Source organism: Mytilus trossulus, chromosome 8 (assembly GCF_036588685.1).
Source record: "Mytilus trossulus isolate FHL-02 chromosome 8, PNRI_Mtr1.1.1.hap1, whole genome shotgun sequence".
In the NCBI taxonomy this organism is placed as follows: Eukaryota; Metazoa; Mollusca; class Bivalvia; order Mytilida; family Mytilidae; genus Mytilus; species Mytilus trossulus.
In genome coordinates this window covers 41026491-41098579 of record NC_086380.1, presented here as the reverse complement: position 1 = coordinate 41098579, position 72089 = coordinate 41026491, and the positions used below count along the sequence as shown (strand labels likewise).

Here is a 72089-nt window from a genome sequence, read left to right as displayed (position 1 = left end):
ATCGAAATTCTAAATACTACGTGTCTTGGATGAAATTAGGAACTAACGGATAAATCTTAAGGACGGCTGTTTGTCATTTTTGGAATTGTGTTGGTCAGATTTTCAAAATCCTATGGTTTTATCCATTTGGACCCCATTTTTCTTTTCATAAATCTTTTACATGTATTATTAAAAGCCATTTATTAAAGTCTAATAAAATCTTATTTAATTTTAAATAGTATTTGAGAACTTTTACTAGTCAATGATAAAGCTATGAAAAATCAAGAGAAAACATTTTCCCGCCAAAATTATAATGATTAATATCTCAAAAACAAGCATTGACCCGTATATTGTTTTTTTTTTTTATATATTCCTCAATTAATACCCTATCAATTTATACTAGTTTTATTGAAAGTTATTTATTTTGAACCCCGGCAGAAAACATCCTTAAATTTGTAGCTCTCACATATTTTAAATCAATAACATCAGCATTTTGTTTTATTTTGTAATCATAAAATTATATTATATAATATATAAGTATTATACCAAGTCATTGATGAATATATATTTGAAAAACAGGTCTGTATTGCACCGAGAAATTCCCGCACCCGGAGGCGTCCTTCAGCTGGCCTCTTAACAAATATATATGAAGCACATCATGAGCCAAATAATAGAAAGTTTGTATCTCCTTGTTCAGAGTTTTTGACGAGCGATTAAAAGCTAAAACCAGTAAGGTGCTAGATACAATATTTATCATTGCATTGAACTTAAACGCTAGAATTAAAGTAAGTGCTATAAAGGTAAACATATTAGTAATTTGTCTAAAAAAAAAGAAGCGCGAAAATCATACCTAGATTTCAGAGATTGAATCAAAAACACTGGATATTGAAAGAAATTTGAATTTTTGATTTGCAGTGCAGCAAAAATCAATCACGATTAATGCTTTTTTGATAAATTGTGCTTTTTTTCCAACGTCACTTTAAGAAACATATATTGTGAAATTTTGTCTTTTATTTTGAATGCAATGAAGTTTTACTGACCATGAATGTAACATACTGATGTATTGTTTTCTAACCTCACTAAGAAAAACATAAAATGTGATTTCTTTTCTAATATTATGGAGGCAATGAACATTTACTTGTCTTGAATGTAACATATTGGTGTATTTTTGTAATGTCAATAAAAAAACATAATGTGTGATTTGTTTTCTTGTATTGAGAACGCAATGAACTTTTATTTAACATGAATGTAACATCTTGGTGTATTTTTTCTAACCTCACAAAAAAGTTACATGTTTTCTTATATCTAAATTTATTTTGATTAAAAGAATGACGTGCAAAGTAGTATGATATGACTGCTATAAGAACTTGTTTAACAATTTAGATGTAAATGGATAACAGGTTGATTTGAAGTTCTGCTACCACAATATAGTGGAACATGCATGCTACTTATGAGCACACACGAGAAAATATATGTTTACAGAGTTACTAACTAAATGCAAAGTATATTTAAGTATATAGGCAATTACTCATCGTGTATTACAGAACCTTGAAACATGCAAATATCATTTAAAGTCATTAGAAAAATATATATATATATATGGCTTGAAAGAAAAACTAAGCTTGCTTAGTGGATAAAATGAATTAATGTTTAGGCAGAGGAGAAAATAATAAAAAATAAAACTAATTAAATGAGACAAAAAATAAGTAAGATTCAAACAAAAAGTTGAGTGTCACTGATATAGTTATGAACAGATTTAAAAATAGCAATATTCACATCATAGGAAAATAATCTGTTACCAATAAGTAATAATTCAATATTTATATCAACATGATCAGCAATGGAGTGAAAGGAATCCAGTAGGATCTGTCTTACATCATTGTACTTAGGGCAAATGAAAGAGAAATGATTGTTATCCTCCACAGGGTGATTACAGTTTGCGCAAACAGTGTTCTCCGATAAAAACTGATTAAACAGATGAGAATTTAGGTTGCTAGCATTATTTCTGAGTTGACAATGACTTATATTAAGTTTCCTTATCCCATAGTTGAAAAGTTTAAATATATCATCAGTCCTATAAAACTTTTCCAGTCCACTTCTAAATAAACCCAAACCTGAAGATTTTAGTTAACTCAAAAGAAGACTATTCCAAAGTCTTATAGTGGAAGGATTGAAACTATTAAATATGAGCTAGTTCTAGCAAGAGGTGGATGAAAAGTGTTATTTTCATCCCTCAAAGCATAAGGGGTTTGTCTGGGAAGATATGGCTGGACTAACTCATATAAGTATGCAGGTGTCATCCCATTTAGTATTTTATAGAATAGTATAAGCTTATGTTTATTATGTCTATTTTCCAGAGTTTCTTAACCTAATTCAATATAAAGTTTTTGTCTGGAGTAATTACGTCGTAAACCTGTAATAATAGCGGCTTCTATCTGAATATTTTCAAAAAGCTCGGACTCGTGCTGGGAGCAATTGCCCCATACAACATCACCATACTCTAATGTAGGTCTAATAAAAGCATAAAAATACGTATAAGTGAACTCCTATCTAATAAATGTTTAACTTGACGAATCACAGATAGACGAGAGAATGTTTTTTTATAAATAATATCAAAATGTGAGTTCCATGAAGCTGATGACTGAAATGACATCCCAAGATGACAGTGAATATTTAATTTCTCAACCTCTTCCCCCTTTATTCCAAAAAAAGCAGGTGGGTGCTCCCTTTCTTTTCTCGTAAATACAATAGTTTTAGTTTTCTTATAGAGTTAAATTTAACAGCCCATGGTTTTGCCCAATTTGAGATAACATCCAAGTCGTGAGTCAAAGAAGCAGCTACTCCAATGTAGCTGATGTATCCTGAAACATAAACCAAACAAATATTTCCTTTCAATTTCAGATCTTAAAATGAGGCTAAAGGAACTTGATTTGCAACCGACCAATAAATAAAGAAAGAAGAAACCATGGAATGAAATAAAAGTCACATTGCATTTTTTTTTTTATCTTAAACAAAAAAATAAACAAACAACAACTATTCTAATTATTTTATATTAAGATATATAACCATCAGGAATCGACAAAAATATTGGACGTTAAAACAGACCAAAGCGATCATCCTATTAAAATATATCATTGAATAGAACTTAACGCTAGAATGAAAGTAAGTGCTATGAAGGTAAACATATTAGAAATTTGTCTATAAAAACAGCCCATGGTTTTTCAGACAAGTTCGAAAATCAGTGCAGATGAAGTATTTTTAAGTCTTCAAAGAGTTATGTCCCTTAGAAACAGTATCGAAAATTGCCTTTTTAGCACTCTTGTGTAAATTCTTGCCAGATATTTATGAAACTTATTTTTTATGTTTATATCAAGAAAAAAACTTTATTATTTATCAATGTTCTGGTAGCATATATTCTTTAATGTTATTTAAAACTGAAATTCAAATCTCGAATGACGCTTGCGGAACACTTTTACATAATAACGTCTTTTACAGATATGTTTGTATCGTCGGTTGCGTGATTTTACTGCTGTATTGAAGAACCATAAATGACTTTCGGCTTGTATTCTGCTCTTTGATCGAGTTGCTGTCTCTTTGACACATTCCCCATTTCAAATTATTTTTTGAAACGTCCATTTTATTATTTGTGCTTGCAAACATGTCCTGACTATTGCTTATATAAGGATGTACTAAGTTGAATTTAAAAAAGTATAAATATTTTATGGAGCACCTTTTCGAGATATTGGCTTTTAAGGAATGGCTGAAAAAGGTTTACTCTGACTTTTATAATTTTATTATTTTGGTTTCAAATCGAGAGAAAAAAATCTACAACCGGCTTAGATTTTGGTAAAAGCTATTGAAGTCACTCAAAATCGACCCGAGTTTTAAAAAAATAAACATAAACATAAACAATCAATGTTATGTTCTTAAACATGACATATTGAATTATGATTACTGGCAATCTTGAACTTGTGGATAGGTATATCTAGTTCTTTTTAATCTCCATAGTTCTCATCTCTTTCACCTTAATTGAAACATCGATAAGTAGGAAACAATAGTGCAAACAAGAGTGAAGGAACGACATGGAACTGGTGATAAAATTCAGTAAAAGTAATGGTATAAAATAAAAAAAAATAAAATAATACAATTGATTAATAATGGTGATTACAGACATTTCTTAAAAACGAGGGGCAAATTTTTTAGGTGCTACATAAAACTACAAGGGGATAATTCTGTAAATTAAATAGCTGAACATTTTGATCGCATTCTATTGTAAAGGGCACATTAAGCTTCTCAATGATTAGAATTAGTGTTTGTCAAACTTTAGATTTGAATCCAATGGAATTTTCTTATATTTTTGTGAAAGAGTCAAGGTAAATATTTGGTAAAAATTGTTTGAAAACAAAACGAGCCAAATCATTTGTAGTCAAGGTGTTTGGTACAACCTCCAGTATTAATAGTGTTTATCTGTTTAACTATATTAGGTCTAGATAATCAATTCAAAAACTTGAGGTCAGATATTTTATCAAAAATGATTGAACATTTGATTTTCTTATCATTTCCTTAATACATAAAACAAATTATAGGAATCGACAAAAATTATTGGACGGTCAAACAGACCAAAGCGATCATTTTTACAGAGTTTGTCTTTAGTGCCGTGTGGAGGCAGTAGAGTGCTCCCCGTGCTTCAGGTTTATGCTCTTATAGTATACTAGATTATGGACTGTGTATCCGAGCGAGAACTGCTTTAGTTCATTACTTTAGGAATATTTATCAAAAAGTAGTATTTCAATATTCAGCCCCATTCTACCATTTAGTCGGGTAATTAATACTGAAAGCGTTTGACATTTTTAGCCGAACAGATTTATCAATTTTGCATAACTTAAATTATTGTATGCTGGTTCATATTCTGGACGCCAGTCTTTGCTCCTTCAATTCTCAATTTTACAATCTATTACCATTGCATAGGTCTTTAACGCTATAATGAAAGTAAGTGCTCTGAAGGTAAACAATTTAGTAATTTGTCTAAAAAAAAAACAGAACCGCGAGAATCATACCTAGATTTCAGAGATTTAATCAAATACACTAGAAGTTGAAAGAGATCTGAATTCTTGATTTGCAGTGCCACAAAAATCAACACGATTATTGTCATTTTCGATAAATTGTGTTTTATCCAACGTCACATTTAAAAACATGTATTGTGAAATGTTGTCTTTTACTTTGGATGCAATGAACTTTACAGACCATTAATGTAACATCTTGATGTGTTTTTTCTAACCTCACTAAGAAAAACATATACTGTGATTTCTTTTCTTATATTTGGGACGCAATGAACTTTTATTTAATTTGGTTGTATTTTTTACTAACCTCACTAACACGACTAAGAAAAACATACTGCGGTCTCTTTTTTTGTATTTGGGCTGCAACGAAATTTACTGGCCTTGAATGTCATAGCTTAGTTAATTTTCTTGTTAGACATTTGAGAAGCGACTATCCTACATTTCATTGAGCGAAGCAACTTGAATTCTTCTTTCTAAGAGAAAATAAAATCTGTTATTAAAACTTTATGTTTCCAGACATAAGAACTGGTGTTCGTACATTTTAAATACATTCTAAATGCGTAGTAAATAACGCAAAGTCAAAGGCGGTGATTTAAAATTATTATCAGAAACCTTAAAATTGATTTTGATTAAAAAAACATGACGTGCAAAGTAGTATGATATGACTGCTATAAAAAGTTGTATAAAATGGACAACATGTTGATTTGAACATTTTTAGAATGTCTGCTACTGCACTTTTTCTCTGCCATAGAGGTTTTCAAGTTATAAAACTTACATTTGCTATGTTTAGCTATTTTAGCAATATTTCTAGACAGACGGGATCATGGAATGCCCTTTTAACCTTAAATGAGTGTGGTTAAGTTCAGTTAAAGACCACGGACGCCAAGTGATAAGAAAAAGTAAAACAAGGACGTTGCCAGTAATAGCCATTTCGTTGTTTGACGTGGTCCACAATAACATCATTGCTTCAGTGGTAAAACAATGATATACAAATGTGTTTATCCTCCTATATAATGAAATCAAACAAACATAGAAAAATAGTCGTACTATGATTGCACAACTACATCTTTTTATATCCATTGTATCGAGTTATGTGACCAGTTATATATCTATATTATCAAATTACCAAAGTTCAAAAAGAAACAATTGACAAAATGTGGATTCGCAGTGATGTATGAAGTTTGATGTGTAATTTAGACTTGTATATATAACTGGTCACATAACTCATTATAATGAATATAGGAAGATGTGCTATGAGTGCCAATGAGACAACTCTCCATCCAATTCCAAATTTATCAAACATTAAATAAGAACAAAACATAGCTACTTACGGTTAATACAAGGTCAATTTCGGTTGACTTTTTCATTGTCAAGTGTCATACAACGTTATGCAAAAAGTCCCATGGCTTTAGCATGTAAACATATGACGCAAAAGCAAAGTTCAAACTCTAAAACGTTAATTTCACCTGTGACTAACTCATACGAGCTTTAGAGTTCTATGCAATGATTCATTTGAATAGGAGGGTCACTTTGGTCTGTCTTGCCGTCCAATATATTCTGTCGATTCCTGTTATTTGTTTTATAAATTAAGGAAATGATTAATTAAACATCTGACCACAACTTTTTGAATTGATTATCTAGACCTTATATAGTTAAAGATATTCTCACTATTAATACTGGAGGTTGTACCAAACACCTTGACTACTAATGATTTGGCTCGTTCTGTTTTCAAACAATGTTGACCAAATATTTACAGAACCTTGACTCTTTGGCAAAAGTATCAGGATTTAAGAAACTCCAAACACACACTATATCGGAAAATGTCATTGGTCACAAATGTAAAGTTTGGCAAACACTAATTCTAATATTTGAGAAGTTTTATATTTCCTCAACAATAGATCCGGATTCTCAAAGGTTACAGGATTATTATTTATATAGTACGCCAGACGCGCGTTTCGTCTCCACAAGACTCATCCGTGATGCTCATAAACTACTGTTGCCTATATCTATTCACTAAACGCCCATTTAACACCTTGTCGTATATTTTCAAGATTATAATAGAAAGGAATACAATATTACAATAAAGACGAAAGTCATACTGTATAAATCCATGAGATAATGTTGTTATGTGCTTATTCAAAAACAAATTGAAAGGAACATACTGTGTTCATCTAAAAATTGCGATGGGACCTTAAAATTATGTTAAACAATATACTGTATAAAGTATTGTTGAAATCAAAGTAAAATACCGTTATTCATTAATTTTCTTAGGTACCAATTTTCGTGGATTATGGAAACTTCGTGTTTCGTGCATATTTGATTTCAAAGTTTTACTAAAGTCTGCATACATGCCTATGCAAAAATTTGCATTTCGTTGAGTATTTCAATTCGTGGTTCACCTGTTACTATGAAATCAACAAAAATTGGTATCCAACGAATAATAATGAATCCACAGTAATGGTTTTCTCACAGTTTGTGGTCATTCGCAAAATCTCAGAATTAATACAAAATTTCACGTTGGAATAAACATGGAATAGTATATAATAGTTTTAAAAATATATCGTTGCAACTGCTTCATACTGATAATCCTTAAAAATTGTTATTTCCCCCAAAATGAATATGGTAAGTTTAACGTCGCAAAAAAACACAGAGTATGTCGTCTGCCATTTTCAAGGCAAAAATGAAAGTAGGGTAGTCCCGCAGAAAATAAACAAGCTTTGAAAAAAATTAATAAATTATAGGAATTTATTGTTTAATCATATATTTTTACTCTATAAATATTGTTATTTAAATTGAAGTTAATTTGACCTTAAATTAAATTTTTAAATAACCTCAACCTTGAAATAATTTTGTTTGTTCGGATAAGTTGGAGTAAGGTCCCTTAGTCCAATTTTGAATTCAAAACAACATTTGACCAGATTATTTTTAAATAGGACTTATGTGCATCTGCTGAAATTTAGAAGTTTTTAAACAATAATATGCAATCTTCCATTTGACATCATTGTGTATAAAAATTGCTCTTGGATATTTTGTTTAAATGGGTCACTCATTTCAATACAATGATAGAGGAATCAGTCTCAGAGGTGGAAATTTATTCTTTAGTTTTAAGAGGGACACCATGGATATAACTAATAAAACGCACAAGGTTTCCTGCTTACATGATGATTTAATCACTGAAGTTTAAGCAAAAATCAATTATTTTGATAAATCACTATTACCCAGCACTCTACATGATTCTTAGGTGGACAGGTACTTAATCATTTCATGCAAGCAGATTACAATAGGGTGGCTATAGAAGTCAACTAAATTATATTTTTTTAATCTCTCTTAGAAACAATAACAAGAAGAGTTTTTCAACATAAACATACTCTATGTGAAGAAGTTTGATATCAAATGTAAAACATGTACAATAATAGGTCAAACTATGGTTAAATTTGTTTTTCACCTGCCAACCAAGATGTTACATTCAATGTATTTGTAGTGTGAATAAACAGTCATTGTATTTTCAACTTTAAAAATAGAAACTAACAGTTTGATTTTCTAAGTACGGGAAAAAATTACATCAATAGGTCACTTTTTTTCCAGCACTAATTGAACTGAAAAAAGCCAAGACACATGTTACAACAGAAATGATGTATAAAAGCCAAACACTCCTCTGTTAATGATTAATTATATTTTTTTGTATAACTTCACGGTCAAATTATCCAGCGACTTTAACACCAGGAACACATTTGCTACCTTGGTGATATTAGTTTTGATGTCAAGTTTTCAGCTAGTTTCGAGTAAACGATGTAAGTGATATCTTTATTAGAATTATTACTATTACAAACATTATATGTAGTAAAATAGGCAGTTTGATGGAAGAAAGTTATGCTTCCTTCCCCAGTATTGTATCAATTAGCATGCTTATAATCTTCCGATTTACTTGTTCTGCAATATAGACAGGAAACCTTATATCATCATGGTAAATGAATGTTTCCTCATATTTCTAACTATAATGTTGATAATTTTATATGAGTAGACAATCAAGTCAAAGTATGTTCTAAATATATTTAAATCTGCATCATAAAAAATGATGGAGGATAAACATGATAAGTGAAACGTCTGTTGACACCTTCATCAATGGCGGAAAATTAGACATTCTTCAAATGTTCTATTCACTCAAAAAAGAAAAAAAAGTGAAATACCTAAATCAACTGAATAAACCTTAGACTCGAGAATAATTGAATGCAGTGATCCAGATTGTGCATTTTGTCATAACTGTCTTAGCAAATCACCAATACAAAGATGCAACAATTGTTCTTTGGTTTAAGTGTGTGTATGGATATAAGAATTGTTGCACGAAGAAAAAACCGTAATAAAAATGTAACCTTCAGGTTCCAGTCTTGTATTACAACTCCAGTATCCGGTACATATCAAAACATAGAGGGGAATTAAATATTGCATTGTTTTCTAAATGTTTTACTGAACTTAATTTTTCCTGTTTTCTTAAAAGTTAATGCTGAATTGAAACATTTATATATATACATTTAACAAAAAATCTGGCATCTTTTTGGAGATATCAATCCAGGAGAGTGAGAGGATATCATGTTTACTTGAAGTGGTTTGGCCTAGTAAAAACAGCCAACAAAAAGCAGCAAAAAACTTGTTTTGACTTAAGGGTTACGTAACTTTTATATTTCGTGGCATTACCAACTTAAATCACAATATCACATTAGTACATACATGATATGAACATGCACTATTTTTCTATTTAGCATTTTTTAATTCTAATTTTTAAATATCAGCTGTTTTGCATGACAATAGTTATCAAAGGTACAATATTCATAATTGAATACTCCAGACGCGCGTTTCGTTCTTCATAAGAATCTTCAGAGGCGATCAGATCAAAATATGAGCCTATGGAGCAGTAAATTACAAGATTGCAACATTCATTGGGTTTAATCGCTACCAACATATTTACTCACCACGTACATACGACTTTTGAGTTAATACTCTACTGAGAGCAGAACAGAACTGTCAGTAAATCTTTTCATTTGTGTGTATATAGATAATGTATAATCAAGTACTAAATATTCGTATATTTCATCTATACAGCGCCTGACAAGGAATGTATGCAATTTTGCAGGGATATCTTTCCAATAGGTAAGTAGATGTTGTTATTCCGTTAATCAGGTTATTCCAAATTGTGTTCATCATGTTAATCTAGGATTTGTGGAGTTTCCCGGAGCATCTAGGATCATCCCTCGGTTTTTGTTGGGTTCGTGTTGCTCATACTGTAGTTTTCTATGTTGTTTTTTGTGTACTATTGTTTTTCTGTTTGTCGTTTTCTTTTTACATTTTTTTAATTACGTTGACGCCTGGACTGATTCGGTTGTGTCTATTCTGTGTTAAACTTTAATAGCATTATGTATTCGGGTTCAGTTTTCTGTAATCAGTTAATACTTCAGTTTTAATATGTATATCTCTTTCATATTCATTTGTTAAAATTTACTGTTTGTAATAGCATGAATTGTTCTATATAATTAGGATGTTCTTATCCCGGGCATAAAATAAAACAATGCCGTATTTAGCAAAACCTTTTCAACTTTTGATCTTCAGTGCTGTACAACTTTGTACCTTTTTCACTTTCGATCTTTTATATCTTGGCGTTATGTATTGGGGTTTAGTTTTCTGTAATTAGTTAATACTTCAGTTTCTTTATGTTAACTCTTTCATATACATTTGATAAAATTTACTGTTTGCAATAGCATGAATTGTTCTAAATAATAAGAATGTTCTTATTCCGGGCATAAAAACAATGCCGTATTTGGCGAAACCTTTTCAACTTTTGATCTTCAGTGCTGTTCAACTTTGTACTTTTTTCACTTTCGATCTTTTATATCTGGGCGTCACTGTTGATTTTTGTGTGGACAAGGCGCGTTTTTGGCGTATTGAATTTTAAACCTGATGCTTTTTGTTATCTATTAATCATGTTTTTCTTTGTCTAATATGTTCTCCTATTTATTTGTATTGTAGTCCTGTAATATTATGTTGTCATCTCAATGTTATATTTAACTTTGCCATTAAAGTGCGAGGTTTGGCATGCCACAAAACCAGGTTCAACCCACCACTTTTATTCTCCTTTAAAAGTGTCCTGTACCAAGTCAGGGGGATGGTTATTGTTATATTATTGTTCGTTTATGTGTGTGTTGCATTTTAAAGTTTAGTCGTTTGTGTTTTTTCTCTTATTTTTGAGATATTGAGATAAGACGTGGAACGGTACTTGTCTATCCCAAATTCATGTATTTGGTTTTCATGTTATATTTGTTATTCTCGTGGTGTTTTGTCTGATGCTTGGTCCGTTTCTTTGTGTGTTACGTTTCGGTGTTATGTCGTTGTTCTCCTCTTATATTTAATACGTTTCCCTCGGTTTTAGTTTGATACCCAGATTTTTTTTTTGTCCATGGATTTACGAGTTTTGAACAGCGGTATACTACTGTTGCCTTTATTTAGCAATGCCGTTGTCAGTTTATTTTTGATTAATGAGTTTGAATTTCCCTCTGATATTTTTCGCCACTCTTATATTCATTTTACATATTAAAAAATGATTTTATTTGTCTAACATGTACATATAGACAAAAGATAGACTTCTCTTCATCAAATGTTTTGTGGAGAGGGCTTACATAGACTATGCCTGTTGCCCAATCCAATTCAATTTTTGAATAAAATATTGTTTAAACTAAAATGTTTTAGCGCAATAGTATATATATAGCTGAAACCAATTTTAAAAATATGACTTTTGGTACTCTACAGGAAATGGTACTCCGTCTTCGAGTGAGTGCATCCGAGTAGTATGTATTCGTAAGTATCTCTTCATATTGCTTTGATATTTAAAAAACACTTTTCTACTAATGCATATTTTAAGCAAAGACCTATTCATCTGGATTATTCTCTAATTATTCAGCAATTATGTGTCAGTTGTTTAAAACAATGTGTTTTTGACCGATGATCGCAATAGATGAAAGTATGGCACGCCGTTTTTATATTTTTTCAAATTTGAAGATATCTTATTTATTTAACAAGATATCTTATTAAGTATTAAGATAACTTTTATTTTTATAAGATATCTCTATCAGTTTATAAGATATATCTATAAGTTAATAAGATATCTCTATTACTTATTAAGATATCTCTATTAATTAATAAGATATCTTATAAAGTATATAAGATATCTTACATCTTTATAAAGATATCTTTTAAATACATACTTTATAAGATATCTTATAAATTAATAGAGATATCTTATAAACTAATAGAGATATCTTATTAACTTATGGAGATATCTTATATATTAAATAAGATATCTTTATAACAAATTAAATAAGATATCTCTATAAGTTAAAAAGATATCTTTATAACAAATTAAATAAGATATCTCTATAAGTTAATAAGATATCTCTAAAAGTTTAAAAGATATCTCTATTAGTTTAGAAGATATCTCTATAAGTTATTAAGATATATCTATAAGTTAATAAGATATCTCCAAAAGTTTATAAGATATCTCTATTGGTTCATAAGATATATCTATAAGTTAATGAGATATCTCTATTAGTTAATAAGATATCTTATAAAGTATATAAGATATCTTACTTCTTTATAAAGATTTGTTTTAAATACATACTTTATAAGATATCTCATTAATTAATAGAGATATCTTATAAACTTATAGAGATATCTTATTAATTTATGGAGATATCTTATTTAATAAATCAGCTATCTCAATTAATATAAAAGATATCTCATTTTGTTATTAAGATATCTCATTTAGTTTATAAGATATCGAAATGTATTAAAAAAATGCTGCTGTTATTGATAACCTACAAATCTAACCTAATATAATAATTATTTTTAATTACAGCTGCTATAAATGGGAGGTGTGTAAATGTTTGTAAACACGTAGGTTTTACAGGTGGGTATTTTACAATTTTGTTCGGTGCAGTTTAATTTTGTTTGATATGCACATTTCTGGAGTTTGATCTACATTACCACAACTTAATAATTGTAAAACTCAATCATTTATCAACGTAAATTAAAATTTTGGTATATTACAAAGTATTGCTTTTATTAATTACAATAAAACATAACATTATACGGAGACAGTTCATTAAAAAGCTTATTTATCACAATGTATTGTTCCTTATAATATTTTTTTTACGAAAATTAATTTTATAAATATGTTGCTGAACTCTTTTCTGTTCTAATAATTTCAGGAAAGGATCTTCTGGACTGCTTTAGAAATTGCCGGTAAATATTTTTATTTTATATATTCGTTTACTTACTTATATGGAATTCTTTCCTGTTAGGACGATTGGTTTGTGTTGTGACGAAACAACAAGAACGATACAAAGTGTCAAATAAGTGTGTACAGAGCATACAAAATTACTTGCGTAAGATCATTATTTTCCTTATTTAGATTCAGACTTACGTTTACTTATGTTGTTGCCTATTATAAATATTTCAATCCCCCCTTAAAAAAACACATTTGGTAAATTTACAGTACAACGAAGGGAATTATGTGTGATATATATTTGTTTCTGACCATATGAGTATTTGGACAATACGCGTATTGTCATGACCATATGCGTATACTCATATGGTCCGACTGTACGCGTATCGGACTATATGAGTATATACTTGTTTGGTTATTAAAAGACCGGACCATATAGTTTTTTTCAAATATGCATTAGAAACGTTTCAATTATAAAATGATCATCTCTAATTGTATATCACCATATTCATAATACAACATAAATGAAATATGCCACCGTCGGTGATGTCATCTACTTTACAAAATAAACGTGGGAAATCACCAGAAGCCCTCTTAACAACCGGTTTACATAAAGTAACAGAACTTTCTTTTACAATATGTGCATTTGATTTTGACATATGCTCATGGTAAAAAAATGTACTTACAAATAGTGAGTAAAATATGGTGTATGAAACTGTAATTTTCATTTAATTAATCTTTATGTATTATTAAACTTTAATAAAATGACTGTTTTAAACTATGTAAAATACACTTGTTAATTAACCCGACCATATGAGTATATACCCATATGGTCATATACGTGTATGGTCTGGAAAATATTCATTAAACTTTTAAACAAATCAAATTCAATCACATTCGTGAATACGATTTTTGAAATCAAACGAATATATATTCTTATTATTTCACATTGTATTAACAATGGTTATTTGTTGCATGTATACTTCTTTGTTTTGCCCTCTTCGTCTGTTCTTAACCCTTTCCACTATCAAAGGATCAACATTTGTTTTTATTATAGGTAAACAGTCATTTTCTTTAAAATCGGCAGGATGGGGCTATGCTATTTTATCTTGATTTTCAATCTTGAAAGAAAAATCGTATTGCCATTATTCTAAAAAGTTACATTAAGTTAAACATTGTTAAAAAAATATATGCTTTTCTCTTTTATAGCATTGTCAAGTGACAAGACAAAAAACCCATTGCATCCCCCTTTCTAAAAGTTAATGCAATGAATTGCTAACAAAGATTGTTGTATGTTCATACACTTCAGAAATAGTCAGTAACAGACCAAATGACGCAATTCTAATGTTTGTTTTTCACGAAACTATTTTAGTAGATGTACGAAAAAAGGGCGTAATGGCACTTATAGGTTTGAATGTTCATTTCGTATCTTTCGCCTCATCAGATTTAGTAATGGGCGATGAAAAATGAAAAAGCTTTTATTTTAGCTATAACCTGGTTTCTAACAAAAGAGATTTAATGCAATTATAAAACATGTTACACCGTTACTTGAATGTGTTGAATGTACAAGATTCACATATCATATTACAAAATTACACTTGCAATATTGGTTTTGTACAAAAACGATAGTTACATAATATAAAGTCATCGACGAGTATCCTACCTTAAACTTCGCTATAATATTTTATGTGTTTAACGAGTCTGTGTCTTTAGTTTGTATTATACCAGTTTTCTTTACATTCTTATATAATGTAAATAAAAATAAATCATAGATTTAGACCTGCAAAAATGAAGGAATTTTATCATCCATGGACTTATATTTTCCGAAAAACATATTATATTCAATATGAACTTTTGCCTTGGTTTTTGTGAAAATCATTAATACAGATAAATTGCTCTTTACAATTGTCTATTCATTCCATAAAACTTGTGTTTAAAACGTTTTGTTAAAACGATATATCCTTGAATAATATTTTCAGAAACAGACAAATATTTCTTTTCTTTATTTCAGACCAGCATAAGGTGATGATTAAAGAATGAAAGCTGACCAAAACTGACCAATAAAGAGAACAAAATCTTCAATATGCAATAAAATTAACTTGCTTTTCGTTTATTACTTATCATTAACTATAGACTAAAACTTACACACCTTTAATTATTTGATATGTGAATATAAACTATTGTTGCTGACGTCATTTTGTCTCTGGTGGATAGTTATAAATCTCGCTGGAAATAGTACCGGATCTTCTTTATTATTTGTGCATGTCTCCGATCTAAAACCTTTAAAGTCTTGTCGCTGACTTTATTTTTAGCTTGTTCTTAAATTGGTCACCAAAAAGAGACCTTTCTATAATCCTTGTGTAATAACCTCACATTATTTGTTAATCATTGATTTTAAAAAAGTAAAAAAGTAAAAAAAAATAAAAAAGGTGAAATCAGAGAAAATTCATAAGGAGAAGTCTGTTATCATAGGACTTGTTCGCTATGCCCGCGTCTGTTGTGACGTTCTTGATTTTAACGATTGCAGCCTATGAATAACTGGTAAATTATTAAAACAGGGATATCGTTACCATAAATTACATAAAATCTTTACTAAACTTTTCCATATATATAAAGATTTGGTTTTGAAGTTTGGTTGTACCTGTAGAAAACTTATTTCAAACGGGATAGCACATCCTCATTTTTACGGAAATGTTGTTAACCGTGCCCGGAAATTTAGAAATGATCCATGTAAACTTGTCGTTCTTTTAAATAAACTTATTCTTAAAGGTTACCTATTCAACAATGTATTAAGATCATTGAATACTGATTTTGTTATCAGTAGATTAAACGCTAACTAAATATTACTAGTATGTTATATACATATACATATTCATGGATCTACAAACTGTCTATACCTGTAACTTGGCTTTGCACAGGGTCATGTTTTTTTTCTGGCTGTTTATGACGTCTTTACACTCAATCAATTGGATGTTGGAAGTGTACGGATTGATTGTTTTGTCTTAGATGCATGGATTTTTCAATAGTTGTTAGTGGCTTTGAACTAGCTGACAGAGAACTGCGAGTACTCTCAGATATGTTCATTGTGTCTTTTTGTGTCTGAATGTATAAGTACCCGGCCACCGTCTACTTTCATTTTTGTCCATTTGATGAGTTAAACCTTTTTTAACTGATTGTTATAGTTCTTTCTTATAATGTACTGTTATACCACTGTCCTAGGTTAGAGGGAGTGTTGGGATCCCGATTACATGTATATAACCCCGGCACATTATTTATGTATGTGCCTGTCCTAAGTCAGGAGCATGTAATTAAGTGGTTGTCGTTTGTTTATGTGTTACATATTTGTTTTGCTTTCTTTTTTGTATATAAATAAGGCTGTTAGTTTTCACGTTTGAATTAATTTACGTTGTATAACGGGGCCTTTTATAGCTGACTATGCGGTATGGGCTCTGCTCATTGTTAAATACCGTATGGTGACCTATAGTTGTTAATGTTTGTTTTGGTCTTTTGTTGATAGTTGTCTCACTGGCATTCATACCACATCTTCTTTTTTACAATTTATTTGTCAATGCATATCGAATATGAACATCATTCAAAGTGACACTGGAGGTATTCTGCTATCATGTTTAAATGTACTGATATTAATTATACTGTTGGAACCCCATTACTTCTACGGATATTGCATCGATTAACTCATACAAGATCTCGATTTAACATATTCAAGACGATTTTGACATTGTGATTTTTTATTAGAGGAATCACAAAAAAACTAGTCTAGAGTATGCAGTGTTGCATTGCATGATGATATTTTCTAACACACTTCCCAGATACCAATTGAGTAAAATATTAAGTTTGTATGCGGACAAAAATATTTTCGATTTAACTTTGCCAAATCATACAGATTTATTCCAGCTTAATAAGATACATTCTTAGATGCCAAAACATATACTGATGATATTCTCTATGAGCACTGAAATTTGTTAGAATGAAGAAGAACACCCTAGCATATGATATTAATCATTGCTATATCAAAATTAGTACTCATAAATGTTCACCTCATACAGTGTTGCCTTGTCGAAACTATTTTCAGGTGGATGACATCCAATATACAGTTGTCCTTCAGAATTGAAAGCCAAAGAAACAGGATTAAATATTCCTACATCTTCAGTCTTGTAGCATGTGATAAATTGTCCATCACTATCCAAAACATGCAATAGGCTATTGTTAGTATCTATGACTACTACATAATCTTTTGGGGTTGTTGCTATTCTAATAGACTTTAATGGACGCCTTGTATTTATGTCCTTTCTTCCTTCATACGTATTTAGTATTTTCATCGCAGCTCCGATCACTACAACTTTGCATGTTTCTGCTTCCGCGTTAAAATCAAGAACAAAAATGTTACCATTCTTTGTACATGTTACATTCAATGGATGATTGAAGAGGGGTATGTTATTGTTATGTCTGTAGACAGCTAGCCTTTTCCCCACTAGATCCATAACAATGACAGCTGGTGTGTGTCCCCCGCATACTATTACATTTTCTCTAGTGATATGGATAGCGACTGCATCAAAAGGCGTGACATTATATTTAGAGTCATTTATATCATTCGCCCCATTCTTTATCTGTAGTATTTTCGAATCTCCAATGCAAAGAAGGAGATCATTGGAACTATTTATAGCCATCCCGTAAGCCTTAATGTCGAAGCTATGCAATATTTCATGATGATTTCCGTCATGTTTGATTTTCTGCAACACGGATGATTCAAAGTCAGTTATCCAGAAGGAGTTATTGTTATCTACTGCAATATAATGGATACATTTTAACTCTGTTTGAAATTCTTTTGATGCTTCAAGCATGATTTCACACTTCGGAATTTTCTTCATTTTATGCAATGAACCAAAATTCGACTGCGTGATCTTCCCTGAGTCAAATTTCATTACTATGTTATCTGGGAATGCGAGTGATGGTAAATCCTTTTCCATTAAGGTTAAATTTTCAAATTGTTTGAAGAATTTTGCTGCATCTGTAGTACGTGAAATATCTTCAATTTCAGTAATATTCTTGTTAATCTTTATTTTCATATTTTGTATAGTTTCTTTATCTTCATCATAAGCTTTTGTTATATATTGATGATCTCGTTCAAGATCGGAAAGAAGTTTGTTTGAATACAAAGCAACAGCATCCGTTAGAGTTGTCGTTTGGGATATAATATCTTTCTTAGCGTTAATGTAACTTTCTGATTTATATCTATTTATTCTAGCCAAAGATAGTTCATCCTCTTTTAATCGTCTTTGTTTAAATTTACTGTCTGTTTTGACCTCACTTACAGTGTTCATTTTTATTTCATAAAACTCCCTTATTTCCCCCATTGTATGTCCATTGTGGGTTGTTGAAACACAAGTTGCACAAATTAAGTAATCACAAGCTTTACAGAAAACGCAACAGTCTTGACCCTGGTGTATCTGGCACGGAATGTTGGAGAAATCTATGATTATATCTTGTTCTTCGTTGATAATACCAACTTCTTTTACATCACATATCCTATGTTTACAAGCATTTTTAAATTTTGGATGTATTTTATCATTTCATGTCTGACACATAAGGAGATTGCAGTCTTGGCATTTCCATTGGATGTTGGGATCAACTTCACAGAGCTGGCAATTTATAGGAAACTGACTCCTACGTATGGACTGTGAAAATGTCATTGTTTTGACATTCAAATATAATTGTTCTTGTCACCTGAAAAAGAATAAAAATATAAATAAAAATATAAGGATTTGCTATCCAACTCGACAATATTGTGGCTGCAAGGTTAAGATCTACAACAATAATATAAATGGTGCTTGCATACTATCGAGATGTCAAAATGTTTGTTTATTGGCAAATGTTTTCTAGTTATAACTACGTGACGAGAAAGAAACCTTATGATATCATGATCAAGAACAATAGGTAAAACCTTTGTTAAGGATGTTTTCTTGTTAACTAATGTCTTAATTTTGCCAAACATGGAGATAATCCGTTTGAGTGTAGGGTCAATTAATCGAAGGTCATATTTCTCCCAATTGATATAATATTCCCGGGTTTGTGTTTACTTTCATGATTTCTTTAATAGAGGGTTGCTGCTCAGAAGGATGGGTGCGGTCCTAACCTGTACACAAGTTAACTTAAAGCAGTTGAAGGCCGTACATTCACCTATAATGGTTTACATTTTTTAAATTGTATTTGGATGGAGAGTTGTCTCATTGGCACTCACACCACATCTTCCTACATCTATTTACGGCTACTCTATAGGTTAAATTAGGAACATTTAGCAGACCTGTAAGTTAACTGTATCCCTTATAGACCGGAACTAAAGTCTGCTTTTTAAGGACTGCTGCAGACCAGACCTGAGGACAAGTTTGCTAGAGCAGACCTGTTCCCAGGACAGGTCAGCTAGATCAGACCGTACCTGCGGACATGTCTGCTTGACAAGACCAGACATGTGGTTAGGTCTGCTCGACCAGACCTGACCTGAGAACAGGTCTGCTTGACCAGACCAGACCATAAAAGTCCTGTGGACAAGTTTGCTGTTTAACAGAGCAGTCCTTTTAAGTCAAGGGGACAGATCTGCTTTTTAATCGGTCTTATGGATATTATGTACCACATTGATACATACAATAAAAGCAGTCCTGTTTACAATTTAACTTTGGATCATGTTAACTTTATCTTGGAAGAGCAGACCAGACCAAAGTTAACTTTTATAAGAACAGTTCTTGTTTGAATTTTGATAGCAGACCTGGTCATAAGTTAACTTGTGTGTAGAACAGCTTGTGGCAAAGTTAACGTCGTCCAAAGTCATGAAGATAACTTTTCTGGTAAGCATTAAAATATTCCTGGGACCAAGTCTGCTTTTTAAGTTAACACAAATTCTGTCCTAGGACCGTTCACAGGAGTCATTAAACCGGTCCTAAGTTAACTCTAACCAGTCACAAAGTCTGCTTATTAAGTTAACTAGCTGTTCGGGTTATGACTGCACACATCTGTACTGTAAACCGGTAAAATTTCGCAGTTATTTTATTTTCGCTATTTTCGCTGTAAGAATTAAAACGCAAAAATAAAACGACCGCAAACATATCAAGGATTCTCTTTTTATAACATATAGACATACATTTTCTTCTACAAATTGTGACTTAGATGGAGGTTGTCTTATTGGCATTCGTTGTGAAAATGTTTTTATAGGCCACTGGGAAATCGCGAATTCAAAACATCGCGAATTCAGATGGTGTTTGTAAATCGCGAAATATAGACGGGGCGAACATTTCCTAGTTTACGGTATTAAACCAAGAGTTCCAAATGGTGAAGTTGAATCATTCCTTCTTTAATTTTACGGACGCCATGACGAGTTTGTTGACCGTTATGGATTTTCACAGATAATATCGGTTAGCTTAATTTTGATCTATGTGGTTGACTGTCCCTCTGGTATCATATGCCCCTCTTTTACATAGTCTACGTAACATTGCCGTGAGAGGGTATTTCACCAAAAGGGACATACAAAGGATGGCATGTCAACTTGAATCAAGGGAGTTGAAACCTTAGTAATAGTTTATTGAAAATTTCGTTATTTGTCGAATGGAATTATTTTTTATATTACATAATTATAAGTAATAAATCATGTTCGAATTGAAGTAATGAACACACCCTTTGTTAGTATCTTAAAATAACACTTTATTAAATTCATGCATTTCTAACGAGCTTTTCCTGTTTCAAATTTGGTCAAACCTTAATATTTGAGGACCAGAGTTGTATAAAAATTCGTATAACAATATATATTTGGAACTATATAATCAAAACGAAAAAAATCCACTTTTCGTAAGGGAGTTTTAATTTTAATTATATTCTATTTTTTTCAACGGTAACTTTTCTTAAACAGATATTATTTAATAAAATCAGGTTAATACTAAAGCTCTCCTTTCTGATCAATATCTTGTGAGTCATAAATGTGTATTTACCTACCAACGTCAATACTTCTCTATTTTGACAACATATAAAGCTATTCATTATTTTGAACACATATAATAAAACTAGTAAAACTTTGATTTATACGTCAATTAAATCAGAGTTCAGAATAAAATATAAAACTTCTTCTGTAATACATCAAAGATATATATATATGATATAATTCCTTATGGGGAATAGTATTCTGGAAACCTCAATGTCAACTATAACAAACTGTTTTTAACATAATGAAAAAGTGAATAAAAATATCGTATCGTCCTCTATGGAAATTAAATTAAAAAGACTGTTATCAGGATATCAAAGATGCTTTTTCGTCATATTGAAACAATTTGTTAAAATCGGAGATGTCTGACAATCATTTAATTCTTATTTGAATAGTTGTTCAAAATATTGACATTATTGATATTCGTATATCCCGTTTTGATCAATAAATTGTTTGTAATTCTTTGCTTTGGACGCTTGAAATGTATAAAGTTTTGTTCTAAAGTTTAAAGGAAAAAGGGCTAAACTGCACATTTCTTAGACAAGAAACAAACTTGGCAAATATCATCTGAAAATTGATTTTAAAAATTATTTTGTATTTTTTCAGGGTATCATTCCAAGCAATGAATATTCAGAATTTATTGATCTATTGAGGGGATTAGTTTCGTACATTATAAATTTTTGCATTGTTGAATTGATGTGGAAATCATTTAATATTTAATATAAAAATTGAATAAAAAAATTGATCGATTGGCGATTGCATAACGTCCAGTGGCAAACATTCCTTGCATGTTCAGACCGAAAACAATTTTCAATAACAAATTTGATTCAGGTCCTGAAATAAACGCCATCCGGGTTTGAAGGTCGAGGAAATTTAGACTGCCACTGGAAAGTAAGAGTGGATAGAATAGGGACAGTGAAATTCTCGAGCTCTCTTCACGGGGCATCTAATTTAGCGTCCTTATTCTGGCCGGACGTGGGTGACTACATCCCACACAGATAAATGGACACACAAGCAATTTTTAAGATCTACAAATCATTTGTAATTCTTCGATAATTCAATAAATAAGTGGAGGGTACATAAATTCAATCAGGGAATTGCATAGGGAACTCAAACTGTTTTGCAAAAATAATTATCCTGGTTACTTTTGAAAGAACCTTATGATCCTGGTAGTATAGAAACAATAATTAACCCCTCTCGGTATATCTTGATTGTTATCCCAAGCTTACGCAAATGAAACCAAACATGGTAAGAATAAAAATCGATTGTCTTCATCTTGTCAGGCAACAATTGACCATATTTACTCTCATTTGGATTCTACCATTCATAATGAAGTAATAGGACATTTTAACATTCTTTTACAATGTGTAAACACATTTTTTTTTTATTGAATTCAGGTTAAGTAATGTACACATATTAACATTTACATACGAATACAAGTGAATAATTGATAGGATCAAGAAACAAGCTTATATCAATCCGTTTTCTAATTCAAATACGAACATTTCATATTATAATACTCAAGGAGTAAAATGTAAAACAACAGCGTTACATTAGATGGAAAACAAACAAAACATATACTAGGGTTGTGAACACAAAATAGAAAAAAAAAAGAATTGATAAAATTGAGAATGGAAATGGGGAATGTGTCAAAGACAACAACCCGACCATAGAAAAAAACAACAGCAGAAGGTCACAAACAGGTCTTCAATGTAGCGAGAAATTCCCGCACCCGGAAGCATCCTTCAGCTGGGCCCTAAACAAATATATATTAGTTCAGTGATAATGAACGCCATACTAATTTCCAAATTGTACACAAGAAACTAAAATTAAAATAATACAAGACTAACAAAGGCCAGAGGCTTCTGACTTGGGACAGGCGCAAAAATGCGGCGGGGTTAAACATGTTTGTGAGATCTCAACCCTCCCCCTATATATGTTCCTGGTTTAACTTATTATTTTCTACCAAAAATGATCGTACCATGTTAAGATTAATATGGCATTTGTTTTTCACTTGTTCCAGTGAGTGATAAAGATTGATATTGTCAGTTTTTATCGACTTCCCTTTATTAAACTTTCTTTGGAATTTCGGTATTATTATTCTTTTTTATACTTTTTTGATGTCCATTCCTGCATACAGTATTATGTCAATTCCATAATTTACAGAAACATGTCATTTACCTTTGAACAACAATAATAACAAATATACTTATACAAATCTTTGAAAGAAACTTTATGTGTTACATATTTGTTTTTCGTTAATTTTTTTACATAAATAAGGCCGTTAGTTTTCTCGTTTGATTTGTTTTACATTGTCTTATCGGGGCCTTTTATAGCTGACTATGCGGTATGGGCTTTGCTCATTGTTGAAGGCTGTACGGTGACCTATAGTTGTTAATGTCTGGGTCATTTTGGTCTTTTGTGGATAGTTGTCTCATGGGCAATCATACCACATCTTCTTTTTTATATTTATAATATAATCTATGTTCATAATGTACAACTCTCTAACGTTCAATAATTTAATTATTGATAAACATTTTCTGAAGGCATATATTACAATAATGACCACTCCAACATTGTAAAATCTAAGTTAACAAAATGTTGATGGCGATATAAACAAATATAACTTAAAGAAGCTGTTAAGACCAGTTTTCCCCCTGTACTTCAATACACCACTGAGAGGACATAGAGAGATTCAGTTAATGAATGATATACTTATAGATCAACTTTTACTTCCAATAATAGAAAATTGGCCGTTTGGATATGTACCAGTCTTTTAGTCAGGTAATAGTCATGTTTGTATTGCAGTAAATATGTTAAGTAAGTTTATCATGGCAAAGTTTATACCAAATGCTGGACCAATTACTGTTCAGGTGTATTTTATTGTAAGTTCAGTTTGGTTTAATATATTTTTTTAATTTATCGATCGTATGAAAAAAATGCAGGAAAGAAATATACGGATAGAGTCAAAGATTTAGTTTAACAATGAATGGAGAAACCTGTGTAGTATACCTATACAGAGCATATTAAAAATTATACGTTGACCATTACAAATTGGATAGACTTTATTCTGATCATTATATTTCAAATGAACAAGCTTTTTGAAAGGAGGCCCATAATGCTCTCCAATTGAGATTGGAAGATACCATAGTTTCTATTAGTGTGACCAAGATTATGTCCGTGGTGAGACATTTTAAAATGGATGTTCTTACTTTTATTTGTCAATTTGCTGACAAGCTTGAATTCATGTGAAAGCTACTTGACAAGTACATGTATGAGAAAACAAAATAAAATGAACTTTTCTATGATTGAAACGGCTTAACAATAAGGGAATGACCTCTCGCTAGGAAAGGGGTAAAACGTGCATTGTTGAAAGACACAACAGCGTCCGGTTACACATTTAAGCACGTGTAGACAGTTGTTATTTGAATTTTCTAATGTATCTAACAATAAACAAACTAAATTAACACCTATTTTCAGATTAAGTGTTGAAAGCTAGCTTACAATTTCTAAAGTTGTTATCCCCTATAATGTGTGGACAACGTATCGATGTAGCTAGTAATGTGAATTCATGTCACAGACACAATTTGCTGTCCTGTAAGACAGACACAATCATATGATTGATTGAGGATGTTTGATACTCTGTATCAAAATAGCAAGATTTTAAAAGACTGTTATAAATTGAGGGTATTCGAATACAGAAACTAAAAATGCAGAAAAAATGGAGGATAATAATTCTCTCGAGATTTTTCATAAATTCATCATTGGCAAATTTTTCTTTCAAAAATGATAAGAATAACAAGAAACTAAAATGTGTTCAGAGAAAACAGTTTTAACTATATGTAATCAAATTCTGAGGAAAAACATAGGAATTAATGTGCAAATAATTTGAATGGCATTACAAGGACACAACTAGAGTCTTCCGAATATCTGCCAAATTTCTAAAAAAAAAAGAGGAGCAAACATCCACAAGAGATAAAATATTTGTTGTGCCTATTCATCTTTTAAATGAACATGAATATATAATTTTCCACAAACTTTTTCTTTTCAAGGAAAACCCCCCAAAAACTTTTAAATATCAATTATAAATAAGCTTCAGATGAAAAACTATTTACGTTTTAGTATTTTTGTTGTATTACTAAGAAACAAATATGTTGTCTCTTAAGAACCAATCCGCCTCAAAACCATGCAATATTAAAAAAATCGTCCAAATCGACAATCACAACTTGATAAAATTGTATACATCATCTTAATCCTTGACATAACATAAAAGAATTGGACCACATAATTTTTCCAAGAATCGTATCTATTTTTAGTAACAGCGTCATTTGCATAATTCTGTAAATTCATAATGATACCAAGGAAAAATCCAAATCAAACTATTCTATGCCTTTAAAGAATGACCCAGAAGCATATTAAATGGAGTACTTGCTTTTTTAGAGTAATGTCAGCTGGAACCCATCCATTTTACTATTTTTTTATCAATACAAATGAAAATTTAAACGATTTGGCCCACTGCCAGGAGCACGGACACACAGATGGTGTTTTCATACTTGAATTTACGTGGTTTTCATTTGCTTCCATCTTGCAAGAACAATTCCGGATATGTTTGCAACTTCTTTAACTATTGGGTATATTTTATATCAAAACAAAATATTAAGCTTGGCAAATGACTTTAATATGTAAATTTATGCCTAGGAAGAATGGTGATTTTAGTCCCAAATTGACACATTTTGATTTTGATTTTAATTTAATTCTAAACATAGTTGGTAATCAAACGGCTCATAAAATCATTTGAAAAAGTGAAATATTTGTGTCTAAAAAATGAAATAAGACGATTTTGTACTGCAAGTGCAAAAAACAATAAATTGTCTGGAACCCGGAAGTCCATCTTTTAGGCCTTTCCATTGACTTATCTTCCTTGGGTAAGATCTCAAACAAAGAGTCATAATATTTGTGTCTGTCTTGGATTTTTAGCAAGATCCAAAATCATTTGAATAGATAACTCTACGTTTACACTAGCTGCAGTTTTTTTTATCCATCTGCTGTTATTTCTTTGAAAACAGTTTCACAGAAAACATCGACTAGGTTATATATCAGACCCATTGTAATATATCTATATCTATCAATTGAATTTGAAAGCTATGATTATGTATACATTTTAACTATAGAGTTGTGTTCGACTTTTTGATTCCATTTTTTGTATATATTTATAATTAAGTGACAATAAGAAGACTTACTTTTGGTATGAATTGCAGGTCAATCCGTTATTCATTTAAACGTTTTCTTTCTTGAAAGTTTGATAAAAAGAGCCTACTCCAGCTAAATTCGAACCTAATATCTAAGGTACTTGTAGAAGTAAGTCAATTTACATTTCATATCTTGATAACCACATAACCCATGATTTATAACCTTGAAATCAGCAAGTCATTGTGTACTTCCATTTTATACATCCTAAGATACAGTAAGCGTGTACACATGCAGATCTACAAAAGGGTCTAAGGAATCAGTTGGATCTACTTGGCAGACTTTAATAAATCACTTTCCCTGACGTTTACAACAAACTTTAAGGTACTTTGAGATGAAATATATTTTCACTTAAAAGTATTGACATTTTATCCTACAGGAGTAGATCAAGTTACAAGCGTTTTTCTTACTTTGTTTAAATTGATTAAAAGATTATATTGCAGGTTCTTTGCATGGCAATGGTTTTGTCCTTTTTTTATTGAGGGTAAAAATAGCATAAAATACAATATAAACCAAAGTGTCATGTGCTTGACAGCTATCTCTAGAGACTAAGTAAAGTGAGACAAACATTCTCAAGATCTAGCATATTCATACGCATGTTAATTGATTCATTTTTATCGTATACTAATATATATTCAGTTTTAAATTGATGTGTATATGCATAATTAGATATAGGAAGATGTGGTGTGAGTGCCAACCTTATTTAGAAAGAAAGCTACTGTTTATGAAAAATTACTTAAGTTTTGGAAGGCATATAAACAAACTAAACCGGTTTTTTTTCTAAAGTGAACATTGATTGGTTAAATATTTCTCAGTGTGTTTGAATTTGTTTGTTAGCCATTTGGTCATGAATGTTTGTCTCTAATATTTAATTAACTGTGCATTTGTATTCAGATATCGCAGATCAAATTTATTCGTTCATTGTGTAATCATACGTTTTTTGATTGAGTTGAGTCTGCCAATTGATATTTTATCGTATGTTTTTCTCTGTTGTGATGTTATGCTATTGTGTCAGAAAAAGGGAGAAGGTTTGGATCCATTAAAACGTTTAATCCCGCTGCAAATGTTTGCACCTGTCATAAGTCAGGAATCTGATGTACAGTAGTTGTCGTTTGTTTATGTAATATATACGTGTTTCTCGTTTCTCGTTTTGTTTATATAGATTTGACCGTTGGTTTTCCCGTTTGAATGGTTTTACACTAGTAATTTTGGGGCCCTTTATAGCTTGTTGATCGGTGTGAGCCAAGACTCCGTGTTGAAGGCCGTACTTTAACCTATAATGGTTTAATTTTTAAATTGTTATTTGGATGGAGAGTTGTCTCATTGGCACTCACACCACATCTTCCTATATCTAGTTTAACCTCGCCACATTCTACAAGTATCTCTCCCAAGTTAGGAGCTTGAAAGTGAGTGGTTGTTGTTACACTTTATCAAATTTGTTTTTCGTTTATTGTTTTGTTTAATGTATTCTTGTTTTGTACTGTTTAACCACTGTCCAAGATTAATGGGATGGTGCCCTTTTACTACATAGTTCAATTCCGCCACATTATGTACGTGCCTATCCCAAGTCAGGAGCCGGTAGTTCTATGTTCGTCGTTTTTTGTTGTTCGTGTAACATACTTGTTTTTCGTTCATTATTTTGTACATGAATTAGGTTGTAAGTTTTCTCGTTTGAATTGTGTTTCATTTTTAATTTTGGAGTCTTTTATAGCTAGCTATGCGTTATGAGCTTTGCTTATTGTAGAAGAACGTACGGTGATATTTACTAGTAGTTGTTAATTTTCTGTGTCATTTGGTCTCTTGTTTAGAGTTGTCTCATAAAAAATCATACCACATCTTTTTATTTTTATTTATGATATATCTGTTCCAAAAAAAATCTAAATTCAACTACAACTATATATTTACAAAGTGTTTGTCGTTTGTTACTGTACGTATAACATATTTGCTTATCGTTTATTATTAAATAATTCCTGAATGAATTTATTTGTTATGCAATGTTAAATAATAAGTTTACATTGTACAAATGAAAGCCATGTAAACTTACCCTTCAATGCTCAAGAGCACTTTAGATAAGACTTAATATGATTATGTATTTCCCTCTTGATATAGTCATCTCTTTTTGCATGGAATGATATGTTTTACTTGATAAGGGAGAAATGACCATTCATGATCTACGACTTTGTTCACTGCTCATGCGTCATTGTTTACATCAAATTACATGTAACTTATAGTAAATATACAATTCTATTATCGATCTTTACGTGGGATCCTGGTACCTTTAATAACTATTGAAAGATTAAAAATATATATATATATAGTTGATGAGGAGTATGCACAACACAGACATAATATGAAGGTTAACACGCAGTAAGACGGGGAAAACACACAAGAATTTACAAGTGTTTTATTTTCTAAATGGAAAATCACTTCTCATAGGAATGTATGCTGTTTTTGAAAAATTCTTATAAATGAAAATGTAAACACAGAATCAATTATACATCATAAAACTGAAATTTGCATAATGCAGACGTGATCACTTTAATTTGAAATAGATAGCTTACAAAACATTTATGAAATTTCAATAGTTATTCAATATTATAGACTAAGATAATAATATCTAACAAGACTATTAACAATTCTAACATGACGTCCTTCAAACGCTTTGACTACACACCCGTGGTAAAATATGAATATATTTCATGGGCTGTTCCCATTGTACCCCCACGTCATATGTTTTTTAATGAATGAGCGACTCGACGTCATAGAACAATGACGTCAGAATATAAGCAATTTACGGGAAAATACACGCTTGTGAAACGGAAAATCATCACAACAAGGAAACGTTAACAAATGATGCTAAAATGAGTTATATTAGCCGTTTTTGTATTCATATGAGACATATAAGTACAATAATAATTAGATTAATCTAAAATTATCTAAATATGTTTTTATAAATAGTTTAAGCATCATCATTTATTCAGTTTGCTCCGTTATTTTACGTCAATTTAATAGTGCGTTTATATATTGGAACGGCAAATAATGCCATCACCTAGAGCGCTTCGATCCTAAATAATTGCCGTATTTGTCCTATTAGAATCGAAATAATTCATGGGGGCTTGAATATATCTAGATTTTACCACGGGTTGTCCCTTTATGCCGATATTTTACCCCTCGCTATCGCTCAGGGTAAAATATTTGTCATAAAGGGCCAACCCGTGGTAAAATCACGATATATTCAAGCCCCCATGAATTATTTCTTAATTATATTATGTCAATATTTCTGGTTTTTTTTCGAATTTGTTTTAAATTGAAGTATCTATTATATGTTCGTTTTCTGTAAATATACTGTAATAATTTTAAATGTAACACGTCTTCTGAATGGTTTACAGTGTTTTGTCTTTCAGCTCATAGACATGATTTTATGATGTGACAGTGACGTCATCAACGTTTTTTCTATGATTTACTCCGGCTTGAAATAGAATTTAGAATTGAATTAAAAGGTATGACTGTAATATTTTTTTCTGTCTATTCGAAAAAACTTAAAAAGGATGGTGCACACTCTAAAATGAACCACTACGCGGGATATTTAGTGTTCACCACATTTTTGATGTTATTCCTTCATAAACACAATAGATAATACAGTTTTTTTTTTAAATATAACCTTTTAATTTCAGTATTTTCGACTGACGAGCTTGAATGTCTAATCGGTATCTTATCCCTCTCTTTTGAAATATATATTGAAATCGCTAAATGGGTTTTCTAACCCCCAGGTATATATAAATTCCGTTAGTCGTATTTTGCACAAATTTTCGGGTATTAATATAAAGAAAAAAGATGTGGTATGATTGCCAATGAGATAACTCTCCATAAGAGACCAAATGACACAGAAATTAACAACTATAGGTCACCATATGGCCTTCAACAATGAGCAAAGCCCATTTCGCATAGTCAGTTATAAAAGGCTCCGAATTGACGATGTAAAACAATTCAAACGAGAAAACTAACGGCTAAATTTATGTACAAAAAAAAGTTATTCGACTTGATTGGTCTTTGAATTGTTCCGATTCGAGCGCCCTTATGAGTCTTGTGTAGATATTCTATTCTGCAGACTAAACGGGCGTCTGGCGTACCGAATTATGAGCCTGGTATCTTTAGAAGAATTTTTATAGTACATGTTCAATTGAATTGTTAGTCACTAGTCAGCTTCACTAGTATAGATGGCAAAATGTTGTCATAAAAGAGGGACGAAAGATACCTAAGGGACAGCCAAACTCATAGATTGAAAATAAACTCACAACGCCATGGCAAAAAAAAAGATAAATAGACAAATAATAGTACAGAAGACAAAACATAGAAAACTAAAGACTAAGCAACACGAACCCTACCCTCGAAATGGGGGTGATCTCAGGTGCTGCGGAAGGGTAAGCAAATTCTGCTCCACATGTTGCCATCGTCGTGTTGCTTCTGTTATTACAATTCGGTAGGTCACAATCATGAAAGGGAAATGTATTTTAGTTACGACATAAGTAATGTGTACTGTCAACATAGAATGTAAATACGTGGGAAGTGTTTTTCGAAATACTCATCCTTCTTTTACACAAACACAAACACCGACACATGCAAGGCCGTTTAATCATCATCGAAATGTGGCTTATCTAAAACTGGACATTAATGTATCAAATACATAAGAATAAGATGCAGTATAATTTTCAATGTGAGAACTAGTGACATATAATACAATTGTAAGAACTATCCACTTATGGTGTACTGAGATATAAGCATATATAAAATGGATAAAACGCATAAATATGGTCACTATGCAGCGCATATGACAAAATGATATAATAAATAAATTAAAGAACTATTTTTTTTCAGTATAATACACAAATGGTACTTGCCTTTTTTTGACACTTTAATGACTATTCAATACTAATAGCATTGACGTTACGTTCTATGTTGGTGAAGTTTTCGGAATTTCACTTACCCGATACAAAAAAATCGGCTTTAAACAAGAAAATTACAAAAAAGTACATAACGCAAGTTTTGTATAGAGTAGGCCTTGAAAGAAGTCAGTTTTGGTTGTAGACACCGAGGAATAGTATCACTCCCTTACGGCACAACAGTTCAGAATGCATTAATAGTGAGAGGATTATGTTCTTAAACTGATGATAGCGCATAGCCTTTTGTAAAACAAGTTTGAAAAACTCTCTGAAAGCAAAGACATCCAGTGTAAATGAACGAATCCCGTGAAAACTTTAACATGATGTCATCATTTCCAAAAGCCTAGCAACAAGTACAAATTGTCAAAACTTGGAAAAAACTTGTGCTATAGAGAAATTATCAATATTGGTTAAAAATGTGCAAAAAATAGAATTAGCAACCTCGAACTATTTCGAGTAAGATACCATGTTTTGTGGCTAGTCAATATCTTTTTTCAGACTTTTTATGAACAATTGCCTTTATGTTTTTCGGGTTTCCCTTTCCTTCTTTACTCTGCTATGAGAATATTACACCAAATGGCAGCTTCCTCTTAATTTTTGTTTCTATTTGTCGATTCTTAGTTCTGTCTGTTTTCTATACATTTAGATGCGTAAGTTATCTCAGTTTGACTTTAATGTTCATTTATTTTTGATAAAAAAAAGAAAAAAACACACAAAAAAGCAATAAAAACAGATGTTCCATAATCTTCTTCACCCTTTGATTTACATGTACCACAAATAACATGCTCTTTGGATTGGAATATCTATTTGACGCTGGCTTTTGATAAACACACAATACATGTTAAGTTATTGCTATAAAGGGAATGATGCTATTATTAATTTTGAAGTCATCGACTTTATCTCGAAATCCTGTGTTGGTTATATCTTTAAGATCATTCTCTGTGTTTAAAAACAAAATCATTTAATCTGGCAAAGAATATGAAAGAAAAAAAAAATATAATTTGTCACTGTTAATTTTATTTATCAAACAATGAATCCACAAATTATTGACAATCCCTGAAATCATATTAGGGAATTTGTAGAACAATTATTATAATGTTCAGTAATTATGTAAAATCACTGGTCATTTTCAGGGATTATATATAATAACTAATGATTTAAGTGATTCTACATATTCCCAGAAAAATTAAGGATTTTACATAATCCCTGATTAAACAAATTCACTGTAACAGATACAATGATTAAATGTTGTATTTTCACCAGACAGCAAAGACCCATCAGCGACGCTTGAATCCAACAACTTGTCCCTAATCATGCTAATATTTCAAAGAAAACGCTTCTTTTCTTTGAATTATTAGGGACAAGTTGTGACAAATCTTCCAAAAAGAGTAAAACAAAATCAGTTTTTCAAAGAAAAAATAAACATCGCTTTAATGTCAAATTCCTTTGCAAAAGGGACATTTTGTTATATATAAATTAAAGAGAGATGTATCATCAAAATAATGTGGTCGCAAGTTGGTTGGTTTTTCGAAATATCAAATATGCAGACGATGCAGGAATGTTCCAACAGTGAAATGGGAGGACGGTTTCATCTCATTGCAATGAAAACTTGTTTTCAAAAATCCTCACTCTCTATTTCTGGATGAAAGTAAAGTTATTTCAGGTCGATGGAACACCAGTGTTCAACATAGTCCTCACCCTTTCTAGTAGTATTCGTCTGTTTGTCTTTTTTAAAGACATTTCGTTGTCAGTTTGTTTCCGATCTATGAGTTTGATTCTCCCTCTGGTATCTTTTCCTACTTTTTTGGAATATTCAAGGACATTATCTGAATAGCAGAACGCGAAGTTGAAGGATGATTTTTAGGTGTGAGCCAAGATATGAGGCAGACATAAATGTATATGCGGTACCCTTTCTTTTCAATATGCATTTGGATATACGCATTCAACATAGTCCAAAAACTTATAATTATTTGATTAAAAGGAAGACACATTCATGTATATAGTAGAATAATTCCTTATATAAAGATATATAATGCGATGTGGAACGATTTTGCTAAATAAGCAAATCTAACAAGTGATAAATTAATGAAAGCCTTTTAATTAGCTTTCATCATAGTTGTTAACTTTCGTCACACGTCTATGAAGTGTACGCTTTAAAATAATTAAGCTCAATTGTTAGTTTCCTTAGAATAGTGATTTCATTTCTAAGTAGTTAAAGTTGAAGTGTTTCATCTCATTGTCAATCTCTTCCGCCTCTGTGTGCTTCCCTTTTAGTATATATAGTTATTGGAGTTGTATTTATTTTCCAAAAAGCCTGTATTATTATCTTTATTTGAATTTAGGAGTTGTATGGGAACATGAAAATTGTGAGTTTGAATATATTATATGATTTATGCCTTTTTAAATCAACTTGTACATACGTGTAGGAACTATGAATCGAAACACATTTAATCCGATTTCTATGTTTATATTTAATTGTATGATAAAAATAAAACAGTGTTGCAACGGCACGTATACTACTCATCAAAAGAAACGATACAAGGCAATGTTTGTTCCATATATATTGGAATAGGATACACTGTACCAAGATAAATTATTGCCCAATATTTACAAAGCGTTATTTTATATCAAAACCATTGATTTAAGGCAAAAAATTGTACATTAAAACATCGATATTAGAAAAAAAAACTTTAAACTTTAAGCTTACAAATGAAATGATCTGATTACAAGTTTTAGTGCCTTTGTAGAAATTTGAATACTTTTAAATTCTCATCTTCAAAATTAAGTGCCGACTTTTGTCATCATTTTCCGCAAAACAATTCAGACCCTTTGTTCAATAACACGGTATTTTTCACTTTGCAATTTGGTCAGATTCTTTTAATTATATCCATTTGCTTTGCAAATCAATGTTTTTATTGGATAATTTAACAGTTTTCCTATTCATCTTAATTGATGATCAATTGCAGTTCAAACATGTGTATCGGTACTTTTGTTGACTAGTATATAAACAACAACTCTCATTTGAATAAGAAGAATAATTAATAATATTGGTTGCAAAACAAACTTTATCTGGAATTCTATGCCACTGTCATACAAGTGATGTTTTTGATGTTTGGATTTTGCCATTTTATAAAAGAAATTCTGTTATTCCCTTGGAATTCGGTAATTGCTTTTAAAACGTTTTTCACAATTGATCCAAATAAAATAACAAGGGCCTCAAAATGACATTGATAGCTTTCTGTTTTGTGTTTGCAAGCGTCTGTATTGAAGGCCGTATTTGGAACTATAAATGTAACTTTTTGTACATTGTGACTTGGATGGAGAGTTGTTTCATTATTTTACTTTTAAAGTATTGCACCAATCAAAGAAACAGTTGGTAGAAATATTCAATTTGAAAATAACCATTTATTTATTATTCGTCTCTTTGAAAACTGACCTTAGATAAGTTTGGCTATATATTTAGGGTTTACATGTATTGCTTGTCGATTTTCTTATTGAGCACACATGACAAGTGAAGCTTAAATGACATTTGATGCATGACTATTGTGAGGAATATACGAATGTTAAGTGATACACAACTGACAGTTGATGCATGAATAATATGAAGAAGATATAAATGTCAAGTGATACATGAAAAACAGGTGAAGTATGAATGATATGTGGAACAAATGTATGCCAAGTGATACACGAATAACAGACGATGCATGAATGATATGAGGAACACATACAGATATGAGGAAGATATTAATGTAAAGTGATACACGAATGACAGTTGATTAATGAATGATATGTGGAAAATATGAATGTTAAGTGATAAACGAATGACAGTTGGTAAATGAATAATATATATTATCACATATTTTGTACTGATATGTACGTTTTTGCATGGCAAATAATAGCCGGAAGTCAAGGTTGGTTATCAGCCCTCGGGGCCGATATCGATATCAGCCCTCGAAATCCATATCAAGCCCCCGAGTTTAATTTCCGGTAACCTATCAATCAAAGGCTATTTGTAAACAAGTTAAACACAATGAAAAGAAATTAAGAAAGTTATAATTACAAATGTGCTGTAGAAGAAAAAAGTAGAAATCAACAGTGAAAATCACAAAAGTTCCCGTAAAATTTTGACGTCATGAAGAATTTAGAAAATATATGACGCCACACTGGAATTAGTAGCGATATAGGATTCTTCCTAAGCATTTTTTAACATTTGTAATGTAACACTTTAAAGTCGTTTAATATTTGCAATTCTTAGAATAAATATATATATATTGTTAATTATTTCTGAAACTTTTCACAAAACGTTGCTTACCTACTGTGATACAAACTTTTTTTTAACTCAGTGATACATTTATTTATTTTTTTTCGTTAAATATCTTTTTGATTTTTGATGAAATATCAAACATAATTTGGTGTAAGCTATTTGTTTTCTTGAAAATATGTGATAAATAGATTATTGCATGTCATTTTCCATATGATCTATGGTATCAGCCCACGACCCATATCAAGCCCTCGGGCTAAAGCCCTCTGGCTTGATATGGGGGTATAGGGCTGATACCAGGGCCATATGGAAAATGCCATGTAATAATCTATAAGTATATATGATTGTTAAGTAATACACGAATGCACAAAATGTTGAACATGTGAATGTCAAGTGATACATGAATAACAATTGATGAATGAATGATAGGTGATAAATTAATGACAGGTGATAAAATAATTTAATTACATATGATACATAAATGATAGGAAGTACATGAGTGATACTTAATACACAAATGCCAGGTGGTTTACGAATGTCAGGTGTTACACAAAATAATTTGATGACAGACGATGCATAAATGACAGTTAGTACATTACTGACAGACGATACATACATGACAGGTAGTACTTGACTGACAGACGATACATACATGACAGATAGTACATGACTGACAGACGATACATAAATGACAGGTAGTACATGACTGACAGACGATACATACATGACAGGTAGTACATGACTGACAGACGATACATACATAACAGGTAGTACATGACTGACATACGATACATAAATGACAGGTAGTACATGACTGACAGACGATACATAAATGACAGGTAGTACATGACTGACATACGATACATACATGACGGGTTATTCATGACTGACAGACGATACATAAATGACAGGTAGTACATTACTGACAGACGATACATAAATGACAGGTAGTAAATGACTGATAGACGATACATAAATGACAGGTAGTACATGACTGACAGACGATACATAAATGACAGGTAGTACATGACTGACATACGATACGTAAATGACAGGTAGTACATGACTGACATACGATACATACATGACAGGTTATTCATGACTGACAGACGATACATAAATGACAGGTAGTACATGACTGACATACGATACATACATGACAGGTTATTCATGACTGACAGACGATACATAAATGACAGGTAGTACATGACTGACATACGATACATACATGACAGGTTATTCATGACTGACAGACGATACATAAATGACAGGTAGTACATGAGTGACAGACGATACATGAATGACATTTAGTACATGACTGACAGATGATACATGAATGACATTTAGTACATGACTGACAGACGATACATAAATGACAGGTAGTACATGAGTGACAGACGATACATGAATGACAGGTAGTACATGACTGACAGACGATACATAAATGACAGGTAGTACATGACTGAAAGACGATACATAAATGACAGGTAGTACATGACTGACAGACGATACATAAATGACAGGTAGTACATGACTGAAAGACGATACATAAATGACAGGTAGTACATGACTGACAGACGATACATAAATGACAGGTAGTACATGACTGAAAGACGATACATAAATGACAGGTAGTACATGAGTGACAGACGATACATGAATGACATTAAGTACATGACTGACAGACGATACATGAATGACATTTAGTACATGACTGACAGACGATACATAAATGACAGGTAGTACATGAGTGACAGACGATACATGAATGACATTTAGTACATGACTGACAGACGATACATGAATGACATTTAGTACATGACTGACAGACGATACATAAATGACAGGTTATTCATGACTGAAAGACGATACATAAATGACATTTAGTACATGACTGACAGACGATACATAAATGACAGGTTATTCATGACTGAAAGACGATACATAAATGACAGGTAGTACATGACTGAAAGACGATACATGAATGACATTTAGTACATGACTGACAGACGATACATAAATGACAGGTAGTACATGACTGACAGACGATACATAAATGACAGGTAGTACATGAGTGACAGACGATACATGAATGACATTTAGTACATGACTGACAGACGATACATGAATGACATTTAGTACATGACTGACAGACGATACATAAATGACAGGTAGTACATGATTGACAGACGATACATAAATGACAGGTAGTACATGACTGACATACGATACATACATGACAGGTTATTCATGACTGAAAGACGATACATAAATGACAGGTAGTACATGACTGACATACGATACATACATGACAGGTTATTCATGACTGACAGACGATACATAAATGACAGGTAGTACATGACTGAAAGACGATACATGAATGACAGGTAGTACATGACTGAAAGACGATACATGAATGACATTTAGTACATGACTGACAGACGATACATGAATGACATTTAGTACATGACTGACAGACGATACATAAATGACAGGTAGTACATGACTGACAGACGATACATAAATGACAGGTAGTACATGAGTGACAGACGATACATGAATGACATTTAGTACATGACTGACAGACGATACATGAATGACATTTAGTACATGACTGACAGACGATACATAAATGACAGGTAGTACATGAGTGACAGACGATACATGAATGACATTTAGTACATGACTGACAGATGATACATGAATGACATTTAGTACATGACTGACAGACGATACATAAATGACAGGTAGTACATGAGTGACAGACGATACATGAATGACATTTAGTACATGACTGACAGACGATACATGAATGACATTTAGTACATGACTGACAGACGATACATGAATGACAGGTAGTACATGAGTGACAGACGATACATGAATGACATTTAGTACATGACTGACAGATGATACATGAATGACATTTAGTACATGACTGACAGACGATACATAAATGACAGGTAGTACATGAGTGACAGACGATACATAAATAACAGGTAGTACATGATTGAAAGACGATACATAAATGGCAGGTAGTACATGACTGACAGACGATACATAAATGACAGGTAGTACATGAGTGACAGACGATACATAAATAACAGGTAGTACATGACTGACAGACGATACATAAATGACAGGTAGTACATGACTGACAGACGATACATGAATGACATTTAGTACATGAATGATAGGTGAAACATAAACAACATTTGTTGCATGAGCGACACGTGTAACATCAATAACAGGTAATACCGTAATGATAGGTGGTACATGAATGACAGGTGATCACAAATAAAAATAAATAAACTAATGACAGGAAAAGCGAAAAAGACAGGTGTCATTTTCCAGTGACATGCCACATCCCCATTTATCCCGGTCGAACCCCTATTGCAAAACCAATTTTTGATTGACTGCACAATAAGTGCACATTTAAATGATCTAGCCTAATGTCGACCTCATACGTTTTTGTATATCTGCTATTTATTACAAGTAAGATTTAAATTTAATTCCAATAGCATAAAAAATAAGTTAAATTGAAATACAATTTGTGACATTTGTAAATATTTACATATTTTATTATTTTGTTCATTTCAAAATTTACTATCTATACTTTGTAGATTTTTAAATGAAAGACATGTTTATAGAATTGTCAAGTTTTAGCTTACTGCGGACATATATGGTGCATGATGAAGTCTTCATATATATAAACCTCAGAACATGAGAACATGATATATATATCTGTATTCGAAACTCATATCTCATAATGAGAGATTTTGTTAGAATAGTAGAACAGTGACTTTAAAAAAACAAACACAAAATCATACCAGATTCATAAATAGAAACCCACTACAATTTTTGATATTGAGTTAATCTAATACAAGATGATATCTATGAACTTAGTCAATGATTTATAGAAGTATAACACATTAGATGCATTTATTTAGAAATGATACCAAAGCTTTTAAATATATTACATCTGAAATGGTCGGAGGACGTCCTGATATTTACGTAATTTATGGGTCTGTACATTGGTTGATACTCAATTAAGATCAACCTTTAGAAAAAGTTTTCTCCTATCAAACACGGAGTTCTTTGTGATTTTCGTCAATTTTATCGATGTTCATGTTTAAATTAGGTTCCATACAATGAAAATATATAAGTCGGAAACAATGTTTTACATATTTTGAGGTCCTTTATTCATCATCAACATGGAAATATCTTGTATTCCTGATTCAGGTAATATTTCAAAGTTTCTCTACTGGTAACATAACTAGATGCCTTTATTAAAAAGAAGATGTGATATGATTGCCAATGAGACAACTCTCTACAAGATACCAAATGACACAGAAATTAACAACTATAGGTCACCGTACGGCCTTCAATATGTTCACATATACTAATATACTACTCCCGAACCGTGCAAAAACAATCCGAAGATAACCTAAAGATTATTATCTACATCCATTTACAAAATATGTACTTAAAATCGGTGTTTTTGATAATCACGGGGTTAGTTGTTGTATCTGAAGAGATCTCAACATCAAGACCAAATGGTTTTTTCTTGTTTGTGTAAAATTTTTTTTTAAATTTTAATTTAATGCTCTTTTTCAAATTAGAATCACACAGAGCATGATAATGTATAAGTCTTTAAATGTTTTTTTCTTTTTTTTTAAGATAGAAAAATTATTTCCTTCATGGAAACACATTGCAGTTCTGATTCAGCTTATAATTCAAAGTTTCTCTGAAAACAACATAACAGTTCCTGAACATTTCCAGTGGTTGGAAAAGAGTGTTGCAAGTGCATCTACACTGTATTGTCCAAACTGTTGTAAAGGGAAATGTTCTGATTTTGAATTCGTGTCAAAAAAGGATGCACTGAGTCTGTGCTGTGCAGAGTTTGCAGAACCGTTTTGGAATTTTCCAAAATATTCTTGTCTTCAAACAAAGCTACAAATAGTGAACTATGACACATTAAAGAAACCGCAAATAAGACAGCACGAAAAATCGAATAGTTCCAACTATTTTATTCTAGATTACCATGGAAAATGTCCATTGTTATATTTTCCGTATAACATATGTAAATATCCCGATTTGGTTACAGTCAACCTTAGCGATAATAACATTCAGAATTTGCCAAATATCAGTTGCCTCTCAAATTTGGACACATTAGATTTATCAAACAATTCTATAGAGAATATCAATTCGTCCACTTTCAGTAAGCTTACATTTTTACGTTATCTAGACCTTTCAAATAATTTGATATCTTATATTGAGCCGGAGTCGTTCAATTATCGTCCATGTAGTTTAATGCACATTAAACTAAAACGAAACAGATTAAAAAGTTTCGATATAACAAATATTTTCCTGGGTTTCTGATTCTTTGAGGTGGACTGCACAGAAAATAATATCTCCAAATTCACAAACAAAGTAAAAGGAAAACGCTTCAGAAAAGGAGAGTTAGTTGGCGGGGGATATATTAGAATGACTTCAAATAATTTAAGCCGTATTCCAACACCCGAAGAACTAGGTTTTGTAGATGTAATAAGTACATTTATTATAGCTTTTTCATACGCCCTTCAGTTTGGTAACAACCCTTGGAAATGCGATTGTAGTATAGGTTTATACATCAAATACGTAGAAAATGCTGCACGTAAATTTAAAGGTATTACACGACATAATGTTACATGTTTCAGTCCTCCACAGTTAAAAGGTTATGTGATTGGTTCATCGAAAGGTAATTCTTCAATATACGACCATTTCATTTGCAACATTAATATGAAAAATAAATGCCCTATGCGATGTACTTGTTTTCAACAACCGTCAAAGGAACGAGTTGTAGTCAACTGCACTTTCAGTAAACAAACAAAATTGCCGTCGAATGTTCCTGATTTCGACAACTTAGATATTGACTTAAGTCGAAACCAAATAAAGTATGTACAGTTTGAGGAATACCTGAATAGAACAAAGCGAATCGACCTATCTTATAATGACATAATTCACATTGATCCTTTAATCTATAAAATCAAAACACTGAATTACATTAATCTTTACAAAAATAGAATCAGTTTCTTTGATAAAACTATTCTACAGAAAAATCCCTGTAATCTCGTTTTTGGTGAAATTAAAACAAAATGTAGGTGTGAAATGTATTGGATAAAAACATGGTTAGAACGCTATAGTAGTCAAAATTGCAGCCAAAATCGCATCACCTGTGATATAAAATCTGAACATATAGATGCAAGGTACTTATCAAAAGACGATTTTTGTCCAGTGAAAAGAAACGACTTAGTCTTTTGTATTGCCTTACCCGTTGCGACATTACTGATCTGTTTTGTAATATATCAAAGATTTGAATATGAAATCAAATTGGTTGTGAGAAAGATACTAAATCAATCCAATGCAACAATAATGAATTCGGAAATATATTTTGATGTTTATATTTCGTTGAATATAGAAAACAACGCAGGAACAGCATGGGCAATACATACTTTGAATGTGTACCTTGAGCAGCATGGAATGAAAACGTGTATTCCATATCGGGACTTTGAGCCCGGTGGTATCCAGGTTGAACAAATATACAAAAATATTATACGGAGTCGTTTCTATATTGTTGCCCTGACAGAGGATTATCAGGAATCTCAATTTCAAAATATAGAATGGAACCATATATGGAGCTCCTTCAAATGTGAAGTTAGAAAGAACATCGTTGTGATTAACTTCGATGCTTTAGATAGTGCTAAAATTCACGATAGGAGACTAAAAGCATTTTTTAGACTAGGTTATGCGTTTGAATTTTGTAATTTTGATCACCGTTTACTCTGTAATATCCGAAACTCATTGAATCCATTTCCTAGAAACAATCAAAACATAACGTACTATTCAGACAAAAGATCAGATCAGAATATTAACTCAGACAATTGAAGAAAAACAGAAAATTAAAAAGCTATATACGACAATTGGATGTCTAGGACTTTATCGTTAGGTCTTCAGAAAATAACTGATTAAGGAGTATGCTATCGATTGTTTGATAAACACATATACTCAAATACTCAAGGGTTTACTTTAAACAGATTATGCACCTATATATTTTAGTAATTATTGTTTAATATTGTAATAACAATACATTAATTTTCATTCTATAATCTATCAACAGTTAAGTCAGCTTCGTATTACAGAATCCTGGATATTGCAAGTTTGTAAAAAATAGATATTTTTAGAAATCATACTATTGTTTTTTTGTAAACAGATAGATAGATGCGATAATATGGTGTAATATCCTTGCATGATTTTTAAGTACTTTGTATTGTCATATGTGGCTTATAGTATAAAGTGTATATTTAATGTGGTTTGTGTGTTTTTTATCAATTAAAATGTGAACACTATGACACTCATATAATGATATCATGGTAAATTGTAGTATTTGCCTAACCTTTAAAAGACATTGGATCGTTAACTATCTACACCACTGTATGATAATTGCTAGTGTCTGACGAGAAATATTCCGATTTCTTTCTTTCAAATGACAAAACCATCAACTTTAGTGTCTTTATAAAAACTCTAAATCTACAATTTAATATCAACCTATCAATATTTGTCAATAGGTGTAATACCACCAAAATATAGTACGTCATATCCGGTTGCATACGAAAAAGGGTCGAAAAAAAATCCCCTGGGACAGTTGTAGGAAATTAATCCTACATTGCATTGCAGTAAAAAAGTTCTGAGTCATAAACATATACCTTGGGTGATTCAAAGCACCATACATATATTGTCGTAATAGTTACATGTATGATTGAGGATTTGTGGTTTGCAATGATGACGTTTGCTTCGAAATTATAGACATGTATTGATGGTAGATACTTGTTTCCGTTAGTTGTACGGTTTAACATTACAGAAGAGTTATTGTATTTTTACTGTATATTTGGGCACAGAAACTTGTGCATCATACATGTAATCGATTTTTTAATGGAGTGAATTTTTTTAGATCTGAATATAAAAACAGGTCTGAGCAAATTTGGCTACTAGTCTCGTTTAAAGCTAAGTCGGCGGTGTTAGACATGTTTGGTCGCTGGTGGATAGTTATCTAGATTTGAGTTATACCACATCTTCCTTTTTTGGTGTTTTTGTTTGAAGGGTTTATTGTTCATGTTGTGTGGAAAGTGATCACCCTGTGCAATTATATTAACGGGTTATTTCTCATGTTTCTGTTAATGTACCGTTTAATATATTTGCCCACTACTTTGGTTGTACTAAGAGTTTTTTTACTTTCTATATTTACCTTGCTATATGTCCTTTATGTTTTACTCAAGCCTTTGCCTCAGGCTGTTTATTACAGTTTTTGTATTGTTTATATATTCCGGTAATCATAAGGTTTCACAATTATGGCAATGGTACCAATGTCTCTTCCGACAAATCAGTAAACAAAACGACGTATAAATCATACAGTTATCGCGCTTAGGAAAGGTGAATATCCAAACTTGTAGACCCTTAAAAGGTTACCTCCCTTAGGTCAACAATTGCTTTATTATACCATACAAACAGTGTTTGTTTAATATATGTTGCAATTTTATTTTTCAAATTGTTTTTTTCGACAAACTCCAATGAAATCAGGATTTTGAACTAGTTGGAATTTAGAAATATGCTAATTGAACAGACTGTCCAAGACTGAAGTTATTATAACATTGAAATAAAAAATACATTGAATGTTACATTGCAATTGATAATAATTGGTGTAAATGACATTTTCATGTGTGGTTTGCGCACATTAATCATCATGGTATTTGTTGACAGTTTGTTCTCAGTGAACTGCTAACATCTACTGAGACGCTATCTACCAGTGACATTTGTTCTATAATTTGGCAATTGGTTCTTGTTTTCTTGTTGTAGCGGAAACTACCTCGAGGAGTAAACTGTTAGAATAATAGATAAAAAGAAAATTAAAGGACTCCATGTGTCCTTACTTACCACCCATCTCTCAAAAACAGCTTAGGAGTCATTCGTGAGTATTAGAAATCAGTTGAAAAGAAAAACAAACTATCAAAGGCAACCCAACAGTCTGCAGAACCTGTTGGTGGAGGCTAAAGTATCTGATCACGAATGGCTCAATGACCATAGGAGTGATATCTGTAAGAAGCCACTTTTCCCAGATTCTCAGCATTTCAGTCTGTCATAAACTTGATGACTTTAACCGCATGAAAATCCTTGTAATTGAACAGAACATTCACTGGAGTGATGCCCAGCGACAGGTTCGGGAAAGCTTTTGGATAAAGGAACAAGATGTAAATCATCCTAATTAGCATCAATAAAAAACATTGGTAGTTTTATTTCACAATCATTTTGGGATGTACATATACACAGTCACGTATCGAGTATCGAGTTTTGTTTTATATTATGATGTCCTAGATTTTGGATTAAATCAATAGACAAAAACTTCCCTGTATAACTGAGCTATTTTACACATACAGTTAGTATTGTATTGTTAAAATTATTGACACTTCAAACATTGTTGTGACATCATTCTGTTGTTGTGCCCGTTCTTTATTTCAGTGATCCATCTATCACTTACCTGTAAGAAACCATTATATTACCTTTAACTGTCCCGCATTTAAAAAAAAATAGCCCTCCTCTTCTTGTTGTGACGTCATTCTATTGTTTTGCCCGTTCTTTATTTCAGTGATTGGACTATCACATACCTTTAAGAAACCATTATGTTACCTTTAACTGTCAAATATTTTTAAGAATAGCCCTCCTCTTCTTGTTGTGACGTCATTCTATTGTTGTACCCGTTTTTTATTTCAGTGATTGGACTATAATTTACCTGTAAGAAACCGTTATATTACCTTTAACTGTCCAATATTTTTAAGAATAGCCCTCCTCTTTCCTAAAAGTATTGGACAGCTGTAGGTAGCATAATTGGTTTCTTATAGGTAAATTAAGTTCAAAAACTAAAGAAAAAAAACTCAATCAAATCCCACAAATTTTAATTCATGCGAAGAAAAAAAGATACAACGAAAGAACAAATGACACACATTTTGTTTTTATTTATTAAAGTCACCTTCCAACACAATAATTTTGTCACTCATCTTGAGAAAAAAAATCACTTTCAAATTGATTCTAACACTGCCAATACTTGTATCACAGCCCTTTTTTCTCATGTTTTGGTTGTTTCCTTTAGCACCAATTTTGCCGAACATGCTCGTTGTTAGTTTTGTGTTTGTTGCTTTTATGTATTTATCTTTTCAAAAGATTCATCCTCGTCCGTCTGTGGATACCAAAAATTGACATCTGGTGTTGCTTTTATTCTTCCTAGCATCATTTCAGTTACAATTAGAATATGAACAAATTCATTGCTTCTCACGTTTGATTGATTTTGCCGCAATACAACGACCATACGTAAAATGACTGTATAATTATATTAAAACAAAAATCGTTCATCTGATGTAAAAGTTTTCCCAAGTGTTGATTTGCAAACCACGTATTGTTCCTTGGACAAAATAGCTTATCAAGAATTTGATAAACAGCCTTAACCTTGCCATGTGTACAAAGTGCAAATCGACTACTAACTTGCTTCATGAACTAGGGGACCACAACAGTTTTTGAAATTTTCCGGTGTCGGCGTTTGATTTTTGATTGCTGATTTTAATGCATGAATATGAATATAACACTTTGCTTATCAACGACGACGAACATGGGAAGCAAAACAAGGAAACACGTTACCGCAGGCTATCTTTTAAACAAATCAATATTTTGTCCGATTCGCACTTTGTTCCTAGTGCTCTTTTTTTTAAACCGAAGTACACTCTTGAAATGTGCTAATTTAAATCATATGTTAAGATAAAATAACACTATATAGTTTGAATAAGTCCAAGTCAACTTGCGATTGTGTTTATGAATTTGAGCATCAAACCCTTTTCTGCATTGAGTTGATTGAAAAGGGGGATAAATACAGTATTTTACTATAATTAAGTAACATTAAAATACGAATTCAATTGTTTCTTTCAAATGTACTTTCGAAACAGTTTCAGACACTTCATTTGTGATAAAATATCAGAGGTAAAATTGATTGAGGGCAATTATTATACGTTAAGCACAGAACAAATGCTATGCTTTGTTAATTAGAATAGAAAATAAGAAAGCATTTTTTTTTTTTTGGAAACGGGAAAAGAAATGTTTCGGTAACATGAAAAAAACACCAAAAATGGACATCAATACACATGAAAAAAGAGAACACAATCTTGCAGAAAAAGAAATAGAAAAAAATGGGGGGTAAATCAGGTGGTACCGTTTGGGTATACAATAACTGTATCTCGCAAGACAAACACAGAGATACATTGTGCTGAACAAGAACGAAGAAGAGGGGTCCTACATCATACTGTCATACGGAAGATAAATTTTGGTGAACAAGGAAGAAAGAGGGATGTTTCAAAAAGAAACAAATACACATACAATTTACACAAAAAACGTCTATATTAAACTGTTAAAATGATATTAGTTCAAATCCCACTAATAAGTGAAGCTATTAAACAAGCAGATTGAAAAGCAACTTTTTCACATAATTTCCATCTAATAAAACATGTAAAAGATGTTAGTCATCACCGGACGCCAGGATTTTCCATTTCTAAAAGATGTATTTGTAAGAGACTTCTTTGCCTTAAAACTAATGTTTAAAGATTATTTATCATGTAAAATATCATACGTCTTCTTAAAAAACGTAATTTCTGGTTTTTATCCAAAAATATTATGAAATACGATTTTTTTTAATTCGAGTATGACGCACTTATATCAATGAAAATGAAAAAAAAACTTTTACAGAAGCAAAATAATAAATTATTAACGGATATTCATTTTAAATGAAATTCTTAATTGTTCTATGCAGAATAGTCTAATGATCTCGGTTTATTGGACTTTATCTTTTTTTCATAATTCTAGTTTTTATAAACTAGCTTTTTAATTATATAATATTTCTAGATTATAATTAGTATATATGTTACAATTACATCTGCTTAAAATCAAATTATGAACAGAAACTGAGGCAATGTTTTTTTACCAAGAAAAGCGAAATAAACTCGCCTTTCCTTGTAGCTTTTCACTGTTCTTCCGGCGTCTATGACGTGTGGTAGGTCTGATGATAAGTAAACTTAAAACGTAAGCAATTTGTTTCTCCCTAATCTGTAATCTTAATGTGAAGGTTTAAGTGTTTTAGCATATTAACAACCCCTTCCTCTTTCGTATACATGTAGTTTCCTTAAAGTATATTTAGTTATTATATTCATATTTGTTTCCTAAAAAATAGCCTGTGGGAATATTTTCATTTGAAATTTGGTGTTATATAGAAGCATGATATTTGCGATTATATGATACTATTGTATGATCTATTCGTTCCAAAATCAAACTATAATACTTAGTAGAGCTTATAAATGAAAATCAGTTTAATGGTTTTCGTGTTGAACAGATCTATAATAATATCATACGAAGTCGTTTCTACATCATTGTCCTAACAGAAGGCTATCAGGAATCTCCATTCCAAAATATTGAATGGAACTATATATGGAGCTCCTTCAAATGTGACGATAGACAGAACATCGTTGTGATTAATTTCGATGCTTTAGATAGTGCAAAGACTAAGAGCATTATGAAGACTAGTTTATGCGGTTGATTTTTGAAATTTGAACACCGTTTACTTCGTAACGTCAGAAACAGTCTGAATATTTCTCAAAACAATTGAAAAAAATGTCTCATTTGTTCAAAAGATGTGATCAAATATTAATTTTCATTATTGAAGAAGAAGAAAAGTTTGATAATGCCATTCATCAGTCGACCATAACTGTCCCTCGGATTTAGCCATTAACCGTGAATAATTTATTCAATAAGGAGTATCAACCCATCTTTGCAATAGGGTACACTTTAAGGATGTTCGCTCCTCTTGTTTTTGAATTTTTGTCAGATAATCGGAATCCTCTGGTTTTATCCATCAAGTGCCCACTAAAAAATTTGCCCACTAAGCCCTACTTTCTTTTCATAATTGTATTTCATATAGTTTGAAAAGTCATATTTGAAAATCTTATAAAATCCTTGTTATTTTTTAATAGTTTTTGAATGAAAAAAGCTGCAGATGTTAATGGTATGAAAAATCTAGAGAGAATCATTTCCCGCCACATTTTTAATGGCTTATATCTCAAAAACAAGCACACAGACCCATCATTTTTTCCTTCTTTTTAAGTTCCGTCATTTATATACTATCAATTTATAACAGTCTTTTAAAAAGCTTGTTATTTTGAAACAGAGTAGCAAACATCCTTAAACATGAAATAGCCGACCTAATATGGTTCAGTTATAATTTACACCAGACGACTATTTTTAAACATGCATTAAATGTGTTTAAAAGTTAGTTTCCTGAGCATGTGCACTACCTCATCAATTTCTTTTAATATCTTGTGATCTTTAGGCTAATGCAATTATTTTGATTCAAGCGACATCATCACCTTTGAGTAAATTGATATATGTATGTCGATTCATTTCGAAAATGTATATTGTTGAATTGTTTTTCTTAAATAAGATATAAATGACTTGACATTTGTATGATTGCTCGTGTTCACCTGTCGAATTTGTATCATGTTTTCTCTAATTCTTACCCGATTTATCTTTTCATTGACCTGTTGATTATTTTCATTTAATTGTTGTGTGGTTCGTTTGATCACAGTTATTCGTTGATCAAAATTCGACTATGACGTCATTGCTTTCTTCTGAATTTCATTTTGCAAAGTAGCTGGGACAATATCCCTAATGCGCCTTGAAATGAGGAACTCAAAAGTCACGTGTGAACAAAAATCTCTGTGTAGTGCTATTTGACATTTTTCTATGATAAACATGTAACTGAGCTTAACCATTTGTGTTAATTTAGAAAGTAGGGGAACACAGAATAAATGTGTAAAATCTATGGAGCTATTAAATGTGTTCAAAGTATTAACTTTTCAAAGATCTCATTTAGTTAAAAATGGGTTGTTTTACCACGAGGAGCCGCATCACAAAAGGATACTCGGGGTTTGATAATTTACGGAAAAAGTAATCTCACTTCGTACCCCGAAAATTTAACCACATATGTGAAAATGTCTCAGCTTCGAAACGAGCCATCACACATATCCAAATTAATGATATGGACTGAGCAACAGAAGAAAACGTTACCATTACCGCCTATGGAGAAACTAATACGTATCTTGACCCACCTCATTTATATATTGTTCATAGAGATTGTTGTTTGATGAGACAAGTTCTTGTCGCACGCTTTGTTCAATTCTAAAGCTGAAGCTATGATCTCTCTGCCATTTCACTGTAGATGATATATAATCATATTGGATTTCGATTGATTACTTGTACGAAAAAAACCAACATTTTGTCAAGTAAAATCTGATGATTGAACACATCAACTGCTTTTTTTTTTAATAGTAAGTTTATTTCGTTTATTTTCAGAGCATACTTTAGATAGAATAAGTTAGGCCATATTTGGGGATAGCTCTTCAGTAAATCCAAAACTGCATGTTTGATTGATTCATTTTGAGTATTTCAGCCTTTGCTATAAGTACATGTTCGAGTACTTTGAAATGAATTGATACAGTTTTCTGTATACATAGCATTTTTCTTTCTTCAGAACAGGTGTTATAACTCCAGTCTTAAATAACTTTGCTGTTTTCCTTTCCTTCAGTATTTTTTTTAACATGTTTTATTGGCAACTAGTGATTCATCTCAAGGACGCTTACTATGTTTTGCTCTTATCTCATACTCATGTACTGTCTAGTCATTCTAAAGTTTTGATATAGCTTTCTTCCTTTCTTCCTTTCTTCCTTGATAACACCAATTTGCCTTTCTCTTTCTAACTTTTTGACTTTTTCGATGATATAATATCTACTTTGGCTATTTTGCATTAATTGATCATCAAATTCTGGATGGTTTTGTGGGATGTTTTATTCTTGAAAGTATTTGTTTTTGTTTATTTAAGATTGAAGCTTTTTGTTCCTCTTCATAACAAATTCTGCTACATATGATTTTAGTTGACCGATTTGTTTTTATTAGACGAAATATGTTTTGTCATTTGGACCATGCTCTTATTGTTCAACAAATTGTTGTCGACCAATAGCGATTTCTTTTCCCTGTTGGTATCTAAGGAAAGTTTCGCTTCTATCTTAGCAAGAAAAGGTGTGTATCCGTTTCATGGACAGAATAAATGGTCCAGTTGATTTGTGAACTTGTTAGTAATACTTTAGATGTTGATTGATAACGTTTTCCATCTACATGTCCCATAGCTGTTTGTATGAAGTATTATTATTCTTTTTCCTATTTTGCTGTTTAGCATCAAAATCATTTATTGTTACGGCTTTTACTTACAGATGTTTAGAGGTAATTATTCGACTTTGCACAAGAACAATTGTTGTTTCAAGAATGTCATTATTTGATGTAATATAATCTATTCGAGACGAAGATCTGCAATCATAATGATAACAAGTTTTCTTTTTCAGGTCAGGGTGGATAGTCATATTGTTTTCCTTATAAACTTCGTAAATGTCTGTTATTCCTTTCATTCAAATATATACCATAAGTCCGGCGGCTACATGCATATTTCAGACGAATTGTGCACATCCTGTTACAAGCATGAAATTTGACATAGACCTTCCTCAACTATTACTCTTTTATTTCAGATAGGGAGGCATTTGAAAAAAATGTCTCACTTCCGGTAAAATCCAAAATGGCGGACGTCATACTTGAATCAGCCCAATATCGAAGGCTAGTGTGTAAAAATGTGTTAATATCATGCTACTATCATAATATTTGGTACAGACCTTTGTTATTTACTACTTTTGGATAGATTAAATAGATTAGATGTCTTCAGAAACCCCACTTCCGGTTAAAATCCAACATGATGGAAATTGTACTTAAATAAGCTTATTTTTTAGGGAGGGTAATTGAAATATGTTTAAACGTATTGCTACTATCATTACATTGTTAAGAACCTCTCTTTGGTGCTTCTGATGGATACAATGTATAAGACATATGTCTTAAAAACCCTTACTTCCGGTAATATTCAAAAATGCGGACATAGAAATATCAATTTTTTATTTAAATTTTCATTTTTTTTTCCAAATGTAAAGAAATTGATTTTATTTTGTGCTGGTCATTTAACTTTCGGCTATAAGTTATCCCCAAAACCACTTATTCTTGCATGTTGTAAATGTTTAGATATAAAGTTGACACTTCCGGTAAAAATATTACGTAAATTTCAAAGATGAGTCCTCAATCTTTTTCTTTGATGTAAAGTTTTGGTGCACGAGTTTGATGCAGTGAAACACGAACTTAAACGAGTCATGATTCGAACAGTCGTTAATGATGATGCTGTCACTACTGTTTCGCTATTCCGTGACATAGGGGTAGACGAACTATGGATTGTGTTTGGGAGGGCAAAATACTTTGGATTAATATCTATCAATGGCCTTTCAAATGCACTAGGCAATGTCGAGTGATCTGATTGATCTGACACACTTATTGTCATTCATGCCTTTACCTTTTGTGATGTGGTTCTCTCTTTGATTGAAAGGTAAAAAAAAAGACTATGTGAGAGACATTGGTTGCATTTGAAGACATGATTTTAGTGTCTGCCTCTAAATGTGAACTTGGCGCTGAACTTGAAGTACATCACGTGTTGGATAAGATAGAATCTCCTGACCATTTGTTGCTATAACTGCCATACGCATCCAAGACTTCATCCACTCGTATTTCAGTTTCAAGGTATTTTATTGAGGTAAGGACATTATTCCCAATCAGCATACTCGTTAGGCCGCAATTCACAATCGGAGAGCTGATTTCCAACATTTACAAAGACTGTGGTATTGTTTCTCACATCCATAAATTCCAAAAACACATATTTTCTTGCCTTGTTAACCCAATCTGTTTCTTTTTTCGATCTTACAACAAAACCAAGTATCGTTTTCAATGACATTAAACTTATCAAATCCATATGGTGATGTTGGCTGGTCATTCATCATTCCAAATGCTATAGTCACATCTCCAACCTCCATTAATGTCACCAACGCAGTTCCTTGAAAGGTTATTGATTGACATATATCTTATGCTTTTTCTCCTTCCAAATGCAAACCAAAGTTTGTCTGTCCCTGTGTCACGGAATAACGAAACAGCAATGACATCAGTATCAACAGTTTGAGTCATGACTCAGTTAAGTCTGTGTTTTACTGCATCAGACAAATCGATCTTGATTCTAGTGTCAGTCTCTTCGTGTAAATATGGTGGTAAACTTGAAACATCATCAAGTGGTGGATAACATCCTGAGCATTTGTTGCTTAAACTACTAGTACCTTGTACTTAAAATTGTATTGATCAAGCTGCTGTGAATGAAAACTTAACAGTTCTTTCTCACTGTCTTCATATCTCAAAAAACTTTGCCAATTTTGATAATGTATTTAATCCTGGATTCGTCTTTGTATTCTTTTCCCTCTAAAAGTTGCTCTTGCTTCTTTTAGCAGCTTTAAAACTATCCATCTTATTCACCACGTTCATATCTCTACGGTAAGAATTTCTTTATATTTTTCTACTTTGGATAGTAAAATATCTAGGTATTCAAAATCTGAATTCACTGTAGGGACTTACTAAGCATATATGTTTATTGATTGATAAATTTACGACAACAATTGTCCTATTATTTCCATCATCTGTTTTTTTAAATGGTTCTATTCTATCGGCCATAAAATCGAAACTCCACCACGACCACTCGTGACTTGAAAATTGATTTTTGGATCACGACATTGTTGTAAAATTTTACATTTGTGGAATGGTTTTATCAATCAAGTCTTGTTCAAATGTCCAAAGCCAGTGTTCCTGAATACTACCTGATGTATTTGATTTTCTTGTGAGTAATACTTTATATTTTGCATTTGATACATCTGACATTAGTTGTTCCTTGTGCTAAATCATACTTTGCCCTTTGTGTCAGTCTCACCTGATCTATTTAGTTTTTTTTGTGAGTAATACTTCATATTTGCATTTGGTTCAACTGGCATTAGTTGAATGTTACAGCGTGCTTCATATAAAGGTAGCTCACAACATATCTTGAATGTAGTGTATGAATCTTAAGGCAATTGAAAGCTCTGTTGTACTGGTGTGGACATTGTAGTCTGTTGTTCACATGTGCATAGTCTGATTCTGGCTGGGTTTGCTGTTAGTACAACTGGTGTGCATGCCCATGATGAGGCATTTCTCGATATACTGATGATGTTGATTTTGCTAGTTGATACAATGAGGTATGTTTGTCGGTGGTCCATGGTTTGGAGTAAGATTCTGACTCATGACATCTTGATTAATGTGTGGATTTATTTGATTGAAAGGCTGGTTTTGTGTATCCGCCCTACTCATATATGTTGGAGAAGCGTAATCACCTATAATCGATAAAGTTTGCCTAACAAACATGCCTTGTTGTAGTTGCAAAGGCATTTGTGGATTTATTTTATGCTCGTTTGCTGAGTAAGTTTTTGTTCTAGTGGTTTTTACATTATTCATTACGTTTTGCAATTGACAGCTATAGTGGTTGTTGTTATGAAATTGTTATGACCACTACAAACTATTAAAAGTCTGAAATGGCCTATATCTGTACTTCACTATACTGACTTTTACTCGACCATTCTGAATTGGTCTAAATTTTATACGACATTACTCGATCCCAGTTTAAACCGTACTCAACTGTATTGATTTGTACTAAACCATTATCGTAGCTAATGAAAATAGTCAGAACTATTACTCGACCAGTCTGAAACAGTCTAAACCCATTCTCGACCTATTTTTTTCAGTCTGAACCATACTCGACCAAAGGTCTGAACAATACACGACCAGTCTGACCAATACTTGACCAAATAACCTCTTCTTTTAAATTTTTTAACTGACATGACAACAGCCACAATAAAATAAAGATATAGCCATGCGGAGGGGGCAATTGTAAGTGCTGAAAAGTCGCCAACATCGAAACTCAATTCGTCAGCACAGTCAAAAAGAAAAAATACAACAAATTTATAACATCAAATTGAAAAACGCAAAATTGCATTTATTTTCTAACGTGTGGAACTTGCAAAACGCAAAATTGCATTTATGTTCTAACGTGTGGAACTTGCAAATTGCAATATGTTGGTGAAACAGAATCACCATTTAACATCCGACTAAATTACCATCGGCCATTTTATACAAAAGAAAGAAACTGCCCAATTACCACATACCTTTTTAGAGCAGGACATGATTTTGAAAACGTCACATTTCAAATCATTGAGAAAAATCAAAATTGGGATGCACAAGGAAGACAAAAGAGAAAGAGATTATGGATGCACCAGTTACGAACTCTTGAACCTCATGGACTCAATTAGAGAGACGAAAAAAAGCAAATCAAAACCATAATTATCTTGAAATCATACAAATTGATTTATAGAAATTCATATAATCGAACATCTATAAATGTGTTAAACTTTTATTCCAACTTTATGTAGATGTAGCTACAAACATATTTCATGCAAAATATGTTACACTTTATCTCAAATCTTGTATAGATTAAGCTACACAAATATTTTGTTGTCATGCATCCGATTTCACCTTGAGAGATGCACACGCCTGATGAAGCTTATTTGTTTAGCGAAATATTGCGTATTTCTATTTAAAATCTGAGAGAACTTTTTAATGTATTTTGTTAAGGTGGTACCAATTACTAAATAAAAACTGATTTGGCTCGTTTAATTTTCATTAAATTTTGACAAAATATTTTCTTTGACCATTTGACAAAAATATATAAAAAATTCAAAAAACTTGAATCACACACTTTATCGGAAAAACTTCATTGAATATATAGCAGTTTCACAAACACTTATTTTTATAATTGAAAAGCTAAATATTTCCTCATGACGGTGGTTTTCTTAAAAATCCCAATTTCTCGTTTTTATTCAAAAAAATTATGAAATTTTCCTTTAGTCGAGAATGACGTATTTATATCAAAGAAAATGAAATAAAAAAGTTTCGGGCCTTTTATAGTTGACTATGCGGTATGGGCTTTGCTCATTGTTGAAGGCCGTACAGTGACCTATAGGTGTTCATTTCGGTGTTATTTGGTATCTTGTGGAGAGTTGACTCATTGGCATTCATACCACATCTTTTTTTTTTTATATATTTTTAGAAACAAGATAATAAATAGATTACTAACTGATACACATAATGATTTTAAATGAAACCTAACATTTTTGTATACAGACCCGTTTTATGACATCGGTTTATTGGCCTTTTTTATAATTTAAGTTTTACGAAACTGGCATTTCGATTATATAAAATTTATATATTATAATTATTATAAATATTACAGTAACATCTGTTTAAAAACAAATTATAAACAGAAACCGAGACAATGTTTTTTCCGAGATATGCATTATAAAGTGGCCTTTCCTTGTAGTTTTGCACTTTTCTTCCTACTTATATCAATTGCGGTTGGCTTAAAACGTAAGCAATTGGTTTCTTCCTGAAGATGTATTTTCTGTTATAAAATATTGAAAGTTTGATTGTTTTACAATATTGACAATCGCTTGCGCTTGCTTTTAATTTTTTCTTAGTGTATGTAGTTGTTATATTTGCTTTCAATTTTTCCAAAGGCCTGTATGAATATTTTTTATCTGAAATTGGGTGTTATATAGAAACATGATATTTGTGAGTATAAATATATATTTTATGCTATATAAATTCATTAAATCAACATATACATACTTTTTATACAATTATCAAGTTTTAGCAGACTGTGTTATAAATTCATAACTTCTAAAGAGTTTAAAGTTTTAATTTACTTGTGTATAAACATGTTATTTTAGATTTTAAAATTAATTCTACTTTTTTCTTCTTCTTTTTAGTCGAAAAAAAATGATCTGTATAGTAATTGTTTTATACTTTTAGATAATTTTTAAGTTTGAAAAATGATTTTTAAATTGTGTATGCTTAAATGGGCATGAGATAAAAGTGTTCCATGTGTCTTTTAAAGCAGGAATCATATAATATGTTAATGCTGCTTTTATCTGATGTCTCATATATTATGTATACTATTGGATTGTGAACTGAACTAATTACTTACTAATCTACCTACTGCATTGGTTTCTCGCTTCATGCAGCTACAGTGATATTTTTATTATAACTGGACAGTGAATTCTAATATTTATATGTAGATTAGTAAAGGAATTTTATAAATAAAATGTACGACGTATTTGAACATAAACACATAAAAGAAATATCCCTCTTTAGTGTGATTGGTAATATAGAATGCAAATATGCAATTCTTTACAGAAAATTGTATTTTGCCAAAAACAAGTCAGATGATGCATATTTAAAGATTTTTCTTATCATATAACACACTTTGTGGTGTCGGGCTATCTGAATCAGTTTGAACGTTCTCGACGAAGCTGAACCTGGCAAGTGTTTTGGACGCAGAAAAAGTAATACTATTTATTCATAAACGTCTAAATATTAAACAATGAATAAGAATCTTCTTAGGTTTCTTGTAGCATAATGTTAATAAATATCATCGAAGTGTAAGATTATGTATGACAAACTAGATGCCTTTATAAAAAAGAAGATGTGATATGATTGCCAATGAGACAACTCTCTACAAGATACCAAATGACACAGAAATTAACAACTATAGGTCACCGTACGGCCTTCAATATGTTCACATATACTAATATACTACTCCCGAACCGTGCAAAAACAATCCGAAGATAACCTAAAGATTATTATCTACATCCATTTACAAAATATGTACTAAAATTCGGTGTTTTTGATAATCACGGGGTTAGTTGTTGTATCTGAAGAGATCTCAACATCAAGACCAAAAGGTTTTTTCTTGTTTGTGTAACTTTTTTTTTTTAATTTCAATTTAATGCTCTTTTTCAAATTAGAATCACACAGAGCATGATAATGTATAAGTCTTTAAATGTTTTTTCTTTTTTTTAAGATAGAAAAATTATTTCCTTCATGGAAACACATTGCAGTTCTGATTCAGCTTATAATTCAAAGTTTCTCTGAAAACAACATAACAGTTCCTGAACATTTCCAGTGGTTGGAAAAGAGTGTTGCAAGTGCATCTACACTGTATTGTCCAAACTGTTGTAAAGGGAAATGTTCAGATTTTGAATTCGTGTCAAAAAATGATGCACTGAGTCTGTGCTGTGCAGAGTTTGCAGAACCGTTTTGGAATTTTCCAAAATATTCTTGTCTTCAAACAAAGCTACAAATAGTGAACTATGACACATTAAAGAAACCGCAAATAAGACAACACGAAAAATCGAATAGTTCCAACTATTTTATTCTAGATTACCATGGAAAATGTCCATTGTTATATTTTCCGTATAACATATGTAAATATCCCGATTTGGTTACAGTCAACCTTAGCGATAATAACATTCAGAATTTGCCAAATATCAGTTGCCTCTCAAATTTGGACACATTAGATTTATCAAACAATTCTATAGAGAATATCAATTCGTCCACTTTCAGTAAGCTTACATTTTTACGTTATCTAGACCTTTCAAATAATTTGATATCTTATATTGAGCCGGAGTCGTTCAATTATCGTCCAGGTAGTTTAATGTACATTAAAATAAAACGAAACGGATTAAAAAGTTTCGATATAACAAATATTTTCCTGGGTTTCTGGTTCTTTGAAGTGGACTGCACAGAAAATAAGATATCCAAATTCACAAACGAAGTTAAAGGAAAACGCTTCAGAAAAGGAGAGTTAATTGGCGGGGGATATATTAGAATGACTTCAAATAATTTAAGCCGTATTCCAACACCCGAAGAACTAGGTTTTGTAGATGTAATAAGTACATTTATTATAGCTTTTTCATACGCCCTTCAGTTTGGTAACAACCCTTGGAAATGCGATTGTAGTATAGGTTTATACATCAAATACGTAGAAAATGCTGCACGTAAATTTAAAGGTATTACACGACATAATGTTACATGTTTCAGTCCTCCACAGTTAAAAGGTTATGTGATTGGTTCATCGAAAGGTAATTCGTCAATATACGACCTTTTCATTTGCAACATTAATATGAAAAATAAATGCCCTATGCGATGTACTTGTTTTCAACAACCGTCAAAGGAACGAGTTGTAGTCAACTGCACTTTCAGTAAACAAACAAAATTGCCGTCGAATGTTCCTGATTTCGACAACTTAGATATTGACTTTAGTCGAAACCAAATAAAGTATGTACAGTTTGAGGAATACCTGAATAGAACAAAGCGAATCGACCTATCTTATAATGACATAATTCACATTGATCCTTTAATCTATAAAATCAAAACACTGAATTACATTAATCTTTACAAAAATAGAATCAGTTTCTTTGATAAAACTATTCTGCAGAAAAATCCCTGTAATCTCGTTTTTGGTGAAATTAAAACAAAATGTAGGTGTGAATTGTATTGGATAAAAACATGGTTGAACGCTATAGTAGTCAAAATTGCAGCCCAAATCGCATCACCTGTGATATAAAATCTGAACATATAGATGCAAGGTACTTATCAAAAGACGATTTTTGTCCAGTGAAAAGAAACGACTTAGTCTTTTGTATTGCCTTACCCGTTGCGACATTACTGATCTGTTTTGTAATATATCAAAGATTTGAATATGAAATCAAATTGGTTGTGAGAAAGATACTAAATCAATCCAATGCAACAATAATGAATTCGGAAATATATTTTGATGTTTATATTTCGTTGAATATAGAAAACAACGCAGGAACAGCATGGGCAATACATACTTTGAATGTGTACCTTGAGCAGCATGGAATGAAAACGTGTATTCCATATCGGGACTTTGAGCCCGGTGGTATCCAGGTTGAACAAATATACAAAAATATTATACGGAGTCGTTTCTATATCGTTGTCCTGACAGAGGATTATCAGGAATCTCAATTTCAAAATATAGAATGGAACCATATATGGAGCTCCTTCAAATGTGAAGTTAGAAAGAACATCGTTGTGATTAACTTCGATGCTTTAGATAGTGCTAAAATTAACGATAGGAGACTAAAAGCATTTTTTAGACTAGGTTATGCGTTTGAATTTTGTAATTTTGATCACCGTTTACTTTGTAATATCCGAAACTCATTGAATCCATTTCCTAGAAACAATCAAAACATAACGAACTATTCAGCGAAAAGATCAGATCAGAATATTAACTCAGACAATTGAAGAAAAACAGAAAATTAAAAAGCTATATACGACAATTGGATGTCTAGGACTTTATCGTTAGGTCTTCAGAAAATGAATGATTAAGGAGTATGCTATCGATCGTTTAATAAACACATATACATAAGGGTTTACTTTAAACACATTATGCACCTATATATCTTAGTAATTATTAATTAATATTGTAATAACAATACATTAATTTTCGTTCTATAATCTATCAACAGTTAAGGATGTATTCCTCTGACTTTTCAGTCTCGTTTAAATCTCGTTCTTGAATTATTTCTAAAACATGTGATACAAGTGGAAAATATCAATGAATTTTAAAAATATTATAATCAAACATAACTCTGTGAAAAAATTGTGTATTTACAATGAACGATTTTTGAGTAATCCAGTTTTCAAATTTTACGACCAATGAAGTCATCATTTTTAGCCAAAAATTTAGGAAAATGGGTGATAGATACAAAACATGATTTTACAAGAATCATGTACATCCCATATCATTTTGGACTTTTCAAATTTCTTAGATATGTATTTTTTCAATCATTTATAACAAAAAAGTTGAAATAATATGAACTTTGTTCTGAAAACTGAGAAAAATCACAAAAATAGAAAATTGACAGCATGGTAAATTTTACACAAAAAAGCGTCAAAATATGATAAAACTTTCTTATATTAACACCTACCTATAGTTTTTTTTAAGTAAAATTTATTTAGATTGGTCCACTTCATCTTTATAGAAAGTATGAAAAAAAGTTTAATTGTGGAACTGTGATTTTTTTCACGATAATAGCCCAAAAATATGTAAAAATCGATGAAAAATTGGAAAATCATCAAATTTGGCCATTTTCAAAGAGCCGTAGCAAAAAAAGAAGTGCACCACCATATGATTTTTTCTTAACCAATTATTTTGTTACAGTCTTATGAACCCAAAAATCAGGTTAAGAAAAAAGTTTAATTCTAGAAATTTTTGGCTCCTCAGAGGTGTACATCCTTAAGTTAGCTTCGTATTACAGAATCCTGGATATTGCAAGTTTGTTAAAAATAGATATTTTGAGAAATCATACTATTGTTTTTTTGTAAACTGATAGATAGATGCGATAATATAGTGTAATATCCTTGCATGATTTTTAAGTAATTCGTATTGTCATGTGTGGCTTATAGTATAAAGTGTATATTTTTATGCGGTTTGTGTGTTTTTTTATCAATTAAGATGTGAATACTATGACACTTATATAATGATATCATGGTAAATTGTAGTATTTGCCTAACCTTTAATAGACATTGGATCGTTAACTATCTACACCCCTTTATGATAATTGCTAGTGTCTGACGAGAAATATTCCGTTTTCTTTCTTTCAAATGACAAAACTATCAACTTTATAGTGTCTTTATAAAAACTCTAAATCTACAATTTAATATCAACCTATCAATATTTGTCAATAGGTGTAATACCACCAAAATATAGTACGTCATATCCGGTTGCATACGAAAAAGGGTCGAAAAAATCCCCTGGGACAGTTGTAGGAAATTAATCCTACATTTCATTGCAGTAAAAAAAGTTCTGAGTCATAAACATATACCTTGGGTGATTCATAGCACCATATGTTTTTTTTTATTTAGTGTTTTATAGAATATGTGGATACTTGAGGTTACATGGTGACTAAAGCTTGTACACAGGAAAACAAATTTGATTGGTTAACTTCCAGTGATGGTTATTTTCTTGTATGCAATGAAATGTTCTGTTAAATTTTGTCTACAGTACTAGACAGGATAAAACCTTACCCATGCCAAGTATATCTTTATTTGAAACAATGATGAATTCTACACAAATTTTGGAAAAGTGCAAATGTAACAAAGACTAATAGGGGGAAATCAAATGTGGTATTACACCTACAACACATGTCATTAAATGTACTTGTTTCCGTAAGTTGTACGGTTTAACATTACAGAAGAAAAAGAACGAGTTATTGTGTTTTACTGCATATTTGAGCACAGAAACTTGTGCATCATACATGTAATTGTTTTTTTAATGGAGTGACGGTTTTGAGATCTGGATATTAAAACAGGTCTGAGCAAATTTGGCTACTAGTCTCGTTTAAAGCTAAGTCGGCGGTGTAAGATATGTTTGGTCGCTGGTGGATAGTTATCTAGATTTTAATTATACCACATCTTCCTTTTTTGATGTTTTTGTTTGAAGGGTTTATTGTTCATGTTGTGTGGAAAGTGGTCTCCGTGTGCAATTATATTAACGGATTATTTCTCATGTTTCTGTCAATGTACCGTTTAATATATTTGCCCACTACTAAGAGTTTTTTTACTTTCTATATTTACCTTGCTATTAGACCTTTATGTTTTACCCAAGCCTTTGCCTCAGGCTGTTTATTACAGTTTTTGTATTGTTTATATATACAGGTTATCATAAGGTTTCACAATTATGGGAATAGAACCAATGTCTCTTCAGACAAATCAGCAAACAAAACGATGTATAAATCATACAGTTATCGCCCTTAGGAAAGGTGAATGTCCAAACTTGTAGACCCTTAAAAGGTTACCTCCCTTAGGTCAACAATTGTTTTATTATACCATACAAACATTGTTTGTTTAAAATATGTTGCAATTTCATTTTTCAAATTGTTTTATTCGACAAACTCCAATCAAAGAGAACATTTTATGAAATCCGGATTTTGAACTAGCTGGAAGTAAAAAATATGCTAATTTGAACAGACTGTCCAAGACTGAAGTTATCATAACATTGAAATAAAAAATACATTGAATGTTACATTGCAATTGGTAATTATTGGTGTAAATGACATTTTCACGAGTGGTTTGCGCACATTAATCATCAAGGTATTTGTTGACAGTTTGTTCTCCGTGAACTGCTAACATCTACTGAGACGCTATCAGTAGTTGGTTTTTAATTTTCTACCAGTGGCATTGGTTCTATAATTTGGCAATTCGTTCTTGTTTTCTTGTTGTAGCGGAAACTATCCCGAGGAGTAAACTGTTAGAATAATAGATAAAGAGAAAATTAAAGGACTCCATGTGTCCTTACTTACCACCCATCTTTCAAAAACAGCTTCGGTGTCATTCGTGAGTATTGGAGATCAGTTGAAAAGAATAACAAACTATCCAAGGCAACCCAACAGTCTGCAGAACCTGCTGGTTCAGGCTAAAGAATCTGATCACGAATGGCTCAATGACCATAAGAGTGATATCTCTAAGAAGCCACTTCTCCCAGATTCTCAGCATTTCAGTCGGTCATAAACTTGATGACTTTAACCGCATGAAAATACTTGTGATTGAACAGAACATTCACTGGAGCGATGCCCAGCGACAGGTTCGGGATAGCTTTTGGATAAAGGAACAAGATGTAAATCATCCTAATTAGCATCAATAAAAAACATTAGTAGTTGTATTTCACAATCATTTTGGGATGTACATATACACAGTTACGTATCGAGTATCGAGTTTTGTTTTATATTATGATGTCCTAGATTTTGGATTAAATCAATAGACAAAAAACTTACCTGTATAACTGAGCTATTTTACAAATACAGATAGTATTGTTAAAATTATTGACACTTCAAACATTGTTGTGACATCATTCTATTGTTGTGCCCGTTCTTTATCTATCACTTACCTGTAAGAAACCATTATGTTACCTTTAACTGTCCAACATTTTTAAGAATAGCCCTCCTCTTCTGGTTGTGACGTCATTCTATTGTTTTGCCTGTTCTTTATTTCAGTGACTGGACTATCACATACCTTTTAGAAACCATTATGCTACCTTCAACTGTCCATTATTATTAAGAAAAGCCCTCCTCTTCTTGTTGTGACGTCATTCTATTGTTGTACCCGTTTTTTATTTCAGTGATTGGACTATAATTTACCTGTAAGAAACCGTTATATTACCTTTAACTGTCCAATATTTTTAAGAATAGCCCTCCTCTTTCCTAAAAGTATTGGACAGCTGTGGGTAGCATAATTGGTTCTTATAGGTAAATTAAGTTCAAAAACTAAAAAAAAAAAAAACAATCAATTCCCACAAATTTTAATTCATGTGAAGAAAAAAAGATACAACGAAAGAACAAACACACATTTTTTTTTATTAAAGTCACCTTCCAACACAATAATTTTGTCACTCATCTTGAGAAAAAAAATCACTTTCAAATTGATTCCAACACTGCCAATACTTGTATCACAGCCCTTTTTTCTCATGTTTTGGTTGTTTCCTTTAGCACCAATTTGGCCGAACATGCTCGTTGTTAGTTTTGTTTTTGTTGCTTTTATGTATTTATATTTTCAAAAGATTCATCCTCGTCCGTCTGTGGATACCAAAAATTGACCTCTGGTGTTGCTTTTATTCTTCCTAACATCATTTCAGTTACAATTATAATATGAAAAAAATCATTGCTTCTCACGTTTGATTGATTTTGCCGCAATACAATGACCATACGTAAAATGATTGTATAATTATATTCAAAAGAAAATCGTTCATCTGATGTAAAAGTTTTCCCTAGTGTTGATTTGCAAACCACACATTGTTCCTTGGACAAAATAGCTAATCAAGAATTTGATTAACAGCCTTAACCTTGCCATGTGTACAAAGTGCAAATCGAGTACTTACTTGCTTCATGAACTAGGGGACCACAACAGTTTTTAAAATTGTCCAGTGTCGGCGTTTGATTTTTTATTGCTGATATTAATGCATGAATATAAATATATTGCAACACATTGCTCATCAACGACGTTGAATATGGGAGGCAGAACAAGGAAACACGTTACCGCAGGCTATCTTTTAAACAAATCAATATTTTGTCCGATTCGCACTTTGTTCCTAGTGCTCTTTTTTTAAACCGAAGTACACTCTTGAAATGTGCTTATTTAAATCATATGTTAAGATAAAATAACACTATATAGTTTAAATAAGTCTAAGTCAACTTGCGATTGTGTTTATGAATTTGAGCATCAAACTCTTTTCTGCATTTAGTTCATTGAAAAGGGAGATAAATACAGTATTTTACTATAATTAAGTAACATTAAAATACGAATTCAATTGTTTCTTTCAAATGTACTTTCGAAACAGTTACAGACACTTCATTTGTGATAAAATATCAGAGATAAAATTGATTGAGGGCAATCAGTATACGTTAAGCACAGAACAAATGCTATGCTTTGTTAATTAGGATAGAAAATAAGAAAGCTTTGTTTTGGAAACAGGAAAAGAAATGTTTCGGTAACATAAAAAAAGCACCAAAATGGACATCAATACACATGAAAAAAGAGAACACGATCTTGCAGAAAAAGAAATAAAAAAAAACCCGGGGGGTTAATCAGGTGGTACCGTTTGGGTATACAATAGCTGTATCTTGCAAGACAAACACAGAGATACATTGTGCTGAACAAGGACGAAAATAGGGGTCCTACATCATACTGTCATACGGAAGATAAATTTTGGTGAACAAGGAAGAAAGAGGGATGTTTCAAAAAGAAACAAATACACATACAATTTACACAAAAAACGTCTATATTAAACTGTTAAAATGATATTAGTTCAAATCCCACTAATAAGTCAAGCTTTTAAAAAAGCAGATTGAAAAGCAACTTTTTCACATAATTTCCATCTAATAAAACATGTAAAAGATGTTAGTCATCACCGGACGCCAGGATTTTCCATTTCTAAAAGATGTATTTGTAAGAGACTTCTTTGCCTTAAAACTAATGTTTAAAGATTATTTATCATGTAAAATATCATACGTCTTCTTAAAAAACGTATTTTCTGGTTTTTATCCAAAAATATTATGAAATACGAATTTTTTTAATTCGAGTATGACGCACTTATATCAATGAAAATGAAAAAAAAACTTTTACAGAAGCAAAATAATAAATTATTAACGGATATTCATTTTAAATGAAATTCTTAATTGTTCTATGCAGAATAGTCTAATGATCCCAGTTTATTGGACTTTTTTTTCATAATTCTAGTTTTTATAAACTAGCTTTTTAATTATATAATATTTCTAGATTATAATTAGTATATATGTTACAATTACATCTGCTGAAAATCAAATTATGAACAGAAACTGAGGCAATGTTTTTTTTACCAAGAAAAGCGAAATAAAGTCGCCTTTCCTTGTAGCTTTTCACTGTTCTTCCGGCGTCTATGACGTGTGGTAGGTCTGATGATAAGTAAACTTAAAACGTAAGCAATTTGTTTCTCCCTAATCTGTAATCTTAATGTGAAGGTTTAAGTGTTTTAGCATATTAACAACCCCTTCCTCTTTCGTATACATGTAGTTTCCTTAAAGTATATTTAGTTATTATATTCATATTTGTTTCCTAAAAAATAGCCTGTGGGAATATTTTCATTTGAAATTTGGTGTTATATAGAAGCATGATATTTGCGATTATATGATACTATTGTATGATCTATTCGTTCCAAAATCAAACTATAATACTTAGTAGAGCTTATAAATGAAAATTAGTTTAATGGTTTTCGTGTTGAACAGATCTATAATAATATCATACGAAGTCGTTTCTACATCATTGTCCTAACAGAAGGCTATCAGGAATCTCCATTCCAAAATATTGAATGGAACCATATATGGAGCTCCTTCAAATGTGACGATAAACAGAACATAGTTGTGATTAATTTCGATGCTTTAGATAGTGCAAAGACTAAGAGCATTATGAAGACTAGTTTATGCGGTTGATTTTTGAAATTTAAACACCGTTTACTTTGTAACGTCAGAAACAGTCTGAATATTTCTCAAAACAATTGAAAAAAATGTCTCATTTGTTCAAAAGATGTGATCAAATATTAATTTTCATTATTGAAGAAGAAGAAAAGTTTGATAATGCCATTCATCAGTCGACCATAACTGTCCCTCGGATTTAGCCATTAACCGTGAATAATTTATTCAATAACGAGTATCAACCCATCTTTACAATAGGGTACACTTTAAGGATGTTCGCTCCTCTTGTTTTTGAATTTTTGTCAGATAATCGGAATCCTCTGGTTTTATCCATCAAGTGCCCAGTAAAAAATTTGCCCACTAAGCCCTACTTTCTTTTCATAATTTTATTTCATATAGTTTGAAAAGTCATATTTGAAAATCTTATAAAATCCTTGTTATTTTTTCATAGTTTTTGAATGAAAAAAGCTGCAGATGTTAATGGTATGAAAAATCTAGAGAGAATCATTTCCCGCCACATTTTTAATGGCTTATATCTCAAAAACAAGCACACAGACCCATCATTTTCCTTCTTTTTAAGTTCCGTCATTTATATACTATCAATTTATAACAGTCTTTTAAAAAGCTTGTTATTTTGAAACAGAGTAGCAAACATCCTTAAACATGAAATAGCCGACCTAATATGGTTCAGTTATAATTTACACCAGACGACTATTTTTAAACATGCATTAAATGTGTTTAAAAGTTAGTTTCCTGAGCATGTGCACTACCTCATCAATTTCTTTTAATATCTTGTGATCTTTAGGCCAATGCAATTATTTTGATTCAAGCGACATCATCACCTTTGAGTAAATTGATATATGTATGTCGATTCATTTCGAAAATGTATATTGTTGAATTGTTTTTCTTAAATAAGATATAAATGACTTGACATTTGTATGATTGCTCGTGTTCACCTGTCGAATTTGTATCATGTTTTCTCTAATTCTTACCCGATTTATCTTTTCATTGACCTGTTGATTATTTTCATTTAATTGTTGTGTGGTTCGTTTGATCACAGTTATTCGTTGATCAAAATTCGATTATGACGTCATTGCTTTCTTCTGAATTTCATTTTGCAAAGTAGCTGGGACAATATCCCTAATGCGCCTTGAAATGAGGAACTCAAAAGTCACGTGTGAACAAAAATCTCTGTGTAGTGCTATTTGACATTTTTCTATGATAAACATGTAACTGAGCTTAACCATTTGTGTTAATTTAGAAAGTAGGGGAACACAGAATAAATGTGTAAAATCTATGGAGCTATTAAATGTGTTCAAAGTATTAACTTTTCAAAGATCTCATTTAGCTAAAAATGGGTTGTTTTACCACGAGGAGCCGCATCACAAAAGGATACTCGGGGTTTGATAATTTACGGAAAAAGTAATCTCACTTCGTACCCCGAAAATTTAACCACATATGTGAAAATGTCTCAGCTTCGAAACGAGCCATCACACATATCCAAATTAATGATATGGACTGAGCAACAGAAGAAAACGTTACCATTACCGCCTATGGAGAAACTAATACGTATCTTGACCCACCTCATTTATATATTGTTCATAGAGATTGTTGTTTGATGAGACAACTTCTTGTCGCACGCTTTGTTCAATTCTAAAGCTGAAGCTATGATCTCTCTGCCATTTCACTGTAGATGATATATAATCATATTGGATTTCGATTGATTACTTGTACGAAAAAAAACCAACATTTTGTCAAGTAAAATCTGATGATTGAACACATCAACTGCTTTTTTTTTTTAGAAAAAAAGGGGGGGGGGGTCTTTTTAACTATACAGCGTCGTAATAATTAATGATAGGTTATTTCGTTTATTTTCAGAGCATACTTTAGATAGAATAAGTTAGGCCATATTTGGGGATAGCTCTTCAGTAAATCCAAAACTGCATGTTTGATTGATTCATTTTGAGTATTTCAGCCTTTGCTATAAGTACATGTTCGAGTACTTTGAAATGAATTGATACAGTTTTCTGTATACATAGCATTTTTCTTTCTTCAGAACAGGTGTTATAACTCCAGTCTTAAATAACTTTGCTGTTTTCCTTTCCTTCAGTATTTGTTTTAACATGTTTTATTGGCAACTAGTGATTCATCTCAAGGACGCTTACTATGTTTTGCTCTTATCTCATACTCATGTACTGTCTAGTCATTCTAAAGTTTTGATATAGCTTTCTTCCTTTCTTCCTTTCTTCCTTGATAACACCAATTTGCCTTTCTCTTTCTAACTTTTTGACTTTTTCGATGATATAATATCTACTTTGGCTATTTTGCATTAATTGATCATCAAATTCCGGATGGTTTTGTGGGATGTTTTATTCTTGAAAGTATTTGTTTTTGTTTATTTAAGATTGAAGCTTTTTGTTCCTCTTCATAACAAATTCTGCTACATATGATTTTAGTTGACCGATTTGTTTTTATTAGACGAAATATGTTTTGTCATTTGGACCATGCTCTTATTGTTCAACAAATTGTTGTCGACCAATAGCGATTTCTTTTCCCTGTTGGTATCTAAGGAAAGTTTCGCTTCTATCTTAGCAAGAAAAGGTGTGTATCCGTTTCATGGACAGAATAAATGGTCCAGTTGATTTGTGAACTTGTTAGTAATACTTTAGATGTTGATTGATAACGTTTTCCATCTACATGTCCCATAGCTGTTTGTATGAAGTATTATTATTCTTTTTCCTATTTTGCTGTTTAGCATCAAAATCATTTATTGTTACGGCTTTTACTTACAGATGTTTAGAGGTAATTATTCGACTTTGCAAAAGAAAAATTGTTGTTTCAAGAATGTCATTATTTGATGTAATATAATCTATTCGAGACGAAGATCTGCAATCATAATGATAACAAGTTTTCTTTTTCAGGTCAGGGTGGATAGTCATATTGTTTTCCTTATAAACTTCGTAAATGTCTGTTATTCCTTTCATTCAAATATATACCATTAGTCCGGCGGCTACAAGCATATTTCAGACGAATTGTGCACATCCTGTTACAAGCATGAAATTTGACATAGACCTTCCTCAACTATTACTCTTTTATTTCAGATAGGGAGGCATTTGAAAAAAATGTCTCACTTCCGGTAAAATCCAAAATGGCGGACGTCATACTTGAATCAGCCCAATATCGAAGGCTAGTGTGTAAAAATGTGTTAATATCATGCTACTATCATAATATTTGGTACAGACCTTTGTTATTTACTACTTTTGGATAGATTAAATAGATTAGATGTCTTCAGAAACCCCACTTCCGGTTAAAATCCAACATGATGGAAATTGTACTTACTTAAATAAGCTTATTTTTTAGGGAGGGTAATTGAAATATGTTTAAACGTATTGCTACTATCATTACATTGTTAAGAACCTCTCTTTGGTGCTTCTGATGGATACAATGTATAAGACATATGTCTTAAAAACCCTTACTTCCGGTAATATTCAAAAATGCGGACATAGAAATATCAATTTTTATTTAAATTTTCATTTTTTTTTCCAAATGTAAAGAAATTGATTTTATTTTGTGCTGGTCATTTAACTTTCGGCTATAAGTTATCCCCAAAACCACTTATTCTTGCATGTTGTAAATGTTTAGATATAAAGTTGACACTTCCGGTAAAAATATTACGTAAATTTCAAAGATGAGTCCTCAATCTTTTTCTTCGATGTAAAGTTTTGGTGCACGAGTTTGATGCAGTGAAACACGAACTTAAACGAGTCATGATTCGAACAGTCGTTAATGATGATGCTGTCACTACTGTTTCGCTATTCCGTGACATAGGGGTAGACGAACTATGGATTGTGTTTGGGAGGGCAAAATACTTTGGATTAATATCTATCAATGGCCTTTCAAATGCACTTGGCAATGTCGAGTGATCTGATTGATCTGACACACTTATTGTCATTCATGCCTTTACCTTTTGTGATGTGGTTCTCTCTTTGATTGAAAGGTAAAAAAAAAGACTATGTGAGAGACATTGGTTGCATTTGAAGACATGATTTTAGTGTCTGCCTCTAAATGTGAACTTGGCGCTGAACTTGAAGTACATCACGTGTTGGATAAGATAGAATCTCCTGACCATTTGTTGCTATAACTGCCATACGCATCCAAGACTTCATCCACTCGTATTTCAGTTTCAAGGTATTTTATTGAGGTAAGGACATTATTCCCAATCAGCATACTCGTTAGGCCGCAATTCACAATCGGAGAGCTGATTTCCAACATTTACAAAGACTGTGGTATTGTTTCTCACATCCATAAATTCCAAAAACACATATTTTCTTGCCTTGTTAACCCAATCTGTTTCTTTTTTCGATCTTACAACAAAACCAAGTATCGTTTTCAATGACATTAAACTTATCAAATCCATATGGTGATGTTGGCTGGTCATTCATCATTCCAAATGCTATAGTCACATCTCCAACCTCCATTAATGTCACCAACGCAGTTCCTTGAAAGGTTATTGATTGACATATATCTTATGCTTTTTCTCCTTCCAAATGCAAACCAAAGTTTGTCTGTCCCTGTGTCACGGAATAACGAAACAGCAATGACATCATATCAACAGTTTGAGTCATGACTCAGTTAAGTCTGTGTTTCACTGCATCAGACAAATCGATCTTGATTCTAGTGTCAGTCTCTTCGTGTAAATATGGTGGTAAACTTGAAACATCATCAAGTGGTGGATAACATCCTGAGCATTTGTTGCTTCAACTACTAGTACCTTGTACTTAAAATTGTATTGATCAGGCTGCTGTGAATGAAAACTTAACAGTTCTTTCTCACTGTCTTCATATCTCAAAAAACTTTGCCAATTTTGATAATGTATTTAATCCTGGATTCGTCTTTGTATTCTTTTCCCTCTAAAAGTTGCTCTTGCTTCTTTTAGCAGCTTTAAAACTATCCATCTTATTCACCACGTTCATATCTCTACGGTAAGAATTTCTTTATATTTTTCTACTTTGGATAGTAAAATATCTAGGTATTCAAAATCTGAATTCACTGTAGGGACTTACTAAGCATATATGTTTATTGATTGATAAATTTACGACAACAATTGTCCTATTATTTCCATCATCTGTTTTTTAAATGGTTCTATTCTATCGGCCATAAAATCGAAACTCCACCACGACCACTCGTGACTTGAAAATTGATTTTTGGATCACGACATTGTTGTAAATTTTTACATTTGTGGAATGGTTTTATCAATCAAGTCTTGTTCAAATGTCCAAAGCCAGTGTTCCTGAATACTACCTGATGTATTTGATTTTCTTGTGAGTAATACTTTATATTTTGCATTTGATACATCTGACATTAGTTGTTCCTTGTGCTAAATCATA

At 31.6% G+C, this 72089-nt stretch overlaps 2 protein-coding genes across 2 annotated transcripts; one reads left to right on the top strand and one right to left on the bottom strand.

Moving 5' to 3' along the window:
• Nucleotides 1–17342: 17342 nt before the first annotated feature.
• LOC134727671 (uncharacterized) lies at nucleotides 17343–18680 on the bottom strand. The gene has a single exon (XM_063592051.1). The coding sequence runs from the start codon at nucleotides 18678–18680 to the stop codon at nucleotides 17343–17345; it is 1338 nt and encodes a 445-aa protein (XP_063448121.1).
• Nucleotides 18681–41224: 22544 nt separating this feature from the next.
• Nucleotides 41225–59303, top strand: LOC134727669 (uncharacterized). Its single transcript, XM_063592050.1, has 3 exons — nucleotides 41225–41477; nucleotides 42198–42433; nucleotides 57759–59303. The coding sequence occupies exons 1-3, from the start codon at nucleotides 41225–41227 to the stop codon at nucleotides 59301–59303; spliced, it is 2034 nt and encodes a 677-aa protein (XP_063448120.1).
• Nucleotides 59304–72089: the final 12786 nt, after the last annotated feature.

Excerpts from the sequence above, each read along its gene's own strand:
- LOC134727671 (XM_063592051.1), bottom strand. The coding sequence starts at position 18,680 with ATGGGGGAAATAAGGGAGTTTTATGAAATAAAAATGAACACTGTAAGT.
- LOC134727669 (XM_063592050.1), top strand. The coding sequence starts at position 41,225 with ATGACTTCAAATAATTTAAGCCGTATTCCAACACCCGAAGAACTAGGT. Across the intron at positions 41,478-42,197 it reads TGTGATTGGTTCATCGAAAG|AAAACAACGCAGGAACAGCA; the intron begins GTAATTCTTCAA and ends CGTTGAATATAG. Across the intron at positions 42,434-57,758 it reads GGAGCTCCTTCAAATGTGAA|ATAGAAAAATTATTTCCTTC; the intron begins GTTAGAAAGAAC and ends CTTTTTTTTAAG.